At 37.3% G+C, this 61108-nt stretch overlaps 2 protein-coding genes across 2 annotated transcripts; one reads left to right on the top strand and one right to left on the bottom strand.

Moving 5' to 3' along the window:
- The first annotated feature begins 3302 nt into the window (after nucleotides 1-3302).
- On the top strand, nucleotides 3303-35713 carry LOC134797067 (uncharacterized). Its single transcript, XM_063769287.1, has 5 exons — nucleotides 3303-3406; nucleotides 28536-28635; nucleotides 31889-32050; nucleotides 34205-34334; nucleotides 35507-35713. The coding sequence occupies exons 1-5, from the start codon at nucleotides 3378-3380 to the stop codon at nucleotides 35602-35604; spliced, it is 519 nt and encodes a 172-aa protein (XP_063625357.1). The 5' UTR covers nucleotides 3303-3377; the 3' UTR covers nucleotides 35605-35713.
- Nucleotides 35714-39454: 3741 nt separating this feature from the next.
- Nucleotides 39455-44070, bottom strand: LOC134797066 (uncharacterized). Its single transcript, XM_063769286.1, has 5 exons — nucleotides 43885-44070; nucleotides 43162-43256; nucleotides 41646-41813; nucleotides 41087-41228; nucleotides 39455-40295 (listed from the first exon to the last, which is right to left on the bottom strand). Exons 1-5 carry the CDS (start codon nucleotides 43892-43894, stop codon nucleotides 40180-40182), a joined length of 531 nt encoding a protein of 176 aa, XP_063625356.1. The 5' UTR covers nucleotides 43895-44070; the 3' UTR covers nucleotides 39455-40179.
- Between the last annotated feature and the right edge of the window lie 17038 nt (nucleotides 44071-61108).

Raw genomic sequence — 61108 nt, 5'->3', positions numbered from 1 at the left:
TAGTTGATCTCTAGATCGTCTCAAGATCTTGTGATTATCTCGAAATCCGAATAGGCCTGTAGGTCGATTTGGGATAGTAGGTACGTAAGTACCTAAGTAGGTAAGTATTAAACACGTAGCAAGCAATACAAGTAATATTGTAGCAAGTGGAAATCTGTGGTATTCTGCCTACCCCTGCGGGAAATAGGCGTGATATATGTATGTATGTATTAAACACTTGATTGTATTAAACAAGGATAGGTTACAGCAGAAGCTTTTCTCTAGCTTTCCCAATGTGCTAAAATTTGGGATCGTACCACATTGTTATTTATTTATTTCATTTCTGGCTCGTATAATAGCTCAATACAGCTACTAAAATTATTTTTACAGGTTTGAAAACCGCTTAGAAACTATAAAGTTGAGGTTACTTTTTTATGAATATGAAAAGATAAGCGTCGCGATTGCAAACTCATGGCAATCATAAAAATACATATCGATTGCGTTAAAGTTACGTAATAAGTAGATTTTAGGTTCGTGTTACATTCGGTATTTGCCTGATAAAATACCTAAGTATTTAAAAGTGACACCTAGGCTATGATGTAGGTATCCATTTATATATTTCGGGGATATCGGAAACGGCTCTAACGATTTCGATGAAATTTGCTATATATATAATATATAATAATATATCAACAACATATCAATAACTATTTGTCAAAGTTCGAATGCCCCTCCAGCTTATCATTTGAACTGCGAACTTTTGCACCTCAAAATTAAACCGCTTATCACTTAGTTATCGGCTAATGAACAGACCCTTTCATTCCTGATACGAGTAATGGCCAATGACCTTTTATTTATGTAGACGTGTGACGTTCATAGTTGACAAAACTAAAATTTGATCCAACGATTTTGACAACTTGACAGGTTGGCGTCACCCATACGACTAACTAAATATAGGTTCCGGAACCTATATTTAATGGCTCACGATCGTGCGCCTGGTACCATATCTACCTCAATTTACTTACATCTATGGTAATGGCCCTTTATATGTAACTAATATAACTAATATAACATATAAAGGGTCATTACTCGTAACAGGAATGAAAGGGTCTGTTCATTAGCCGATAACTAAGTGATAAGCGGTTTAATTTTTACCACGAATTAACACAAAAATAATTGTTGTTAGTACCTATGTCGCTTAATATACAGGGAAACGGAAACTCGCATAAAGGAGGATGAGTGTATATAGAAGTTTCTATGCATGTATGTACTGCGCATGTAGTTACATACAAGGTATAAGGTACCTACCTAATATCTGGGAGACCGAGATTTGCTTGGAAAACATGTAAAAGCTCAAAAATGCGCATTTTCCCAGAGATAAGACCTAGCTGGATCGATTTTTGGGCCCCGGAAACCACCATATACCAAATTTCTCGAAATCTTTAGAGCCGTTTCCGTGATCCCCAAAATATATACCTCTATAAATAAATAAATATACAAGAATTGGTCGTATAAAGGTATAAGGTATACCTATATACGGGTCCGACCTATATACGGGTACTATCATGAATAATGACATGACTTGTCATGACATTCCAGCGTTTGGTCCAGTCCTGTCATGACATTCTCAAACTACATAACCGCCTCTTTGTATGTAAGTTTTAAATAATTTTATGAATATTTTGTTACTATTCCTTTTTATCCGAAGGTTGACTGGTTGCAAATGATTTTAGGCATTAGGTAAGTTTGTAGGTACACTTTTTTACCGTGCAATAAACATTGACTTATTATATGTGTAATTTTCAAGCAAAAGGTACTTCATCGCTTGCCGTAAGGACGCTTTGACAAGTTATTCGTATAAAGATACAAGCAAATTTCGTCCTTATGGCAAACGACAAACGACCTTTTGCTTGAAAACGACACATTACTTCGTAAAGACGGGTTTTAAGTACTTATGTGTCAAAAGTGTTGTTTTCGGTTGAAGCAATGTCAATTTTGACACTGACACATCGACATCGTATCGCTGTGACATCTTATAAACATTGTTCGGCTTGGGCCGCCACCGCCAGGTACTTTAGATATGAGCAAAGAGCGCACTTTAAAAATGGTTTATCAATAAGTAAGTATATTCGTGTTACGGCCGCGGTTCCCATCAAGGTTCCTCAGAAGATTTCAATGCAAAATGCAGCAAAATGGAAACAGTAACGTCGTTAAACAATGCATCTTCTCACGGTGGTGGCCGTTGAAGACTGTATAGAGCGGTTTGGGTGTGACTTTAGATCGAGTAGGTGTGATTTTAAGGCCGTGGACTGGACGCACGTGATTGGCGACGCGACGAACAGAAAATAAAGGCCATAGGACGAATGGTCTTGATTTGCCGCTCATTACGCAGCATTACGGTCCAGTCCGCAGCTTTACATGTACGACGCCGAGGCTTCCGGCCATTCTAGATGCAAATTTGTAGGCATTTTCGTATGTCCGTAGAAGGCTGTTAATGAAAATAAGGGAAAATTTGTTAAGCTTTAGTATTTGCTTGACTGTGGTATATACCTACTTGATGTCAAAACTATCAGAAGATGTGCTCTTAAACTACAAGATTCAGAAGTTTCAGAACAATACATATTCAGAGTAGATTTTATAATGACGAAGCCTGTTGTGGATATCATCCTTGGTATGTTTGGGACGAAGCAACATGTTGCTGATTTGCATTTGTAGCCACCGGACGAGGCCTGCTTTGCAGATTTCTTACATATAACTGGAGTATTTTTTAATATTCAGAGTTGTACGTGACAAACGTCAATCGAAACAAAAATGTATGGGAATGAGAGACACAACGAAAAATCACGTGTTTGTCGACGTGATTTCCATACATTATTGGCGTTTTCTATTCACGATTTTCACTAGACTAGACCCCTCAGATACCTACGTCAGCGGTGGTTCAGTAAAGTGACGTTTACGGACGTGTATTGAAGTAACCTTTATTATAGTCTATCTAGCCATTTCCGTCAGTAGTTACAAGCGGCAAATTTAAAAAATGTAAGCGCGACCCCATTGAAAATTTGAATTTAGCGCCTTTTATCTACTGACAAAGTTGTTTGACCGGCTATATTTACATTCTCTTTGCCTTCTCACTCATAAGAATAAGAATAAGAATAATATTTATTTGAAAAAACCTTGTTAACAATAAATATCAATATCCTGTGGCCCCACACTAGGCTATGCCTGTGTTATGCTATCATATTATCATGTTCGGAATAATATTCCACACTGCTGTCAGTCTATCTAATTATCTAAGGTGGTATTATCATCTCTACATCGCCTTACTAAATCACTGGAGCAGCCAGTCGGAAAGCCAGTACCAATAGTGCCGCGCCGCGCACAGCACGCGTCACGTCATAATGTCCGCCACACTCGAAACTAGTTGGAAGTAAGTGATGTGCCAGCGAAAGTTTATAACTCGTTTTGGAACGTACCCAAATGTCAAGGGCATGGATTTGTTTTTTTTAAGAAAGTATGGTTGCACGGTTTGTTTTTAAGCCTAGGGTTTAGAGTTAGACCAAGATAAGTCTGCAACGATTTTGATAGCACACGCAGTGCAAGTGTTATTTTAAACGTCAAACTTCTATGAAATTATGACGTATAAGTAACACTTGCACTGCGTATGCTGTCAAAATCGTTGCATTTTCTTGGTCGAACTCTATTTTCGGTTTTTATTTTCTTTTATTGTGTAACTATTAAAATATATATTATTATAAGCGCTCTTAAACACGCTAATAAATGTGGATATAAATATAAGAAAGCAGGTAAAAACCTGTTTAGTTTCTCTTGCTTTCGTTTTGATACGCGCGAAATCGCAAAAACGCGGTTTTTAATAGTTCGTGATTCTTGAAAGTTTTGAACGGGTATTGTTTATTCAAAATTAATTGGCATTTACCGTGGTTCTTACTTTAAAATAAAAAAGAAAGCAAAATCATTTAAATAAGCGTAAAATAAAGTAAAATTATTTGAATAAGCGTGAAATTGTCATTTAAGACTCTGAAGAACCATAATTATATAAATAGAATAATCGATATTTGTTTAGGATGTAATTTCCTTTCTTTGAGTATAAACCATTAGTAATTACTTTACTTTCTTACACAATTACTTTCTTCGAAGCGTCCATATACTACGACAACCGCTTTAGCCCCTATACATATAATATAATTATATTATATCATGTCAAACATATGTCTTTGTTACAAAAAACATATACAAGTAAATAAAACTTAATTGTGGCCAATTGTGTAAATAAGTTTCTGTCACAAAAAGGTAGAGTCTGTTCGGAAAGAGAAGAAACGTGGAATGTATGAGGCCCAATACATTCGACGAAATAAGGTAAATAGACTTGCAAGATTTTATTACATTGTATACCTATTTTAAGAAATTAAGATCTCCAAAAAATGCTTTCTTGAACCTTTGAAACCAATGAAAACCATACTCTACTCGAAAATAATTAATTCATAGTACCTTTTTTAAAAAAGCGGTGGTGGCCGAGTGGATATGACGTCCTACTTTCAATCCGGAGGTCGCGGGTTCAAATCCTGGCTCGTACTAATGAGTTTTTCGGAACTTATGTACGAAATATCATTTGATATTTACCAGTCGCTTTTCGGCGAAGGAAAACATCGTGTGGAAACCTGCATACATCTGGGAAGAAATTTAAAGGTTGTGAAGTCCGCAATCCGCATTGGGCTAGCGTGGGGACTATAGCCCAAGCCCTCTAGCTAGCGCATGAGAGAAGGCCTGTGTCTAGCAGTGAGACGTATATAGGCTGAAATTAATATTTATAATTATATACCTTCTTTAATAGTGTTAAAAAAGAAGCACTGGAAGAGGTGAAAAGCGCTGGTGGCCTAGCGGTAAGATCGTGTGACTTTCAATCCGGAGGTCGCGGGTTCAAACCCCGGTTCATACCAATGAGTTTTTCGGAACTTATGTACGAAATATCATTTGATATTTACCAGTCGCTTTTCGGTGAAGGAAAACATCGTGTGGAAACCTGCATACATCTGGGAAGAAATTTAAAGGTTGTGAAGTCCCGCAAATCCGCATTCGGTTAGCCTGATGGGGACTACGAGTATAACCCAAGCCCTCTCGCGCACGAGAGGAGGCCTGTGCCCAGCAGTGGGATGTATATAGGCTGAAATTATTATGTATAATTATATGCATTCTTTAATTTTAATCCACACTTTCTTTTAAACTTACAATAGGTTCTTAGGTACAAATTTTCTTATTGCGAAATTGGTAAATTTTAAAATTGGCAAGTTAGTTTTCTAAACTTTACAAGTTTACGTTCCACTTTCGCTTGTCTGGGTAAATAACACACTTATTTCACCTTAACCCCTAACAACCCCTAAGTAGGTTGAATATTCTCGAATTTGCATAACTTTGCAACCTAAGAATGCAGGTAGGTAGAGGTACAGACATCGAACTCTTTGTAACAATTACACACGTGCGTAACGTATTTAACTTAATGTATCATTTATGTAAATACTCTCTTCATAATAATAAAAAATACTAAAAATGTTTGTCTAGAGTCAATATTATTGAAAAAAATATTTAAATTATGACCTTCATCACTACTAATTAAATTAAATTACAATTATAACAGTCAGACTCTTTGTGGTTTTAATACTCAGCAGACGTTTGACATTCATGCCTAGTCGCGATATACTTGTAACTAAACATAGCATTACATAAGTGTGTTGACAACTTAACATGGAGTTAAGCTATACAATTTCACAGTAAGTAATTTATGAAAAAAAAACCTAAATTTGTCACATATTAAAGACATGTTATATTTAAGCGCTTATAATGTACCTACAGTCAAGTGTAAAAATATGGGTGCGCAAATAATCTCGATAATATATCCCATAGCTCTTATGTCAGCGAATTAGGAACTATGGGACATATTTTTGAGTAAGTTGTTTACACCCATGGGCCCGATTCGGATTTTTAAATAGACATCTATTAGATATCTTTTATCATCATCAACTATACGTTATAGTTTAGATATCAACTAGTTCTCTTTTGCAGCGCAATTCGGGCAACCAATGTCACTTTTACGTTAGATAGAGTAACATATCTATTAGATGTGAATTGGATCTCTAAGTCATATCCTGTGGAAATCGTTCAAGATTATCTCCAGAATCGCGCAAATGTCAAATTTGACAGGTTAGATCTTATACATATCGTTATCGTATCTTGGTCATGTCTAAAAGATATCTAATAGATGTCTATTTCAAAATCCGAATCGGGCTCCTAGAATGGATCTAGTACGTGTCGTCTCTTGTGAATATCTTGATGTTCGAATACGGCAGCATATCTTTACACTTGACTATAGGTACAATGCAATTTCATGACCCTGTGAAATTTTGTTCAAACAGCAACACACCTAATTGTACATCAGTGGACCTTATTACAAAAGGCATAACTTACTTAAGGTCCACCGATGTACAGTCACCTGCAATAATATGTTACTCTTCGAAGGCCGCAAAAATATGTGACACGCTCTTATGGCTCTACAAATAAGATCGTGTCAGATAGTTTTGCGGCCTTCGTTGTGTAACATATTATTGCAGGTGACTGTACCTACAGTTAGCAGTATGGGCGATGGTTGTATACCTTCCTATCCTAAGTACAGTCACCAGCAATATTATGTTACACAACGAAGGCGGTAAAAAATTCTGACACGGTATTATTTGTAGAGCCATATATAGAGCGTGTCAGATATTTTTTTGGCATTCGAAGAGTAACATATTATTGCAGGTGACTGTACCTTCAGTAGGTAGGTAGGGTCAAGGCGGAAACAGTGGCTCAGCTCGAACAGTGGCTCAGTCGCCCGAATATCGCCTCTCTCGTGTTGAAATTAGGTTGAGTGAGCCACTGTACCCGGCCTGTTTCTACCGAGTCACTGTTCCTTCCTTGACCCTACCTACTATTAAATTTTTATTTTCCAATTTCTTCCATCTTGTAATTTAACCTATCCATCCTTCGTGATCGCACGGCCGACAAGAACAATAGTTTCGTCACAGTCTCCGACTATTATCGGTGTTCTTGAGTCATTGGCGCAACAATTAGACGACATGATAGCGGTGTCGTGTCGTGTCGTATCTTTTTTATATTCTATCGCAATTTTAACGACACATTTTAAAATTAATTTTACTTAAAATTTGTTACTCTCTAGAGACCGTGCTTTGCTATAGTAAGGAATTTGATCTTTCTGTGCGGTAGCTAAGATAAGATGGCGTAAAACTAACATAGTTTATTTTGCTCAGGGCAAGACAAACAGTATGAGGATTCCATACAAGTTCCTACTACCCTAGTCTTATCCCGGTGATAGTTTAACCCTTTACCTTACATATTATATTTCTTATTTATAAGTAATTTGCTCACTCGGTTGGCTTCAGAAAATTGAAGTTTCTAATTTATTTACTAAATTGTCAGATTAAGTTATCAACAATGTTACTTTTAAAAAACCGGACATGTGCGAGTCGGACTCGCGCACGAAGGGTTCCGTACGACACAAAATCCTAGATATTACAAATAAATAACAAATATCATGCAAATTCAACCAAAAACACGTATGAATATGAACTACAATGCAAACAGACTAATAGCGTTACAAAAGCGGGTATTGTATGAGTATTCTGTGATATTAGATAAAATTGAACTGTACGTTATAATTTTGTACACGTCAGTGACACAACCATAGCAAACAACACAGAAAATTATGTTTTATTAGCATAACAATGGCTGTGGGAAAATTGCGAAATGTAGCCAAATTTGAATGTAATATGCCTTATTACTTTTCAATTAGGCCAATTATTGTTTTATATCTAAATAACAAAGAAATAAACATAGAAACATTATTGAACGGATTCATCAAGTATTTTTATATAAAACTTTTACTAGCTCTAATTTCTTTGTACCTATTAGGTACAATTTCCAGCAACGGAAACTAGTACTAGACATTATGGCAGATATGTTTATGTCAAACAAATGTTATGTTATTTCAAAATGTCTTTAAGCAAAAAGAAGTAACGTAAAATGGGGTGAGTAGGGATTGCGAGGAGAGTCGGGTATGAATGGGGAGAGAAGGAATGACAGGGGGGTGAGATGGTTTTTAAAGGCTACTGCTACCTAAATAATGTAGGTATTCCTATTACAAATGGAGCTATAGTAATATTCATAATAAAAAAATCGAATCAACAACGTTTCAAAATCACCTTTGTATGAAATCCCATCTCACCCCAACTACGAGTGACTACGGGGTGAGGAGGGATTTTGTGTTTATCGTTAAAGTTATGAAATGGAACTAAGTACCTAAAATCATAAAAAAAACTAAAATACAAACGGCCGGAACATTTATTAATAAAATTAAATTTGCATAAATTTTAAAAATAAAATGTTATCAGGTTTGAATGTCAGTTTTGTCCCTACTCACCCCATTTTACGGTAACTTAGATTATTATGGCGGTGGCGTGGTTCGTGTGACTCCAAGGTTTTCTGCTACAGCTCAAAGCAGGCAAGTGTGACCTATCTATTTAAAACTGAAAGCTGACCTGCTTCGTTCATTATTTCGTCTTTGCCTCTCTAATAACTCGAATATCTTCATCTTCAATTTAAGAGTTATCCTCATGTCGGTGTAGTATTTTCCATTTCTCCCTCTCATATGCCATATCCTTACCTCTTGATACGACACGACACCAGCTTTTTCATTTACTTCGTCTACGTAGCTACGAGTACGTCTTGGTCTACCATTGCCTCTCTTATCCTTTTATCCTTTTATGGTGGTTTTAAAGAAGTTTTCGTGCCGTATCAAATGTCCAAACATTTTTCCCCGTCTTTTGATGGTGTTCAGCATCATCCTCTTGTCTTTCACTCTACGTAATAAGGGGTATTACGTTCGTTATCTTCTCCGTCCATATAACATTCCTCCGTCCATATAATACCTAACTCAAATATACAAGAGCAATAAAGAGGCAGATATCAATTTCGATTTCACAATAGACCCTCTCGCTAGAGGGAAGCTAGCATATAGCCAGATATTTACCCACGTAGTTTACCGGTTTTATCAAAGGTGACCTATGCGTTTAAAACTATGCGCTTGCTATAAATCGACCCGATATGGCGCTGGGCACGAAATGCAGGTCATGAGAAAGTGTTAGTGAAAACTAAATACCAGCCGCGCTCTTTGATACACATGCCGAGACTATTAATATGAAGGCTTAGGCCTAGTGAAATGTTTATTGGAAACTAATTAAGAACTGGATTTACTCATATAAATATATAAAAAATTCCCTCTCCTGCCCTCTCCCGCAGGAGAGGAGACCTGTGCCCAGCAGTGGGACGTTTATAGGCTGAATTATTATATAAAAAAAACCGGCCAAGTGCGAGTCAGAATCGCACACGAAGAGTTCCGTACCATTATCTATAAAAACGGTTACCCATCCAAGTACTGACACCGACGTTGCTTAACTTCGATCATAAATCACGTTTGTTGTATGGGAGCCCCTTAAATCTTTATTTTATTCTGTTTTTAGGGTTCCGTACCTCAAAAGGAAAAAACGGAACCCTTATAGGATCACTCGTGCGTCTGTCTGTCTGTCTGTCTGTCTGTCTGTCTGTCTGTCTGTCTGTCCGTCTGTCACAGCCGATTTTCTCCGGAACTACTGGACCAATCAAGTTGAAATTTGGTACACATATGTAAGTTTGTGACCCGAATATGGAAATGTAACGTAAACAAATGAATTTTAAACATGGGGGCCACTTTTGGGGGGTAAATGAAAAAATGAAAAAAAAAATTTTTCAAACTATATCATGTTACATATCAAATGAAAGAGCTTATTGTAAGGATTTCAAATATTTTTTTTTTATAATTTTCGAATCAACAGTTTAGAAGTTATTCAAGAAAATAGGCAAAAAATTACCATTCCCCCCCCCTTATCTCCGAAACTACTAGGTCTAAAATTTTGAAAAAAATACATAAAATAGGTCTATACCTATAGATGACAGGAAAACCTATTAGAAATGTACAGTCAAGCGTGAGTCGGACTTAATTACGGTTTTTAACCCGACCCCTACGTATTTTTTTAAAGAGATTTCACTCACGTTTCACATAAAAAATACATTGTAAACAGTGCCGGATTACTTAGAGTAGTAGTTTTCTTAGAGTAATTGGTGATAATTTTCTGATAAGATAATCATTTTAAATATTTAACGGTCTTACCTACTTGACTCGAGTAATTGTAAGGTCAAATTAAAAATAATGTTTAAAAAAAATGTTAAATTGAGAGCTAGCTTAAAGTTTTTTGTACTCGTCGACTTTAATGGTTGAATTAATAAAGACTTTGTAACCAATAAGCAAAACAAGCACGTGCTTAGGGCACCACGTTCAGGAGGGGCACCAAAATGTCAGGTTGAAAAAGGTGAACAAATTTTAAAATTAGGGACAGACACATCGTTTTTACCACACGATTTTTTTTAGCTGTCCAAAAGCTAATTTGCAAAAATAATGGCGCGTAATTCTTTGGAAAACAATCGGTAGCAGTAGAAGAGTCGTGATTACATGCATAGATTCGATTTCAACCCACTCTTTTGCGGTTCGGCGTTAGGTCTTATGCGAGGCCTTCTGCCTTAATTACACTTGGGCGTGGATCCAAATCCAAGCTTTCCTCTTTCGCAGCTAGGCCTACTGCCTTTCTCACACTTCGCCAATTCAATTCCAAGCTCTGCTTTCTTGCATATTTTATGCATGAAAACAACCTCGAATATCGAAGCCTAAGAAATATCGAGCCCTATGCGAAGCTAGGCTGATAGAAAACTGTCCCATCCCTTCTCTGTATGAAATCCTGGATTCGCGCCTGGTTGGGACTAAAAGTAAAATTGCTTTTGTATATCGAAAAATTTTCGCGCTCGCTTCGCTCGCGTTTTCAATAACTTTATAAGGTATGATAAAAGTGACATTCGGGTGGCGACTGCAGCAACATTACTCTGTTGCAACGTTACTACTGCAGTACTGTCAATTTCCGTGATAAAATGATGTGACTGATTTCCATACTAAAAGTAAAAATTTACAACTGTCTATCATATTGCGTTTTTATATCGAAAAATTTCCGCGCTAGCTTCGCTCGCGTTTCTATTACTTTCTAAGCTATGATAAAGGTGACATTCGGGTGGCGACTGCAACAGCATTAGGTACTCTGTTGCAACATTACTGCTGCGGCACTGTCAATTTTCGTGATAAAATGATGTCACTGATTTCCATTCTCAGCTGTAACGCGGCAATGAACTTCTCTCAATTTACCAAAAAATCAATGTAATCTTGATGACCCGAGGGAGAGGGGGCACCTAGAAATCCTTAGGGCATCAACATATCTTAATCCGGCACTGATTGTTAAAAATTGTGTAATATACGGAACCCTTGGAACGCGAGTCCGACTCGCACTTGGCCGGTTTTAGTATTTGTTGTTATAGCGGCAACAGAAATACATCATCTGTGAAAATTTCTGCTGGCTGGCTGTGATAGCTAGCACAGATCACGAGATACAGCCTGGTGACAGACGGACGGACGGACAGCGGAGTCTTAGTAATAGGGTCCCGTTTTACCCTTTGGGTACGGAACCCTAAAAACTAAGGGACATTCTACGAAATTGTTTACCATTTGTCAAATATTTTCTTGAGAATATTGATATTTTTTTTTAGGTCATAAAGCCTGAACAAATAAATAAATAAATAATAAAATAAATATATGATCATTGTCAAGAGGGCGCTGTTATTCTCATGTATATGGTGACAGTTCAGTTTAGTATGAAAAAATTAGTTCCAGTGAAATTCCGCAACATGGCGCGTGATCATATATTCCTGGTCAGACTTTCCATAGATATGGTTATTTTTATAAACAAAGATACCTACTTTAAAAAGATTCATAAAAACTGTAATTGATTTATCACACGCGATGTAAAAACACTAATACGCCAAGCTTATGGAATGCGCCTTGTAAAAACAAATAAATTCTAAGGTAGTAGGAACTTGTTTATATTTATAAGAAAATATCAGCAGCTATAAACACTAAACTTCAAGTTAATAATATATATTCTGCCGGCGTATTATGGATGGCTTTATCCATCTTTATCCACGTGATAAAATAACTGTCACTATTTAACACCGTGGGATAGAAAGTGACGGACACCGTTTTATCACGCTGTCACGTAGACAAGAACGACCATCATATCCGTACTGAGGGGTATTCTAAATGCACTGAGCGTCGTCTCATCTTGCTCATATTTAATTGTTCGCGCGATGCGTTTCGTGTCAAGTAGCCTTACCACGACTGCCATAGCAAAGTCAAACTGACATATTCGCTAACGTCTGCGTAACTTTACTTTCTTTATATCTCGATCGCACTAATTTCATAAAAAGTAAATTACGCACGCGCTAGCGAATGTCAGTTTCAAACTGATGGTAGCCGACGTAGCCGTAAATAAACAATAATAATAAACAAATAATGTGTTTATATGTATTTTTTATTGTTTTGTAAGTGTTTTTATATTTTACTTTTATATTCATATTATAACAAACCTAACTTAAGACGAAAAATAAATAAAGAGAATAATAAACAAATAATAAATATTATAGGGACATTCTTACACAAATTGTCTAAGTCCCCCGGTAAAGGTCGCGCATAATAACAATGTAAAAAGTATCAAAACTATGTACAGTAACGTAGGTAACTGTTAAATCTTAATACCATTTCTAATCTATTAACTAATGAAAATGTACTAGTAAATCACTGTATAATGAACACTAGTAAATGGACTTATCTAAGAAGAAACTTAATGGCCGACTATCTTTTAACAGCATGACGAGTGGCGCCATCATATCGTTTGTTTACTAATGCATAACTTAAATAGTAGTTAGTAGTTTACTAAATAGAAGTATATTACCGTTAGCTTAGGATGTCATTCGGTAGATGAATAGCTCACCAAACGATAACTAAAAATTGCCAACCACCGTTTACGAGTTATTTACGAAAAAATACCCGTTAGCATTACACCCACCCCGGGACTTTTAGTATGTTGTTTAATACACCATTCCCTACCAATCATTCCATTATTTCCCCCGTTTTTCCTTCGTTTGGTGGCCTAAAGAGAACTATCGGTGAAATAGTTACCTAATTGTAAATAGCTAAATCTCTACCAAAACTAAAGTTGTGTATTGTTCCCGACTTTTGATAATGTTGGGGTACTTTCTATTCGTATGTAAACTCTTTGTACTTACCTACTTAATAAACCTGGCATGATTCTTTGATATGTAAACTTGTTTTCATATACATCTGATTCAGCTAAAATCGTGCGTCACTATGAAAAAACTAATGATTGAACATCACCGAAACAATGATAAAGTCAATGATATTCAGATGTACTGTCACCACCAGATATATCGGAGCGGCCGAGGTGCTCAAAAATATCTGAACACGCACTCTAACGCCTTGACAATAGAGGCGTGTTCAGATATTTGTGAGCACCTTGGCCGCTCCGATATATCTGATGATGGCGGCTGTACCTAACCGAACCTGTGCTCTTTAATGTGAATTTAATCACATTAAAGAGCAATTTAGCAAAACTTTTGTCATATTTTATGTCAATTGTGATGTTAAATACCTACCTACATAAGTACATAGTGAACTTTTAGTTTCTTTGGCATTATTTCATCATTATGCTAATATGCTTCTTGTATATCATCTTTTCTCGTGACGAATTCGCGTCAATACGCTATAAAAAAACAAAAGTTATCTCTTGTTCCGCAAAGTTAGTGATTAATATATCGCTATAGTTATACCAAGAAACGTCTGCAGCGATTTTGATAGCCCACGCAGTGCAAGTGTTATTGATAACGTCAAACTTCTATCAAATTATGACGTATAAAATCGCTGCAGACTTTTCTAGGTCTGACTCTAGTGGATCTGTGAGCTGGGCTAACCGAGAAAATCGAAGTTCGCAAATTGCGGGCATCTTTCTCGGTCACTCCTAATTACGCCTTCATTGGAATAAAAGAGAAAATCAACGCAATTTGCGAATTTCGGTTTTAGCGGTAGCCCCTCTGTAGACTTCGCGAACTCACACCGCCATTTTGAAAAATGTCCAAAAACTGATCTTATGAACTTAGTCTTGTTACTTTTGGTGTATAACATAGAAAATGGACATTGTACAAAATTTGTCATCATGTCTACGTAATAGATAGTTTTGAAACAATGGACCTTTTGGTCAGTTATTTCGTCGATCAAAAACACATCAGCGGTAATTTTGCTACAAGGCACTTGAGTAAAGCACAAAATAAGTATAACTATATTTTCCTCTAGTATTATTTACCAATTAGATATGGTACATAGTTTGATTTGATTGATTTAGATTGCTTCTAAACATCAATAGCATAATTGTATGTTTTTCTACGCAAAATTAGTCTCTTTTCATTAGTCGACCTTCAAAACCTAATGCCGGCTAATCTCGGACCCAATCGGAAAAGGGCGAAACGGGACGAGAAGGGAACAGTACGTACACACTCGTTCATGGCCTGTTTCGAGGTTTTTCGACGAGTGTGTACAGGCGGCACATCTATTTGAAGTATGAGCTTTCGGTCTGGTTCCCTTAAATTGAGAAGGTTATCACATAATGAACAACGCAATCGTGCTGTCCTTCTCATTCCTTACAACTTACAACTAATCAAAACTTATGTAAACATACTTTGATAAAATTCATAAATTTAACTTACTTAAATTATTTATAAGTACAACTTTCTAACGATTTCTTTCATATTTCGACAAAATACAAAAGGCAACGATGTCTACATAGTTACTTGATTTTAGTCAGTTTAACAATAGGTACACAAAACACAAATTTATTGAATTTCTGTTCGTATGTTTTTTTTAATATCCACCAACTCAAAAGTTAGTCATTTTCAATAATGAAAACGCGTGTCCTCAATGAATGCAAGTCAATTGCATTAACTACACTGCACCCACGTTTTTCCGTCCAGCATAAGCTGATCTCCATCTTCTTTTAAAATTCTTCCCACTGAGGGTCTAAATACAGTGGACATATCCGTTTGGGTGCCAATCAACCCAGAACTGCTTTAATTAATGAATTGCATATGGGAAGAGCGCAAATTATATTGGGTTATAATCGGCGGAAGACCCGATTAAATTCTGTAGGTATACTACAATATTGTGTAGGTACCTAGATGGTTTACAAGCTCTGAAATGAAACGGTTCAAATGTCCAGATTATGATTAAAAACAACGATTAATAATAAATTATATCTTACAGTTCTTACACTATAGGGTATTTGACTGTATTTAAAATAAATTATTTTACACCATGCATATAATGCACCAGAAGATTAATAGAGAAACGTAGACGCAGTCATTTTTAGACACAATTTCTATTTTAAAACCCGTATAAAACTATAAAGAGTAGGTAATTTGATTGTGACGTCACATATGCTAGTGTTTCATATAAATTCCATAGTAGCAAAATCGTATTTACAGTTCGAAAAAAGAAACTGATTTGACTAGTAGTCAAATACCCTATTCTGTAGGGCTAAGATGGTCGGCTCTTTATCATTTGTCACCACGACTGTCACGTTCTAACAAGTTCGTAAGTGCGAAAGTGACGCATGACATGACAGGTGATAAAAATGCGACCATGATACCGCTGCTGAATGTGTATAAAAATGTAAATATATATTATGTATACTCGTATTATACAGTCAGACATATACATATATACAGTCTAAACTCAAACGAATTAAAAACTAAAAATATACATCTATTAGAGACTATTACTATTCTTTGAATAATTCAGGTGTCGTGAACCGGTTTTATATTGGTTTTATAAAATCGCAATAAAAAACTTTGTTTTCATTGTCATCTTGTATAAACACTGCAACTCTTAATTGCGTGGAATAGTCAGTAATGACTGCTACAAAGCAAAGAATTGTAAAATTAATGTCACCAGCGATATATTAGAACGTTAACTCACGCTTAGATAATGAGCAAGAGTAATCGTCACGTATAGTTAAACATGCAATTTTGTATATCATTGTGTTAATAGAGATATGTTGTTTTTTTAATATTATCTATTTCGCTGATAATATTTTTATCATAAATATAGTTATTTTAGAACTGAATCGGCCGAAACAAATTAGTTAAAAATATAGTACAATAGAGCCTAGTGTTGCCATATGGCACCCTATTTTGTATGAAAAATGTATAGCGCTTCAAATTACCTCAAGAACAATGAAGGTACCTAGGTATGGGTACTAGATTTTTTTCAATTCTGAGGCCTAAAAAAATTCTGACTATAATGGGTTGAACATCAACTTTGTATAACCTTGATTACCATATAATGTACGGAGCATGAATCTAGTATTAAACTGGATTGGGCATGAGTGGTGGGGATAACTGACAGAACGGGATAGTCTTACGTATCTTTCAGTAGGAGTAGCAGAGAAAGCGCTATTATTGTTTGTTCTTATCACAGTCTCACATATTTTTTGTTCCCCACCATTTTTTTAGTATCGATAATGGTGGGCAACAAATAAATTCGACCAATCACAGTGTCGCATTTGCGTATGTTTTGTCCCTCACGGAGGCACGCGTATACCACTTCTATACGATCCTACCTTCTATGGTACGGAGTCATATGGCGCCATCTACATCTACATTCAGATTGAAAGCACTTAAAGTTTACACATTTTATACATCACAATTATTTAAGTATTACAATCAGTTAATCCTGCAATTAGAAGTATTAGAACAAATCAAATTATTTTCTGAAAATATTTTAATTTGTTTTTATTTCATGTAGAAACACTACCTACTATATAAATTATAAACTGGCGGCCTTGATGGTCACTTTTTCATGACATTTATTTCAGTTTACAGTTAATCTTGTGTGATGAATCAAAGTCCTTCGTACAGTCAATTACCTTTATTTTACTCTTAAGTTCTTACTTCAACACTTTCGACATTCTTAACTTAACAAGCAGTAAGCCTTCCTGCTCAATGTTACCGGTTCAAGCGCCAAAGCGAGAATGAATCGTCCATCCCATGGTAAGTTACATTTATACTTTTTCATCATTTGAATTGGCGGGTAGGAGAGAAGGGTAATTTTCGCGACTACCGACAGATTAATTAACAAATATTCGGGTAAACACAAATCACATTTCTAATCACTACCCACTGAATGCCATAAGTTTAACATAACTCACACAAAATAATTATAATTTATTCTTGAAATCTTATGAAATACCACACTTGGATAATCATATTAACCTCTGTATTAAACGTGCAATAAGGAAAACATTTTACCTCCCAATAATACTAGCTTCAGTAGCTTTAAGAGCGGTGCCATTTTTTTCACTCAAAACCATCCGTGCGTGATACCATGTGTAAATTATTGTAAACTTTTGTATACTTAACTACTTCTGGAGTCCAATTCAGACTTACCAATTTGTTATAGTTATGAACTGGTTTTGATACGACCTTGACGATCGTATCGGTAATAGGCGCGCACTTCGGTGGTATTCCACCTGTCTAATTGGCTACTTTCCTACTAGTCAAATCAGCTTCTTTTTTAGAACTGTCAAAACGATTTGCTAATATGGAATTTATATGAAAAGGTGTGTAGTGACGTCACAGTCAACTCACCTACTTTTTATACTTCCATCCGATTTATTAAATAGAAATAGTGTTTAAAAATAACTGCTGTCTATGTTTTTCTAATAATGATCTGGTGCTTTATTTCGTGCACGGTGTGAAATAATTTATTTTAAGTAGAGGAATGTACCCAATTTCTTTGTCCAATGTCATTGTGTCTCACTCTCTCATTAAGCAAAATGTGAGACGCAATACACATCGGACAAATAAATTGGATAGGTGGAGGATAGATGGAATACCACCCTCACGGCTTTCATTTCATTTTGTATGCACCAATCAGCGAGAGCGACCTTCAAGGGCTTCAAGGTCGTATCCAAACCACATCAAGACTATACCAAATTGTTTAATCAAAATTGGGCTCCTGTAACTGTATGTCTGTATAGGTGCATAGGTGTTGTAGCCATGGTTTCTAGGAGTGAACGAGAGATTGCTCGCATCCGGGAAACACGTAATGTACGCAAAAACCTGTGTCCCTCGATATATGTGATGTAATACCACAGCTGAGAAACTACCTCATTGGATTTAGTCCGGTTTAATTAAGATATTTTCCTACAACGAAAAGGGACTGATACATAATCGAGTTTAAAATATTTATAAAAAAACTGAATGCTTATATTCATAAAAACTTCAATGACGTCAGTCATTAGGAAGAATTGGGCCGATAGTCTCTAGCGGCCCAAAAATAAGGAAAAATTTAATAAATACCTAGACTATAATATTTTACACAACGAAGGCCGCAAAAATATCTGACACAATCTTATTTATAAAGCCATAAGAGCGTGTCACATATTTTTGCGGCCTTCGCAGAGTAACATATTTGCTGGTGACTGTACAGATTGTATAATCCTATAAAAACTGTAATTTGACTACTCAGAATCCTTCATCACTTCATAATGACGTTGAAATTTGCCGAGGTCTGAATTTATTAGTGACAAACACGACAGTTAATTGCTTTGACCCTAATTAACCCCATGAAAACAGTTTAATTCACGATGATCCGTCAGCATCAGGAGTTATTGCGCGAACTATTGAATTCAACTGCAATGTTCTGCCGCCAGAGTGCAGCACTAAGCTAGCTAGGAAACCATAGACTAACTTATACATACTGTGCCTTAAACTGTTTTTGGCAAGTTTTCACAGACAATTAAATATGACATTGATGCATCAAGGCGGTTTGTTAACAAGGGCCTACCGGAAAACGCGAAAATCGAAATTCAGTTATCTGCCTCTTTATCGCTCTAATATGCAAGAGTGATAGAGAGGTTAGATAACTACATTTCGATTTTCTTGTTTGATCAAAAGCATAGGATATATCAGCAAATCTTAGTCAATTTGTGCTGCAGTTGTCATCTGAATGTCATCTAGGGTTAGCCGGTCGGTTTTTATCATCTGTCATCATGGCTGTCACGTTCTAACAATTTAAGTATGTAAGTGCGAAAGTGACGCATGACATGACATGTGACAAAAATGCGACCATGATACCGCCGATTAATCACTAATATCACTAATTATATCCCAGCAAAAAGCAATCGCGTGTTATATCTGTTGACGTCAATGGTTCTCGCTTATAGGTACTATGTCATAACAAATCTTCACAGGAATCCAGGCTAACCGTAACACAACTTAACAAGTGTTACGTAAAGTTAACTAGTGGGGTTTGTGCCGTAACTCATAATATGTGGGGTTGAGATGAATGAGGTGAACTGCTATTACTCGTATTAGGCTGGGCTACACTGAGATATATATTATAAGATTTAGAAATACGTGACAGTGTAGCACCGGACGGACACGCCTTACGGTACGAAAGTCGTTTCTATATGTACCTATACTCTGTATCTTTAGGTATTTAAATAAAAGTAAACAAAATCTACCCTCAAATGGCTCCTAAATATAGGTTAAAGCCAGGTCGTTCTGTAACTGATCCAGGCGGTTTTGTATTTGGTTTGTTAACCAATAAATGTTATAACTACCCGAAAATTTACAAATTGTTTGTTTACTTTTATTTAAATACCTAAAGATACAAACTATAATTATGTGCGTATGACATGTCTGTATCAATGTTCCTTGGGGCATTCAGTTGAAAATATTTTCAAGTCAATAAATATTTTCAATCATAATAACGTGTTTCAAGTTCAGAGTGTTCAAACTCAATTCAATTTACCTACTTATTGCATGTTCATTATAATAATATACAGTTGTTAAATACAACATAAATTTTAAAGTGGAAAAATTACTGTCTTGAACTCACGGCATCTGGATCGATACTCCAGCGCTCTGCCATCTGAGCCACCAAGACCATCCATAGCCAGCAAATCTTTCCACCATATTATAGGTCAAGGGGACCCTCACCCAAGACAGTAATTTTTCCACTTTTAAATTTATTTTAAGCTTAATAGCATCGTTCGCAGGCGTTTCTGCTTGTTAAAAATTAAAATACAACATAGTCGGTAAGCACATGATGCCCTGGTGGGGCACATCAATTGCAGAAAATGTTGTTATTTCCTAAAATTGACAAGCATTCAATGCATGACGCATGACACAACACACAATACGGCGGTATTTTGAATCACGAGATGACTTTGTACGCACGTCGAATAGCTGCCCTGGCCACGGCCACCCAAGTAAAAAAAGGCATTATGGTTGTCTTTATGTAATTTTCCGCGCTGCGTTCTCTAAAGTGTTCAGTGTTAGTTACTTTATAAATGTGTTATTACTTAGAAATAGCTTTAAGAAGAATAAACGGCTAGTAAAAGGTATATAATAGAAAGAGAAATGAACATTGGCATACTACCTCTAGTTATGAGATTAAGATATTACAATTTCGAATAGGCCCCTAGGGAGAGCGTTGCACATTGCACCATCTCGGCCAGGATAAGGCAGTGGCTAAGTAGCTAGTGGTAATTGCATGATTGCGCGGCCTGTGCGATTAGCTATGTCGATTCTCACGGCTCAAGCTTATACGGAGTCTTACAGGTTGTTCCGTACCATGGTACCTATTTTTGTTGATTATCCATAAGTTCCTATGGTAACCTCCTGTGCCCATCATCAGATCAGCTCGATGGTACCATAATATTGAATTGCCACCTAACTTACATATGTATGTGAAGTTTCAATTCAACTCACTCGAATTATGGGAAGTGGCAATTTAGCTTACAACTCTTACAAGATTTGACCCGAACATACATACATACAAACATTGCAATTTCATTAAAAGTTTGTAAAGTCGAAAGGGAAACTATCGTATTCGTACTGCGGGATACACGACCATCTTAGGCCAGTAATTGTTGACGTTGCACAATTATGCGGTTCGCCATTATTAGATTACCTACTGCTGATTATCCATGTCTCATTCTCACGGTGTGATGATATGTGGTTTCTGATATTGCTTGTGATTTCCATTTGTTCATATCATCAAGATTTTATAAGGTAAACTTATGAAAATAATTAGCACGGTGTATAAAACAACAATCTTCACTGATCAACCTATTGGCCTTTATGTATTTGCAATGGGTGTAATGTGTTATAGGGTTTATGAAAATTGTAATGCGGAGATTAGTAAACTAAATTATTGTCGTCCCCACACAGTTATGGTCCATTTTCTCACAGATTAGTATTAACACTAATCTATGTTTGCCACTAAACACTAGTCAAGACTAATACGTGTTAAATGACAATTCGTATTGCAAAAATTCACCATCTTCACTTTTTAAACGCTTGCTAGAATGAAACCAGACCGCCTAGCATGATTTGCGCATTCTCGTGCGACTCGATACCTAGGTACTTGAATTCGCGCTAAATATATATGAAGTCGCGCGTGAGAACGCAGTCATACTAGGCGATCAGAATCAACGTTACTGGGGCCAAATTCGACATGTACAACTGTCAGATTTAGCATCCACGTCAAATCAACAGTTAATTTTATTGCATGTTGATTCTATCAAATGTTGATTCGATAATATCATTTGGTACAACCAAAACTCAACTCTGAACTCGGTGTGATTCGGTTTGTTTTGGTTGTCACCTAACTATGGATTGCTAATGTCAAATTTTAACATTGTACGTATTTGAAAACTTATTATGTTTCCCAAATCAACACGATACGTCAAACATTGTCAAATACCCCTCCTGGTTCCCTCATTAGAGCAAAGACCAATATTTACTTCCACATTATTGTCAGGCCCGGTCACACGCAATCCCTCCTGTACACACATACGGCAAACACCACTAATACCGCTAATTCGTACTGATATCGTAATTCTAACATCCACAGTTAACTAGCAATGTAAACCTTATTACAAATACATACGGTACATCTATGGTCAAATGTTGTTGGTACACATAAGTAATGAAGTGGAACTTCTGTTGTAAACGAGCCATGTTTGTAAATATTTGTAAATTTGTGCTTGTAATCCGAAATAAAGACCTAACGAGTTCTGAATAAATACAAAAATGAGGCTTACGCAAGTGAAAAAATACGTATTTTTGGTTAAGTTACTCAAATAAGGTTCAACAGCCAGATATTCTAAGTAAATGATAAATTTATCATTAAGTGTAATTTACTTACATACAACTAAAAACATTTTGATTTTGAACTAATTATGCAGCATATCTAAATTTTTTGGCCGTTACGACCATAATACAACATACCTATAGGTTTATCTATTATAATATTTATGGTATGTATGGTATGTAATAATGCCTAGCTCTCTTGTCATAATACCAATAAAAATTTAAAAGATCAAAATGAAATCAAAACCATAACACATTTTTAGATCTTCGGCGATATCATGGTCGCATTTTTATTACTTGTCATGTCATGCGTCACTTTCGCACTTACATACTTGTTAGTGACAAGCATGATGACAAATTATAAAAAACGACCATTTTAGTCCTACTGCATAGATATTCAGAAAGGAACTCTGTCTATCCTAAAGTAATTAGAGCTCGATATCCATGCTTCACTGTTGTGTGAAATCGCCGAAAGCGCTTTCTAAAATTCACACTGCCTAACCAATCTGTGCTCATTTTAAAATTAGCAACGCATTAGTAAAGGGGGGGGTGATTTTTGAATTTCGGACGCTCGATTTCGTGTGGCTCCTTCAATAATAATATATCCCCACTACTAAGCATTTAAATTCTACTAATAAAACTGAAAACGAGTCAATACCACTATAGATTCCCAATTTCTATCGCTCGTATTTCAAAAATAGTATTTCCCCGTTTTCCACAGATTTTCGAGTGACGAAGTCGAGCGCTCGAAATTCAAAAATCGGCTCTCTCTGCTCTCATATCTGACAATAAATTATTGACTGAGATTATAGGTATACAATGTCATAATTATTTATCTAATTGCTACAGAGTCATCATTCATCATCATCATTTCAGCCTATATACGTCCCACTGCTGGGCACAGGCCTCCTCTCATGCGCGAGAGGGCTTGGGCTATAGTCCCCACGCTAGCCCAATGCGGATTGGAGACTTCACATACACCTTTGAATTTCTTCGCAGATGTATGCAGGTTTCCTCACGATGTTTTCCTTCACCGAAAAGCTAGTGTTAAATATCAAATGATATTTCGTACATAAGTTCCGAAAAACTCATTGGTACGAGCCAGGATTTGAACCCGCGACCTCCGGATTGAAAGTCTGACGTCATATCCACTCGGCTACCACCGCTCATCATCATCATCATCATCATCATCGCTACAGAGTCAACATGAGGTTATTAAATGAGTACCTATTTATAACAGACTTGTTCCTTTGTTTTGTATTTATATGGTAACAATTTTTTTTAAACGTACTTTTGAAGGTATATTCGTCATCATCAAAGCATCAGCGTCTAGAGGGTCTGCTACGATAAACGAATATCAAAATTGCTTCTCTATCGCTATTGCATAAATAGAGCGCTAAGTATACTTTGCGTTAATTTTGCAGATCACCATTCTGTGCTGCTAAACTGTATTTTACCCGTCATCATGGCTTGTTTGCTTACCTGTTCTTATCATGACCTTGAGATGCATCACGGCGTATAATTACTGTTCATAATTATAAAGTAAATCACCCGTCATTTCACTGCTCTAATAGGAGTGGCAGTGTTCATCGGATGGCACTGTAATATTTGATATTGTCTTCACTATGATGATTCCGTGCAAGTCTTTACATTCACATAAATGTTTTATGGTCAGTGATTTATTAATTAGGTATATCAAGAAATACATGTAATATAAACAAAAAAAAAATATATACTAAAATTAAAAACTATATAAAGCTACAACTACAACTAAAATAATCTATAAACTAAAATAACTTATAAATAAAAAACTGGTTCCAGTTCCGTGCCTTTGGGCAGGGTGCCAAGAAGGCTGGCGGCATTGCCGCGCTGGACGGCAATACTAATACGTTGCGCAAGGTAGGAGCCAGCCTTCTTGTCACCCGTCGCCTCTACGAGGCGCTTCGCCAGTTCGGCGAATATGCCGTGGGCGCCAGGACCCCAATAAATGTCCTTGCGACCCAGTCGAAAATGTTTTAACACGACTAATACCTACTGGTTTTACACTACATTAAAAATAAAAATAAACTAACTTATCTATATAAAATAAAACTAAAAACTAATAGTACTAAGTACTAAATAAAATTAAAATACATCTAACAAATTGGGCCCCTTTGGCATAGTGCCGAGGACGCTGGCAGCATTTCCCCGCTGTATTGCGATGCTAATACGTTGAGCGAGAAACCTGCCAGCTCTTCGGTCACCAGTGAAGTCGATTAGTCTTTTTGATAGCTCTTTAAAAAGTTGTAGAGCATTAGGAATTTAGGACCCCACGGGCCAAGGGTCTCAACCCCAAATGGCATAAAAATATACTGTTTTAATTTATATATGTAAATGAAAAAGTATTTTTTATCATTCATGTAATTCACGTTACATATAAGTATATGCATTATTAGGCATCCGATCATGATGGATTATATAGGTATACAAACACGTTTCTTTAGAATAGGAGCATGTACTAAACAGCAACACTCTTCACTGTCCATAGGTGGACCTTATGCCTTATGTAATAAGGTTTACGAGCTGTCAGTTAACAGTGTGGGTGATGGTTCACTCTGCACCAAAAGCGTATATAATAGTTTAACAAGAGAAGATAGGTAGAGTCAGACCAAGAAAAGTCTGCAGCGGATTTGATAGCCCACACGTGCACTGGCACGTGTTATTTTAAACGTCAAACTTCTATGCAATTATGACGTATAAATAACACTTACACTGCGTGGGCTATCAAATCCGCTGCAGACTTTTCTTGGTCCGACTTTATGTATATTTTTGTAAAATTAGGTTTTAAAGGTATTTGCCATTTTTAAAATAACCTCGCTTTCGAAGCTACCCCAATGTACCATATATGACTAAGGTTTGCACTGTATTACCTCCCTAGGAATGTTTAAGTGTACTATCACGTCATTCGACTTTCACGGCGTTAACCCGATGAAAACATTTGTTTTCTCTAACCTGACTCATAAGACAAATATTTTGTACAAAGGTTAAAAACAGAACAAAGGACGACGGTTTATTTTTTACCTTATAAATTAAAATTATTTCATAATAAACAATGTAATCATACATCTACCTTTACCTTATTTTTATCCATTTAGGTTCATTATTATATAAAATCCTAGGACCTACGCTAGGGCATCTCCAATTGAAATCCACCAAATGACGAAGGTTATACTTAAACAACGTTTTATTACCTAAACTCCCAAATTAGGAGTAATGTGTATTTAACAAACGAAAATAGATTTAGTGACCGATTACTTGCCACGGAGAAAGTGAAATTGTAAGCAAATGGACTGTTTAAATAAATGATGGGGGGCAGAGTTCATGAATGAGTTATATGTATTGCTATAGAACCCCTATCCTGCATCAGCAGTTGGAAATTAGAAGTTATTACCTGAGAATTATGGTAGAAAATTGAATGTGATTTCCAATGGCTGTTACGGCTCTAATAAGTGTAGCTAAACGAAGTCATAGATCAATATTTATTTGGTTGGTGGCGTTTTATATTATTGTAGTAAAAGTTTCTTTCTATTTGATTGATGAATGTGATACGCGTAACCTTTCATATGTGTTTTGGTCAAAAATCGTGCTCGGCTGGCATAGAGCAGACAAAGAATCATTCTCGAAAAAAAAATTCAAAAAGATGCCTACAAATTCAGTTAGGATTCTTATAATACGATACGACAGCCAAGAGGTTAAAGGTCGGGTGACGGGTACGTTTATAAAATAAAATGTAACTCTATTCCGACTATTCCGTATAACATCAGTGTAACTTGAACATCTTTTACACATTACCACGTCTGCTATATGCAAATTGAGATGATTAAATCATTGAAATACTCGTATTGTATTAAAAGATAATGGCAATTTAAGAAAGCCTAGCCTTTCAAAGATAGCTTTTACACAAGTGTGAATAGGTTCTAATTTTTGTGTCCATATTCGCTAGCACCATGGACAAAACTGTAAGTTCATGTTAAACATACCTATTATTTGTATGTCTTTCCCATCACGGAACAATGGTGTTCCGGACCTTTGGGAGGCGTGCGCGGAGCCGAAGCCAACACGTAGAGCCCCTTTTGACACTTTAATGAAATGTAAGGGGTACACCGAGCGGAGGCTGCCCTTGCCCGTGTCATGGGACGCACGCAGAGGCAGCACCCGCCAGGGTGTAAGAACTATTGAGAGTTGATGGAATCTAAAATGAACTAAGTTGATGGAATCTAAAATGAACTAATACCTATTATTATTATTATTTGTTAGCCTGTTGTGTCCCACTGCTGGGCAAAGGCCTCCCTCTCTTTCTTCCACGCGTCTCGTTCTATGGCAATAATAGGCCAATCTTTCCGAAAGACGTCAAGATCGTGCCGCCACCTCCTTCGAGGTCTGCCGTGACGCCGCACTATGTTTGGTGTCCACTCGGTAGTCGTTTGGCATACGGCAGATGTATCCGGCCCAGCCCCATAAAAAAAGGTAAAAAATGTACATAACGTTGGGCCTTCTTTGGCGCAAGTACCTTATCTCTGTATATAAATTTAGTGAATCCTTGAAGAAATATGAGCTATTGTTAGTATATCTTTAGACATTTACGACAAGGTGTTGCAACACTTGCAACTGCAATCTTACACGTGACATCTGGCGTTATTTTCACACGTGTGTGCATTATTTCAACAAATTGGCCAACAGGTGCTGACTTATCAAAAATAATTATGTTTGATTGCACTCAAATCTAAAAATATCTTAGAAACTAAGGTAGGTATTATTTTATGGATTTATGGGACAATCTCACGAATCGGCCTAGGCCCACAGTAGGCTCAAAAAGGCGTGTATTGTACCCACAATAGTACCCACTAGGCAACCATATATGTGTAATAGACACCTTGATATAGATTAATATTTATATTACTTAAATACCGACTAATTATTATTACTAGTAATATACGGCGCGTTGACGGCGATTTAGGCCAATATTTTTACCTGTTATGGTTAAGTAGGGGAGACCGAGGTGAGTTGTGACAGAGGAGAGTTGTGACATTGTCGATTTTTTGGAATCTATTAACTAAAAACTAGGTCGCAATAGCGCGCGTTTGTTAGTTCAAGTTGCGAACTCACCTCGGTCTCCCCTACGTATTTAGTATTAAGTTTTATTATGTTGGTTTTGTTTATTTAATCTAGTAATATTACATTACACGTTACACCCGTCTGGACCCGGCTTAAAATAATATGATATGCCAAATCCTGCAACCCGATGAGGTATTTTAATTAAGTATTTTAGATACCTACTTTAAAAGTAGCTCCAGGATTTGGTTTGGGGTTTGTTTTTTTAAGATCCAATAATAAAGGATGACTCACGTTAGACCGGGCCGTGTCCGGGCCGGAGCTAACGGCGCATTGTTTTCTATGGAAAGCGTCACGTGATCACCTGTCATGTCATAGAAAAGTAAGCGCCGGAACCCCCGGCCCGGACACGGCCCGGTCTAACGTGAGTCATTCACAAGTCACAAGTCAGTCACTTAATGCAGCTGCGTTGACCTCCGAACGTCACCTTTAGTCTAGTACAAAGGAATGAACTTATAAATACATATACGTGTAGCTCTATAATTATACAGAAAAAGAACAACTTTTTTAAACCAAAATAAGAGCCACTTATCTTCAGACTTTCTCCGCGTATAAACTAAGTAATGGCGGCTGACTAATATTGCAATAACCATCTAATTCTACAAGACACATCAGATCTTTACCATTTACCTTATAGAACAGCAATCATGTATATTACAATTTGTGGTCTTTGCGGTACCTATTACATACTTATTCTTATTTACTTTAGTATCATTGACAGCTGTGTAAAGGGGCTCACTGATTAACAGTCCGCCGGACGGTATCGGCCTATCAGTTAGAACAAAATTTGACAGTTCCGAACAACTGACAGGCCAGCGGACTGTTAATCAGTGGGACCCTTTAGGCTGACTTGACTTCGTAAATTAATTTTATTTATAATTCATTCAAAATAATGAAATGCAGGGGCGGTATTCTGTTTTTGAAATATATTAACAAGGTTTTTTTTTTTATTTTGAGCTCCACTAACATGGATACCGTCCAGAAGCGGTATCACCGTCGCATTTTTATCATGTCATGCCAGTCACTTTCGCACTTACATATTTGTTAGAACGTGACAGGCATGGTGACAAATGATAAAGAGCCGACCATCTTAGCCCCACAGGGTAGAAATTAAAAGATTGTTTTTTTTTTATTTTCAGACAGAAGGTGGTCGACTCGATAGAGATCCCGATCCTCACAAGATGCTGCTTCTGTTTTCCACTACGGAAAGGACTGATCGCCTTCGCATATGGAAACCTAGTAAGAGCCATTATCAATGTTATACAATACAATACAAATACTCTTTACTTATTAAAACAATATAAAAGAAAACAGAAACACAAGCAGATAAACAACAGAGGTGGCAGCATGTTTCCATTTTTATCGCTTGTCACTATGCCCGTCACTTTCACACTTACTTGTTAGAACGTGACAGGCAGGGTGACATTGGTGACAGGCGACAAAATTGCGAGTTTAGGTTGTTATCATTGTTTATACCCAACACTTCAGCTCCATATGATTGATGGTATATTTTTCTTGCATGCATCACTTAAAAACAGGGGCGTATTTACCCTAGGGCCATCCGGGCCATGGCCCGGGGCGCCAATCCGCCAAGGGCGGCATATGGGCCGAATGGCGCCCCTGGCGAATTGCATTTTGTTTTTCTTCCTTGACTTCTGGGGCGGCCAAACGTATTGGCCCGGGGCGCGAAATCTCAAAATACGCCCCTGCTTAAAAACCACTCATGCTAGTACGGCCCAGGTCCGGGCCGAGACGTCCGAGACTTCATTTTCTGTAAACATCCTGGTGATCCATGGTGATCTCGTGATGCTTTCTGTTTACCAGTCGCTTTTCGGTGAAGGAAAACATCGTGAGGAAACCGGACTAATCCCGATAAGACCTAGTTTACCCTCTGGGTCGGAGGGTCAGACGGCAGTCGCTTTCGTAAAAACGAATGCCTACGTCAGTTCTTGGGATTAGTTGCCAAGCGGACGCCAGGCTCCACTGAGCCGTAGCAAAAAGCCGGGACAACGCGAGGAAGATGATGATGATATCAACCTACATGAGAGGGTGTTTCAAATATAGACCTTATTTTGTTTGTGTTAGGGTCGATAATCAAAGTCGACTATAATCTAAACATCTACTTATTAATCACAAACTAGCTTTAAACAAGTCTCGGTATAGTTGTTTGTAAACAACATCGAGATCATTCTAGAGCGGGTAACACCCGAATTACAAGAATACCACCGAAAACATAATTGTAAAACATAGGCCAAGTTCTATGACAAAAAGTAGTGATCGCGAAAAGGATATCAATCAAGTCCATATCACTGTGAAAATGACGGATGCTTTATCACAGAGTGATAAACACAGGCAATGTCACTGACCTTACCTATAAGTATGTTGTGAACTGTATAGACGGTACAGTGAAACCTCGATAACTCGAACCTCGTTAACACGAAATTAAATGCCATTTCCTTCCCTTCAAAGCCCAAAACTTCAATAACTCGAAATGTTTAAACTCATTAACACGAAATCAATTTGTTTATCCAGTAGATAGGTACCATTTTTACCTCTATAACTCGAAATAATAGACTAATTGTTTTGTCACCTCTATATCTCGAAGTCAATTACTAAAAAAAAACCTCTATAACTCGAAAAAAGCAAAAGATAAGACTGCACTTTACGTGTTTGTACCTTTTACTTAATAGGAATTTTCCTCTCTAATACGATTTTTTCATGCGTTTTACAGACTCACAGAGGTAACTCGAAACCTCTTTAAGACGAACAAAAACCTATACGACCCTCCCTAAGTTACCCTCTATAAGACGAAACCTCATTATCACGACCTTTTTGGCGTTTCCCCCTTGAGATTCGTGCTATCGAGGTTCCACTGTATATAAGTAAACAACTTTTACTTGGCATCGGAAAGTGATGAAACCGCGAGTGTGGCGCAAACCTTGCTTAACTTAACTTAAGGGACTTTGCACACATCCGATAAATACTTAGTAAAGTATGTTATTTTAAACACGGGGCTTCATTAGGTATAATTTTTGCAAGTTATGCACTAGTGGTTAAATGGATATTTTGTTTTAATTAACACGTGTAGGATTAATAACCGGCCAAGTGCGAGTCGGACTCGCGCACGATGGGTTCCGTACCATTACGCAAAAAAATCATGTTTTTAGTATTTGTTGTTATAGCGACAACAGATTAAATACATCATCTGAGTAAATTTCAACTGCCTAGCTATCACGGTTCAATGAGATACAGCCTGGTGACAGACAGACTGACAGACGGACAGCGAAATCTTAGTAATACGGAACCCTAATAACAAATCAAGAATTAAGTAAACACTTATTAGCAGAATAGAATATCTGCTTTCGGATAAAAATACAGTTTTCGTTTTTATAATTTCCGTTTCAACATGTCGCAAACCGCAAACCCCATTTTAACTTAAAAACTTAGGTATATGTATTTTTTAAAGTTGATAATTAATAAACAATTCATGCAGAAAGTAAGATACAAAGTTACAATACCTTTGCTGACAAGAGGATAATAGGTATTTACGTAAATTGGATATATGTATTATTACAAAATATATACCCAACATGACCGGTTATACTCGTTATGGTGCCAACAAATCAGTAATATGTACAGGCACCTGCAATATTATGTTACTCTTCGAATACGGCCTCAAAAATATGTGACACGCTCTTATGGCTCTACAAATAAGATCGTGTCAGATATTATTGCGGCCTTCGTTGTGTAACATATTATTGCAGGTGACTGTACCTACAAGACACATCAAATATAGCTTCTATCCGACAAAGAGCAAGCGGCCACCCGTATTTCTAGCGAGGACCGATTGACTCACACAAATCATATAAAAAAAAACTCGTTATGATGCATCTAATTTCCAAACATCTTAGAATGATCTGTGCAATCTTAGCTACAAAACACGCAATTTAAACTAAACCTGTTTGCTCGACTCAAATGTATTCATTAATTAATTATTTCTTATGCTGTAAAGTCTAAATATACGGATGTAGTGCATAATTATTTACCATCGTATTTTCACGGAAACGTACGAACGTGTCTTGCTATTTCTGTCAGTCTCGGTACAAAAAGTACTGAGGTTGACTGAAGAAGCGTATACGAACGTTTCCGACAAAATACGATGGAAAACAATTAAGCACTACATCTGTATTCTGTCTCTAAACAGCTTTCTTCGTTATCAAGTAGACTCTTCATTGTTAGATTATGCTTAAACATTTCAGATCGAATGCACTATAAATAAATGCAGTTTCTTGACTCAAGATAGATCGGGCCGTGACCGGGCCGGAGCTTCCGGCGCATCGTTTTCTATGGAAAGCATCACGTTATCACCTGTCATGTCATAGAAAAGTAAGCTCCGGAAGCTTCGGCTCGGACACGGCCCGGTCTAACGCGAGTCATCCTTAAATATGACTTTTGATTGCACCTGTCTCATGTCTCATATTCTCGTTTTCAGATCCTGACACTAGTAGTGACAGGTTTCCTGTCGTTCTACATATCTTACCTAAGGAATGAGGGCATCACAGACCCGTCGGAGTTTCCCCGTCTCATAGCAGACACTACAGCGCTGGTGATGGAGACCGTCATGACTGTGGCGTTCATCGTTGCGTTACATAAGGTACGTATTACTGTCTTCTTCATTTCCCTACCCTTCTTCTTCTTCTTCATGTTAGGGGCTATATAAGGCTCACGAGTACGCATTAGGCAAGGGCACACTGTGAGGATGTGCAAGGGCGTCTCCTCTGCCTCCATACAGAGTTTGCACCGCCCTATGTCACGTTTGCCCATTGTGTACATGTGCTTATTTAGGCCGCAATGCCCAGTAAGCATCACTCTTACCAATTTGCGCAGTTGGTTCCTAGACAGCGCTAAGCTTCCGTACCCTTATCCCACGTTATGTGGGGTCGGCACAACATGTTTTTCTCTTCCATTCTCTTCTGTCTTTCGTCACCTCAGCACTCACTCCTTTCTTTCTCATATCCTCTTTCACTTCCATCCATCGTTTCAGACACGTTCGTATTACTGTCTATTGTCACTTTAAGTATTTTTATTTTTTAAGTTCACGACCACAGACTATGGTATCCACAAAATCATTGGACTAGATTGGTTTAATTGAGATGAAATGAAAATCTCACAACGGTGCACTGTGGGAGGCACAGAAAGCTGGTTGACTATGTACATTTTAAATATGGTACATGCATAATTATTATCCATCGTTTTTTCACGGTAACGTACGAACGTGTCTTGCTATTTCAGTCAGTCTCGGTACAAAAAAAGTACCTACTGAGGTTGACTGAAGTGGCATGGCAAATACGAACGTTTCCGAGAAAATGCGACAGTAAGCAATTATGCACTACTTCTGTACCTACTGCCTGGCTTATTGATCGTGGTTTATTCCCTAACCTTCCTTAATTAATAAAGCATTTATAATAAACTAGGTATGGTAAAGACAAAAGACAATGACCGGAACTTGCAACGCCGCGTTGAATGGTCCCATTCTTAGGAACAGTTGTGGAGTCAAATTTTCAAATGATCCGTTATCAACTAACGTACCTATTTCCTGATTAACAACTGTCCTGTCCTTGTCCTCATATTATTATGCGTTTTTACTTTAGGTACTCATAATAATGATTTATTACTAACTTCCTTTATAATAATAACTAGTGACCCGCCCCGGCTTCGCACGGGTTTCACAAAACCTTAACAAATTATACACCTAAACCTTCCTCAAGATACACTCTATTTATAGGTGGAAACCGCATTGAAAATCCGTTCAGCAGTTTTTGAGTTTATTGCTAACATACATAGTATACACACAAACAGACAGACGCGGCGGGGGACTTTGTTTTATAAGGTGTAGGTGATTTTTTTTCCACTCATCATTTCTTTGTGTCAAGGCCATCAAGGCGTTACATATAGACCTTCGTTCAAAGCGCGTATCTTCCACGCTCAGCTGCCAAGTGTAATGTTATCCAATTGTTGTCAGATCAAGTTACTGCAATGAATACGATTTATATTATGTACTTATGGTGTTGTTTGAATACCTTGAGCTTATATGCCTTTCGCGAAACTCATATGATGTCTCTTTATTAGCATAAGTTCTAATTCAATGAGAAATTGCATAGCAAAATTGGCGAATAAAAATCTGGATTCGTGGCCCTTTAATGAAATGAAAATATTTTTTGTCGGGCAACTATTGGCCCATAGATACTTAAATACCTTAAAACTAACAGGATGACTCATGCAGAACGGTCTGGGTCCGGACCGACGCGGCCGACAATTCAGTTTTCTATAGAGAACATCACCTGACACCAATCTCCCGTCATAGAAAACGAAGTGTCCCGGAGCAGACCCGGACCGTTTTACCCTGAGTCATCCTTAAAGGAATGCGATGCGAATGAAAAACTCAATCAGACGGATCCAAGAGAGACGTGAAAGTAATGGACATGCATGACCCGTTCATTTAACTCCATGCTTTAATATACTAACTGTTTTGGCTCAGCGATCCAAAGAGAATCTTGGTCTCCGAAACGAGAGCGTCCCGATCCTGCGCAACTTCCTCTCAGTTACTGACGCGAAGCTGAAGCAGATCCGCCGTCACACTCTCTTCCAAGCGATACCTGGGCCGACCCTCCGGCTACCAGTCGGTCGTTCCCAGAAAACCCTCTTGACAGCCCGATCCTCTCCCATTCTGAGTAGGTGACCGAACCAGCGAAGTCTGTGCGCTTTCGTTTCGTTCGTTGTGTTTTAATATGATGTCTGTACTTTACAGAAACACGTGGTGCTGATGAAGGTGTACCTGTACTTCGAGATAGTGTTCTCCATCATCGGCTTCGCGTACAGTCTGGCGTTCATGACCAAGGAGACGGCCAGCGAGCTGTTCCTCATACTCTTCCAGCTCAGTAAGTATCTTCTTCGGTCTCAATTCTGAAGATCTATCTCTCAACATTTCTCGTGGCTTCATGTAGCTTTCTCCATCTAACTCGGTCAGCTCTGCTATCTTTATGGCATACTCTTCCAGCTCAGTAAGTATCTTCTTGGGCGGTATCAATTCTGAAAGTCTATCTCAAAGTTTCTCATGCTTTTCCCATCTAACTCTGTCAGCTGTCTTTCGGGCGGTTTCAACAGTGCCAGTGATCATTATTGGTCACACTAACGGCTGCGGGATCGGCTGTTACTTTTACAGCATCTGTCATCCCGGGATAATTTTCCTTTTTGATCGGCATCGATTGACATTTTGACTAGGCACCCAGGGGCGTAGCAAGGTCATTGGTGTCAGACAGGAATAATCTTCATACTTCCTTAATTTATTATTAATATATTTTCCGGTTAACGACTGTCCCTTTGACTACGCCCCCCGATGAACCGATAAATCGAAGGACTCCGCTTCTTATAAGAATTTCTAGATTTGTTCTGGTAAGAAATTCAATGGACAGACTCTTATAATAATATTGTATCAGATCAGGCAGATACCTAATAATACAGGGTGGGCAAATAAGAGGTACGTATACACTTTGTTTTTAAATTTTAACTATATTAAGTGCAAAAGTTAGTAAATAATTTTTCATAAATATATTATTCAGGGTTAACAATAATATAAGGAAGGTAATTTCTGCAAAACATTTACCTCTAGCAGCAAGCAAATTTTAATCAAATGTTTGTGTTGATCAAAACACGTTGTTTGCTCGATTAATTTCGAGAAACAGTAACAGTGATTGGCACCTAAATTTCCCAAATTTTGCAGCTCCTGACTTGTTTCTGTGGGGCATCTAAAATGACGATAACGCCGAAAATGTGCGAAAATATGCTGAAAATTGCGATGAAAACGGCTCACATTTGCCTGCTGTTAAAAGTGGACTTTTCTTAGACTGATGTTCCGTATATATTTGCCAACTCTGAATAAAAAAAAATACTTCATAATTTTTGGACTTAATAGTTATAGTAAAAAATTAAAAACTAAATGTATACTTCTTATGTGCTCACCCTGTAGTTTATCGGCCTAGTTTTCAGGTCGTTTGCCTTTAAATATCTAGGTATCATATTATGCCTAACATAGAATTTTCTTATTTTCCAGTGCTCCAGATCTACCTAGTAATCCTAATTTGGAGCTCAATCGTCAAGATGGAGCGAGACGGCACCGTCAAATACACGAGAGAAAGAGATCCCGTCTAACCTGCGTCAGTCTTGGCTTTCGACATGCTACATCTCTTTCTTTCCCCGTGATAAAGTAAAGGACGCTAAGCACGCGCTCTCTCTATCTCTCTCTCTCTCGCCGATAATGCCGGCGGTCAATGCCACTGTGCAAGCGGGACAACAATATAATTATGCGTGACCAATAGAGATAGGAAATTCTCTATGGCATCAAGGCCTTTTATTTTTTTACCGATTTAAAAAAAAGGAGGAGGTTATTGCATTGACGTTTTCTTTTAAACAAAAAACAATAATTAATTAATTAATAATAATATAAAAAAATAAAAACACTTTTTACCTTTGCCTCTTCGTAGTCGTGTCCGATATTCGATATCGGATCGGAGAATGTGAAAACGCTATGGTAAATTAAAACAATAAAATTATAGTCTGTCAAGCCTTTTCCGTCAGTGGAAAAAAGCGGCAATTTTAAAAAATGTAAGCGTGAATGGATAAAGAGCAGAAAATTTGGATTTCGCGCCTTTTTCTACTGAAAAACTTATTTGTAAATATAGGGGATGATTTTGACTTCGATTGCTGCGTCTTTTTCATTGTTATGAGGAAAGAAAGGGATGTAATGATAATACTTTTAGTGAGTCCAGCCAAGTTTAGTGTTATTAATGTTATTATTGAGCATTTGATTACCACTTCCTGTGAAACTACGAATAATAATAGGTATATGATTACGAAACAAAAATATAAAAAGATGAAAGTTGGTATACAAATAAACATTATAAAATAATTAAAATTTTATCAAATGATAGAAAAATAAATGGTTAAGTGTAATTCTATGGAACTTGCTAACTATGTAAACAAACCGCCATATTGGAATTGTCTCTGAATGATGAATTTACTAGTGACTTTTGTTTACATAGTTAGCAAGTTCCATAGAATGACACTTTAGGAATGTATATTTTTAATTAATCTTTCACAGGTAATTTAAAAATAATGTGATGAATGTGCCTTTTCTGTACAACGAGTAAATGTGTATATTTTGACGGAACTGTCAAACTGTTAAATAAATGTTGTACTTATATTACAATTATTATGGAATATTTAATGTTTAAACACTTCAATGTTTAAACATATAGAGCATATAATCATATGAAAAGTGCCTTAACATTAAAATAAACTATACGTTTAAGTACCTACCTACGCCTACATAAATAGCTAGATCGAAATAGAAAATTGATCTAGTACAGGGTATTTAATTGCACAAACGGGTCTACCGCGATATAATTTCATTGTTTGCAAAATGGGTACTTGCAGAAAATCCCACGCACGACTAGGAAAAAAGAAAGACATCCGGAGGTTAGTAGGCAACCAGCCTTTTTGCCGTATGTGAAAGGGATAACGGACGAAGTTGGATCAGTACTGAAGAAATTCTCCATTAAGACTGTATACACGCCGTTATCTAAAGTAGCAAGTCTTTTACGCAGCCCAAAGGATGTCATTCCGTACCAGAGTCCGGGTGTCTACAAGATAGAATGCAGTTGTGGAAGTGCGTACATTGGCCAAACTAAGCGCAGCGTTCAAGAGAGGGTGAAGGAACACATAGCAGCTGTTAAAAATCGCCATGTAAACAAATCCGCAATAGCTGAGCACTTGCTGACAACAGGAACGAATCACTGGATTGAGCTACATAAACCCAAAGTCCTCTCCAACGAGCGACACTATTATCCGCGGATCGTGAGAGAGGCGATTGAAATTAAAAAACACCCTAAAAATTTCAACCGAGAGGACGGGTACAAATTATCGTCTACTTGGGGACCAGTGATTCAAATGTTGAAACCAGCGGATATATCTTCGGACCAGTGTACGGATACTGTGAGTGTTGCGTGTCGTGCCGTGGACAATAAACATTAAACTTTACGGGTAGCTGCAATTTCTCTGTCTACCCCAAACATTTTTATAAACTAATTTCGGGTAGTTTAGTGGTGTTTCATTAATATCTCTGTTGACATTTGTTGCGACCATGGTATAATAATATACTCCGCCTGGTACTCTATTCCGAGATTCGCGTATGACCTAACTGACACGGGCCTACGTCATCATGCTGTTTACAGGTTCTCAAACTTTAAAATGTGGGAGAATTTTAACCAACGGTGAAAATTATTTTAACGGCATTAATTTTAAGTTATTTATGTAGAAACATAGTATAATAAAACAAATCTAATGTATTAAATTAAACTTTATTTATCTATACAAGACAAACGTTTAAAAAACTAATGCACAGTTACACATTAATTACCAAGCTTACGACGTGAAAAGTTTGGAAAACACTGCGACTGCTGACACTGAGCGAGAAGGAAATAACAATTAACACGCGTTCGACAAGGATGACGGTCAGGGCATGAAGTTATCTAGATCCGAATTGTCAAATGTGACAGCGCTATCCTGTGTTGCCAGTAATGTAAACAGAATTACCCGAACGTCTGAAATTTCTTTCGTGAATCGGAAGATATTGCTAACGAGTAATTAAAAATGACGTGTTATTGTAAAATTTAAGATAAAATACATTATAAATGAAAATTATAAAATTATAAAGAAATATTTTAACTTATTAACCATAGCTATAATGTACCCATGTAACATGTTATGTTGAAATAAAGTGGCAATGTTATTGTGACGTAGGCCCGTGTCACTCTGGGAATAGAAGACCATGTTTTATTAGACCATGGTTGCGACGTCAGTCTTTCCGTGACCACAGCTGGTGCAACTCAGCTGAAACGTCGGAATTAAAGGTAAAAACAATGAAATTATATCGCGGTAGACCCGTTTGTGCAATTAAATATGTGTACAAAACGCGAGAGTTTAAAGAACTAGTACAGGGTGTTCAGGGGCAGATTTCAATTTCAGAAATTGATAATAAAACCAGACAAGTGCGAGTCGGACTCGCCCACCGAGAGTTGCGTACTTTTTAGTATTTATTTGTTGTTATAGCGGCAATATCTATCTATCCCGTATATAGCTATCCCGGTTCATGAGATACAGCCTGGTGACAGTCAGACAGACGGACAGTGGAGTTATACATAGTAATAGGGTCCCGTTTTGACCCTTAGGGTACGGAACCCTAAAAAACTAAACTATTTTAATGTAAAGAAGATAAGCGGATTAAATTCTTTGATTCATATTTTTGAAATATCGATCTTTGCTGCGTACGGTACGTATCTACTTCTCCAACCTTTTTACACATCCGAAATTAGTGTTGAGTGTCACCCTGTATACATTTAGGTACCTTCCTAAGCGATATAGATAGCTAGATCTTAGAAAATCTAGATATATGATGAATTGTTACGTATTTACAGAAAATCAAGATGCCTAGATTTTATATGCAATAAACTTGTTTTACAAGTAAGTAAAGATATAGAAATGTATATTTTGTATAAAGATTGATATTTTTGATACCTATAAAAAATAGGTACTTAAGTATGGATTTATCAACGTTTATGTTTTGAACAAAACATAAAAAAATGTTTTAAATATAAATATATACATTTTAAGATAGATGACAGTATAATATTATGCTTATGTTGTAAGTTTTATGCCAAAAAAAGATGTTAATATCACAATAAAACAATCAAGATTAAGATTTTTTTTATTTAAAATCACATTTTTTGTCAAAATATAGATATAAAACTTATAACCTTTTATATCACAACGTGTGTTTAAGGGCCATAGATGGACTGCAACTCGACTGTAACTGATATGGGAACTGCACGCCGACGTTGCAGTTGGCGTGCAGTTCCCATACAAATTGCAGTCGGATTGCAGTCCGTCTGTATCGGCCCTAAATCTGGCGAATGTGCTAAAAGCGCGGGATTCGCAATTCTTATTGCGAAAGTTGCGTCCAGGGGCCCATTTCTCGAACGATATTAGTCTAATATTATTAGTGCGTTGTCATGGCAACCCATAAGGTTTGACAGTTCGTTGACTAATAATATTAGTCTAATACCATCTGAGAAATAGGCCCCAGGGGCCCATTTAGACTAATATCCTTCGAGAAATGGGCCCCTGATTGTTCCACTGCTAGTTAAAATTAAATTATATAAACGTAATAATATATCATAAACCTTCTATGATGCAAAAACCGCAAACTACAGCCAGCATAAAGATAAACTGTTATTTAAATTACATGTTATGTTATTATTACATTGTTATCGACAAATGGTCAAATGCCGCAATAGCGGTCAACATATCATAGAGAGCTTAAAATACGTACCTATGTATATAAAGCAGTGTTTGTAACTATACATAATTAGGCATTAAAACACTCGTGTGATATTTTATGAAACTCTCTTCGAACTCGTTTTATAAACCCACACTCGTATTTTAATGCCCTTCATTATGTAGCAGTTAGCAGTCATATAATAGTTATTTACAGTACATCTGGTGCTACATGCTATAATAAGCACATTACGTAACTACGTCGAAAACTTAAAGAGCCATATGTACTGTAAAACGTACGATACACGTGCGAATAGGTAATTCGCACTTGCATCGTAAATTATTATTACATTATACATGGCAGTTGATCATGTAACGCACCACGAGTCCGACTTACGCGTACTCATGCCAAATGTCTTTGTTGATGAGACTCTTTAGTCTTTCGTCTCGCTCTTCCTCCAGCTGCTTGTAGTAACTGGATACTAGCATCAGCATGTAGCAATGGATGACTGTAAAATAAATGAATGGCTGTAAATAATAACAAACCTATACATAACAGAGATATGGATAGAGAGAGATAGTTTTACTTTACGGATTTCAGGATGACTCACGTTAGAACGGCCCGGGTCCGAGCCGAGGCATCCAATCAGCTCCGTAGTACCATAATTATTACATTGTCATTCAACTTACATTATGTATAATGAAGTTTCAGCTCAATCTAATAATGAGAAGTGGGTCTAATTTAGCTTGCAAGATTTGACCCAAACATACGTAGAAGTGACCCCACCACCATGTGGGATAGATAGCTATAGAGGAAGAGAGAGATACATAGGGTGATTGATACAGTTATTTGCCCCTCCATAGTAAGTGGCCCCTCCATAGTAATTGGCCAGTCCATAGTAATTGGCCACTCCATAGTAAGACAGAAAGAAACAAGGCAATAGAAGTCTTATTGTTAAATGGCCAGTTACTATGGAGGAGCCAATAACTACAGCAGTTCAGTTACTCGTACATAAATTGCAAGTTAAATAAAAGTTAAAAAAAACTCACGCAAGCTAACTTAATGACGTAGACCGTGAAGCTGGTGTCGAAGAAGTTGTTGACCATGAAGAAGATGAACAGCAGCATGTAGCACATCACTTGTATCATGGTTCGTGATGGGACAGTTAAAACAAAATGCAGTATACCGTCTGATCCAGGCCCCCATCGCCACACGCATTCCTGAATCGCTGCCAAAAGTCTCTCCTTAGGTATGTTTATACCTTATGGCTTGGTCGACCCACAGACTGAGAAAACTCACACAAGCTAATGAGCTCGATGACGTAGACCGTGAGGCTGTTGTCAGAGAAGTTGTTCACCATGAAGAAGATGAACAGCAGCATGTAGCACATCACTTGGATGGAGGTCCAGATCACCCACGGCCGCATGAGGCGGGCGTCTTCCTGCAGACACAGAAGTTTTGTAAGTAGGTGGGGTAAATTATTTATGCGGGTGCCACGGCGTAAGCCATCTGGGGCTGCCGGGAGCGTCATGGTAGAATGTTTGCAATAGCAGGATCCCCAAACGGCATATTGTGGGAAACGCCGGTGTGGGTTTAGTAGGTAGGCTCCTCCCCCTCTCTTTCAATGGAAAGAGCCGGGACGTGAGTCCCACCATAAAGGCTCCATAAAACCGGCCAAGAGCATGTCGGACTATGCTCAGTTGCTCAACAGTGTAGGGTTCCGTGTACCCTTCTGTCACAATAGGCTGAACGGGGGTACGTATATGCAAAAGGGAGTACCTTCGCAGTAAATAAGCAAAATCATGGTGGTTGGATACGTGGGATTATAAGCCCGAGAAACTTTAATTTTGATTCTCACCCTCAGCGTTCCAATCAGCATGACGGTGGATAGGAACAGCGTGACAGCATGAACGATGGCGACGGTCACCACCAGGCCAGTGCCCATTGATGAGCTGTTGAGATTGGTCTCGTGCGCCCACCCGCCGAGTATGGCCAGGCATTGTGCTAGGGCCAAGACTGAGTAGAGCTGAAACGGAGTAGATTAAACTTAATCACGTCAAAGGTTTTTTATAGATGGCGATGAGATTTGGCTTAAATAAAAAAAAACAACGGGTTGCACTCCGGGAGTGCCGACAGAAGTGAAAACTCAATGACTAGTCCAAAATGTCTGCAGCACTATGTATAATTGACCCATCCTCCTTTCTATTGAAAAACTTTAGTTCTGAAATTGCTGGTCAGTGAGCTTGTTTAAAATTCGAAATTCAAATTAGTAGCGTTAATTGTTTAAAATTCGAATAGAAATTGTAAAGTTACCTTGCAGACCTCGCATCTAAATATATTTGGTCATGATATTTTGAGTTTTATTCACCAGTACTAGAGTTCGCTTTTATTAGCGATTTCATCAAGATGTAGCTTTATTGAATTATATTTGAGTTATATAAAGTTAGAATGTAACTGTGAGATCCTCGTATTTCAACCCGTACAAGATTAGAACCTTTTTCATGTAATGTCATTGAGTTTTTCTTTATTGATTTAAATGCCATCTAAATGAGTGGCCATCTAAACCTTACGGTCACGTGATCGCTTTACGCTGTCTCGAGTTTATAATTTTTTCCCCACCTCAAAAAGTGCCTAGCGCCGCTAAAGAAGTTTTCACTTCAAAAAAACATTTGTCACTATTCAGATTGACAGGCAAAGCCTATGCTGACGTCTTCTGTAAAATACTTCGAACAGCCCTTCTAGATTGATAGATGGTTAGAGTTAGACCAAGCTAGAGTCAGTCCATGAAAAGTCTGCAGCGGATTTGATAGCCCACGCAGTGCACGTGTTATTTTAAACGTCAAACTTCTATGAAATTATGACAAGTGTTATTTTATTGACGTTTAAAACTTATAAATATGAAATTACGATGATTAATAAAATATAACCTTTGCTCGATCCGTGCTTACAAAATCGGTGCCAAATTAGGCTGGTCTTACTCTAAGATTTTTTACCATAAAAACAAAACAAAATTGATAATCAAGACGCCGTCCTGGTTGTATGATTAATAATGATAAAGTGGTACCAATAGGGAAAGTAAACATCTTTCATTAAATTCTCAAAACGCCTGCAATTAATTATTAGCAACATAATTTACCGGACACATTTATCAGGTAAAATTAATATGCTCATAAATTATAAGTCATAATCTTTGCGAATACTTTCACAATCTACTTTAAATTTAGATTTAAAGATAATTATTATTACGTATAAAATTAAACAAAACATCCAGTACCTAGTGGAAAATAACAAGATTGTATGACTGAAGATATAATTATAATGTTAATAACTGAATATTCAATCTATAGAAACTAATGAATAATTATTAAACTTACTATGACGATTAGCGCTGAAAAGATGCTCCCAATCTTGAGTGAAAAGCAGCCGAAGCTGGTTTGTCTCGGGATGTTCTCCATCGAAAACGGGAACTCTGCAATCCAAAACCGTTTACAATTTCACAATTCACATTCTTCAATAACTGGCATGTAATAACAATGTCAACGTTTCTTTATCGTTGCATGAAAGATAGAAGTGTTTTAATTAACTGTTTTGCATTAAATGTTGCCAATGAGGCAATATAAACAGTGATTACTGAATAATTAATGTTAATTAATGTTATTCTGTAGTTCTGTTGCCCCGCTTGGTACGAAAAAGAATGATAATATATTTTTTCACTGGTAACACTTGTAAAAGAAAGTCTTTGACACGATGACATACACAATTCATGTTTTCCTGAAAGTGGGACGTCAAGTTTCAGGATTTTAGATTATTCATTTCATAATAAATAATGTTTCAGGTTTTAGTATGAATCATCAGAATGGCGCGTTGTAGATTTTACACGAAAGCAAAGTAAACAAGTGACGAGTTTTTAAAGGTAAACACCCACGTTACACGTAAGACAATATGCTACGTTTGCATCAATATATGTATTGTTATATTGATTGAAAATGTTCAAACAAAACAATGATACGTTAAGAGCAACTCTCATATCACCAGCTTATCATTGTCGTAAAAAAATCTCTAGAGTGTTATAGAAGTGTTATAAACATGTTACTTACGTTTGTACATTGTGCCACTTGTACTATTCTTAGAGGATTATTTTTAGTATACTTCGCGACGATGCGCGCGCGACGGCACGTTCAACCGAATGCTATAATCACGTCGATACGCTATCAGTCGATATAAGGGATTATTACTGATAACAGATATACGAAATTTGATTATAGATTAGAGGTATAAAGGTGATTAGTATTTTTTTTTGTGTAGTGGAAATCAGAATTGCGTCCGGTAGGTGACAGTTTATAATGTTTTGATAAAGCTAAGACACAAAGGTGACGGCCGCTTCCCCATACAAACGTAGTCCCCATTTTCCTCACTGGATTATAGAAAATATTTTTGTGCAATTTGATGCACGTAAGTATATTAAATTAACCATAACTATGCCCCTTCGTTTGTTTTTCTTTTGTTTATTCTAAGAGTTAGGAGCGAAAAATAAATACCATTTAATTACCATTTAATTTTTAAATGCTTCTAACTCTAATGATGATAAATAATAGATAATAATTAAACGAAGGGGCATAGCGGTGGTTGATTTTCGAACAGAAAGAACAAGAAAAATGTTAAAATCCAGAGAGGAAAAATGGGACTACCTACGTTTGTTTGGAAAGGTTGTTTCGGGGCGGCTAGTATAGTTTACATAGCGGTTAGTTTACATGCATATATGCTTTGTTTATAGGCGATATATGCATGCATATGCTCTATCTGAGGTTTCTTCAAACAATACATTATCAGTTAAGTGTAACCTTGTTATTATACGACTAACCCACATCTCGCTCTGACGCATTTTATCAATGTTATTATAGCAAACAGTAGGTATAATTTCAGTCAGAACACTTTCAAACTTTACAAAGAAACGGTCTTGCCAACAATTACTTAAGTCAAAATCAAAACGGTCAGACACATTTCTTCATCATTCCCAAAATTTATTCCCATAATTAGAGGAGGAAAATTTGGAAAACAAAACCTCGATTTCTGAGATTTTTACGCAGGATTTTTCGCTTAAGGTGTAGTTGTCCTTATCGCACTAATTTTAGGAGCAGTCCCCGTCAGAGCGACGGAGATATTAACAAAAATTCTCAAATCTGAAAAGGGGCTCAGCTAATACATCCTCAACCTGCTCAAATCAGCTAATGGACAACCTGCTCAAACGCTCCGTGTAACCGCGCCAGCTATCTGACGCCCTTATATACACTGTAAACAGAATGATAAAGACTCAATACAAATTAGGTATATTTAACGTTTAATAAATCATAATAAGTTAAACAATAATTAAAGCTTTATTAAATTAACATAGACAATTAATTTAACGGAAACTGTATAGGCTCTCAATTCGATATGTGCAAAGTAATATGGCAAGGATATCGTTCGCATTTTGTTTTGTAAATTTAGTTAATAACTCTGTGCATATCGAACAATTTAATTAATTAATTAACATCAGATAATGTAACGAAGTTACACAACAGAATTTGTATTAATTTGATTAATGTATCATGTCGTTTAAAAAGCTACAGAATTGGTTGGCGTTAGGACTAGAATTACCTAAAGAGTGATTGATAGTTGACCCTAACACATCTGAAAACTATTTCATCTTTTACAATAATAGTATACGCATTTAGTTCTGACAAAGAGAATAAAGTCTATAGAGACGGATTGTCAAAGTAAATTATGTAGCCACTGTAAATTTACTGCCATCTTTCGACAGAACATAAAACTGTTAGAACGTCATTTGACTTTGATCCTTATTCTTTCAGTGATATGTGTTAACTTATTAAATATTAATATTCACGCCATCTACTCGACTATAGGCCAAAGATATGGTTCCATGTTTTCGAGCGATGGCGCCACAACCTTCAGCCTATGCTCCATTAGATGGCGTGAATATTAATATTTAAAAAGTTAACACATATCAGTTAAAGAATAAGGATCAAAGTCAAATGGCATTCAAACAGGTTTAATTTTCTGTCGAAAGATGGCAGTAAATGAACTGTAGCTACATAATTTACCATGACAGTAACTCTCTTCTTCAAATCCTCTTTGGTTCTGATAAAAAAACACATTAACACTTAAATCATGCATTATTAGTAATCAATACACACAACATACACACATTTGGTTTAAATAGGTACATCTTATCAGGTACATCTCACGTGTAGCGAGCTATCTCACGGTTATCTAAAACACAACACAATGTCGTAGTTACATCTTATGTATACAAAATAATTATTATCGTCTATTAGTAATGAAACAATGCAAACTTATAGCATTTACAATATTTTCATCACAACGTCACTGATTAAAAACACAAAAGGAATTGGTAAAACAGTCTCATTTCTAAGAACTGCTAAATACTAAATCGAAACTTAAAATATGCATAAAAACATGTTGTAAATGCTAACCTAGCTTTCTTTGACTCTCAGTGCTTTATTTGCTTCCTCCATAACACTAAAATCATCGGAGATCAGCCTCGAAAAAATCTATCAGTAGGTACAGTCATGTATTTTTTATTATGATGAGACTATCAATCAATCGATCAATAAGGATGCACTATTGACTGCCCATGCGCTTCCACAACCCCTCCACTCACTCCCACCACCTGTGCTACCGGTTGAACTACCTGCTGTACCGGATTAACAGCCACCGGTACCGGCTGCGGCACCCGCACCGGCACTGCCGCCGGCACACCAACCACATACGGCTGCGGAACCGGTATATGTACCCCTTGCGTGATCGTCACTGGCACGGGATGCGCCACCGGGTACGGAAACGGTCTATCTATAGGTATTGCTATTGGTCGTGGGATGATATGGGCTACTGGATGAGGTACAACAACTGGTACCGGTCGCGGTTGGTCGATGGGTACACCAACGCCTACAGGGTACGGTACAGGCCGTGGTACAGCTATAGGTATAGGCTGGGGTATTGGTATCGGTACGCGGTTGTGGAGTTCCGTGACTGAGTGGCGAGCTGGAAAGCCGGCCGGCACGGCGAGGGAGTTGACGAGGCTGCGTTTTTTCTGTTCAGTTGAAAATGCTTGGTGGCTCAGGAGGAGAAGTAGCTGGAAGGTAAAATACCTGGTAAACATCAACATTATCATCAACAGTAACTCGTAAACATCAACTATTTGTTGTAAGTGTTAGGTTACAACAGTTGTATATAAATAAAAATTGTTGCGTAGAGATTGGATCAGTGTAGAGACCCAAAAAATATATAATTATTACCTATATACCTATTTTACTTGCGGAAAACTCGCACATAAAGTTTCGTTATTACAATGTATCAGATCGAAAGGCAAAGAAAGAGACCCATTAATGTTTAGATCATACTGAGCAACTTTTACTATGGGACCAACCCCGAAAACGCGGAAAAAAAATTGACCCTCCCATAGGAAATGTCAACATCAGACCAGCAAAATGTATGAAACATCCAATATTTTTTACTATGGTAAAAGTTGCTCAGTATGACCTAAACATTAATGGGTCTCTTTATTTGCCTTTCGTTCTGATCTTTTGATACATACGTATAATCGTTGTTCTAAACATAAGTACCAAATAGGCATATATACATTTATTGTAGGTGTCTAAAACACAACGTATTCTACACAACGCCAATTCACTAGGATAACCAAGTTAAGTAATTCACTATTTCATTTCACTTATGTAATTGATCTAATTAACAAAATAATAAATAAACTTACACAACATATTCGCGACATTTTCCCGACGTGTTGCAATCGAAGCGAGTCGAGGAAGAAAGTGTGCAAGTGGTGGAAAGCAGGGTATTTATAATGTCAAGTGTGGTGTATGGTGGCTGTGCGGAAAACATACGCCCTGTATGAAAGCTGCTCTTGATGTATGAGAGCTGTTAAATACACTGCGGAATAAATTTAAAATTAAACATTCAACTCAAATTACAATAGGGAATATTTCGCAAAACTCTGCGTAGGGGGAGCCACTAGCACATTCAGAGGGTCTACTGCGAAATACGAATATCTAAATTTCGTTATCTGCCTCTCTATCACTCTGGCGGCTCCGGTGGCAGAACATTGCAGATTGCAGTAATACTCCCTATGAAGAAATAGTATGACTGCAATTTTCTACCGCCAGAGGGCAGCACTAGCATTAAGCGTAAACCATAGAGTGACCTATATTTAATATTCCGTAAACAGGGGCCAAATTCGACATGTACAACTGTCAGATTTCGCATCCACGTCAAATCAACAGTTGATTTTATTGCATGTTGATTCGATCAGCTGTGGATAATATCATTTGGTACAACCAAAACACAACTCTGAACTCGGGGTGGTTCGGTTTGGTTTGGTTGTCACCAGCTGTGGATTGCTAATGTCAAAATTTGACATTGTACGTATTCGAGAACTTTTATGATTTTTCCGACATCAACGGGAGATCAACACGTTACGTCAAACGTCGCTTGTCGAATAGGGGTCAAGTTTTTTGACAAGTTTTCACAGATTATAGAGAAAGGTTAACAACGCGGTCGAAATCACGGGCTAGGGCGAATTTGCGAAAGCATCAGCTCTATATAAATCCAATCAATAATGTGTCTGCCTCACACACTAGTTATATGTCGTCCGATTTAGGTCCAAACCAGACCAGACGTAATGGTTGACGTAACGGCGATTATCAAATTGTTTTAGCTAAACTGCTCAACTTATGGCTTCCCTTATGAAGCTGGTATGTGTAGAGAGTAGTTAGTTATTATAGAGTGTTAAACTCTATACTGACGCCACGACGCCACTTCAATCATTGTTGAAAATGGCGCTATCTATTGTGTGGAAAAAATAGTTGATAGTTTATAAGACATTTTTTTATAAATCTCGTCAAAAACGTAATATGCAAGTCTCGCAGGCCAAAAGAATCTTTCATTATTACCTACTTCTTCGGCTGAGAATACGTTTGTGCCATATTTGTCAATTTTTGAGCAAAATCGTATTTTAACGATTCCATATATAACAAAAAATATGCTATTAATGCTATTATATAATTGACACTAAGTAAGTAGGTACCTAAAACTTTGGACAAAAAATATTTTTCAAAAATGTTGTGCCATATCCTCATTTTACTATAGGATAATTACACTCTGATAATAGAGAATTATGACAAAAGTGTGTCATATCCAAAACTTTTGTGTCATGCCATACATTGAACGTTTAACATTTATACCTACTCATCAAAAACGGATATGGCAATAATAAAAATGCTTTTATTTTATGATTACCACTATAAGTATTTAAAATATTTGTATGGTCCTATAAATAGTAGGTAAACATATGTGCCTAAATGATAAATAAGTATTTCCTATATGTAAAAGTTTTGGAACTTTTCTTTTTTTGCTTCTTTTTGCTCCCCTGAAAACCAATCTTCTAATCTCCCTTTTTCCTGTAGTGTTGTATACCTCAATTCATGGAGGTTAAAACTCTTGATAAACTTATTTCTCTCTGGTTGGTATTTTTATTGCTTCGGGGACGATTAAAGATGTTGGGTAAAGGAATGATAAGAATGCAGTGATAACTCAGCGGATGTGATGTTATATAGCATAGCAATCTTTAATGATCGTGCCGAAATCATTACTAAACTGAACATTGTTATTGGTGAAGTAACTGCTCATAATTCTGAACATAAAAAAGAATTTGTTTGACATGATGCCAACGGCCGCTTCCTATCACCACACCACTCGCCATCAGTAGGGTGTTCATCCTCACATTTAGAGCCTAAATGGTCGCGACAATATGAATTAATTAAGAGGAATTTCCTCCTGCGGACACTCCGGTTTGGTATGAGCTGCCGAGGTTTTCCCAGGGTCTACAGTATAGGAATCTTCAAAAAAGAGAGAACAATTGAAGTTATGCTGTCAATCAATCTTTAGTCAAGAACGAACGGGAGAAGATGACATCTGTGGCGGTTCCTGGATCAAACCCACTGGTTTGCTTAGGAGAAATGTAACATGTGCTATGATTTGTAATCAGTCTTGCCCAGTAACAGACTGTAAATTGGATATCGTATTTGGTTAAAAGCCCCCGTCATCCACGATTGAAGGATCAAACGTGTTATCTGATATCTCTAGTATGATACGCCCACGATTCCCGACATGCCTATAGGTACAAGTCGACCAACCACACACGTATACGCTCCGAACTTTAAGAATCGCTCCGCTTACCAGTAGGATATCGGATCCCTTCCTGATTACATATATTGATTGATTGATAGGTAACACAGTTGCCAAAGCACTATTTTGCGTAACTAGGCCGCTGGGTAGTGTCAGTCGAGTATTGTACTATAATACCCATTATAATGGTGTCGGAAATAATATTGTTTCGCTAAGTAATTGGCGTTTTAGTTAAACGTTGCTTAAGATTGTGGTTGGTAGGTATAATTCGAGTTTCTAAGGTATCTTTAACATAATGATATCGAATTGATGATATAGTCAGCCGAAGTCATTAAATGAGACAGGTGTTCAGAATCAATATACAAAAAGGTTTGTCAGTTTGAATCTTGGCTAATGTAATATAATTCAGTTTTTATGACGTAAGCAATTTTACAAAGAATATAAAAAGACCCGGAATGTATATTCAAGTAAGTATTTTCTGGAAATAGTTTTTTCCAAGTTGCGATTTCTGCCATTCGCTTTTTTTACCACTTTATTTTTCTCAATAGCTTCCTTTCCCGAAAGCACTTTTAAACATTTTTCTCGGATGCTAGCAAAAAGTACTTAATTACAATGAATTAGGTGCCTTTACAAGGTTCCGAGAAAGTTTTGTGCAATCGAAAAATATTAGTTTTCCTTTTTCAATCGTTTTAAAAATCGATATTTGTAGCACCCCTAAATTAAATAATATATTATTTGTGTTAAGATGACATAATGGAAACTTTTCATAGCTACGTAATTATCACTTGCTTACACGAAAAACTGGCCGCATGCCCTGTTGGCTGAGTGATAGGACTGCATTCTGCGACTGGACAGGCTCATTCCTTACATACATGTTAGGTTAGGAGGTTTGTTAATGAATGGAGTCGGGCCAAGATAACTCTGCAGTGGCAAAGTATGGAAATCTGATCATAAACGACACAACCACACTTGACCTGTCTGTCGAAGCAGAACTACTTGTACAGACATAAATTACTAGCTTCTACCTGCGATTTCGTTTCCGTGGAATGACGATGAAGGAAAGTAAAGATAAAGATAAATTTTTAAAGTTGGCATATTACAATGCGCTTCTCTCTCTGGTCGGTCCCTCATTACTGAGGATCGTGGTCACTGGAACCCCTCAAATAAACAATCTGTCTCCATCGGTTGCGGTCCAAAGTAGCCCTCACTACTTGATGTAGCTTGGAAGAGGCGGTGGCAATGCGCTTATGAACCTCAAATAAACTTACGACGGGTCTAACCCTAAACACTGACCCAAGAGAATTAAATCCCTCCTAAATTGTAGGAACTAGGAGCCCGATATACCAATATGGAACCGGCAAGAAACTCGTTGATAAAAATGGGCATTTTCCCTTGCTTAAAATGTTTGAAAATTCGACGTAAAAATAAAAAATAAAATGTTAAACACTGATTTAAACTTTCACGATTTATTGAACATTATCAAACTACACAACGGGATTTAATCGCGTACTTATTTAAGTTTTAAGATTTACCTCCGACCCTCGAAACGTCGGAGGTAAATCTTAAAACTTAAATACGCGATTAAGTCCCGTTGTGTAGTTTGATAAAATAAAATGTTGTTTAATAATTAATTTCCGATATTAATAACAACACTCACATACACCATACATAAACAGGGATTAATCGACTAAATCTAAACCGCTTTCTACATCATAAGTCGCGGTGTTATATCGTGCATTTTAATCGATATCATTTTGTAACACTGGTAACTTGCAAGTGTTACATGGTGACCTCATCAGGTCATTACTACGTGGCTATTGTTGTAGGAATTGATAATTTGTTTAAGTACTGTTTATAAGAAACAGTACTTAAATCCCGCTACAACAAACACCAATACATACACAACAAACACCAATGACTAGGAACAAATATTTGTGTTCATCACACAAATAAATGCCTTTACCGGGATTCGCGCCCAGAACCATCGGCTTCACAGGCAGGGTCACTAATATATCTACTTACCTCTACCTCTCAAAAGTAATTTCGACGTTCGCGGTCCTTCTAATGTGCAATTTGCTGAAAACATTCCAATAAGTTAGAAATTCGTTGAAAATATTTACAAAAAAATTGTCATAATCATAATCGTTTATTGCAACCATGGTATACTCGTACCTATAAGGACTACTCGTAATTTAGACGGAGGAAATAACGTTTTAGGAACCATGGTAAGTTTTGAGACTAATATATGAATAACTATAGTACGTCTGTACGTTCCTTCACGGACCAGAATCGAGTTAAGACCTCGTGACCGTTGTCTCCTGGCAGTCCCGGCTTCGCGTACTGTATCACGTAGGAATTCCCCTCTGGTTCGTTCTTTGCTCCTTTTGAATGCGCTCCTCGCATCAGCCTCTCAGTGTGATTTGTTTGCAAGCAGACTGGTGGTTGTGCGTGATGAATGTTTGAGGTTTTGTGAGAAGATGGATGCACGTACTTCTACAGTTTAAAATTTTTAAAACATTTATTTACATACAATATATATACAGTGGTACTACTAAACGAAATTAATAACTAGCTTAAATCTAAAATAGGCCCTTGAGGCATTGTTTACTAATAGTTTACACAGTTTAAAATGTGCTAATTATTTATGTTTAGATGTCAATAGGTATTGTAATTTGTGATGAATTGTATAGATACATATCGTTTTCGTTTTCTTTAAATTTTCTGTGTAAGTAAGCAGTGGTTTGGTATTTTGACCGTTATGCTGTTTAACTTGTTTGAAATAAATAAATAAATAAAATGACTGTGTTTCGTGATATATTTGGATATGTATGGACTGCAAACTACACTACACAAATAACATGATGACTCTTCACCGACTTATCCAATCACTCTTGTACGAGCACTGACACGATGCCCACGCAAACTGTAACGAGACGACTGGCAGAGATACAATACCTAAAAAGCCTAATTTGTGGAGAAAAGTCAGTTCAAAATTAGACTCTAAGCTTCAAGGAACTAAATCCACTATTGAATAATTATTATGTGTTTACGAATCCAAAGTCCAAAACCCTAAGCCTGTTAGAACCGCTTACCTGTACCTATGGCGTTGTAAACAGTGGTCTATAAATTTATAAGTACGCAATTCCTTGAGGTGATGTCTCACAACTAGGCTAACAAGGTTCGGCAATTTATAAGATAAATATTGTGCAATAATGTATTTTCTCCTCTAAAATACTTCCTACTTCGCACGGGTTATGCAAAACCTTAACAAATCATACACTTAAACCTTCCTCAAGAATTACTCTATTGATAGGTGAAAACCGCATGAAAATCCGTTCGGTAGTTTTTGAGTTTATCGCGAACATACATACACAGAAACAGACAGACGCGGCGGGGGACTTTGCGAGATTTAAGAGCTTGTAGACGGTCTTACCTTAAAGACGGTCTTCACCACATTGATCTTTATAGATCGACCGCTTAACTGAGTCCTCGCCTGCGCGGTACGGGGGCGACGGGGCGTGACGACTAAGGGTGACGGGGAAGGTGCGGGCGGCAGGCGTACGGCGCCCGCACCTTCCCCGCCACCCTTAGTCGTCCCGCCCCGTCGCCCCCGTACCGCGCAGGCGAGGACTTAGTTAAGCGGTCGGTCTATAGTGTTAGTAGGTGGTAGTTCAATGGTTACTTGGGCAATCTCATAAGGGCATTTGCTACCTTACCAATTAAAATACGATATAATCTGTCCGTTCGACGGTATTCAATACAGTTCGTACCATTGCCTATGCTGTTAACTGTCCATCGGTGGAACTTATGCCTTTCGTAATAAGGTCCACCAATTTAGTGATCCAAAGAACTCGAGCCTTTTAGCTCTTTTTTTAGGGCTCGCCTCATCTCTTGACGCCTAAAAGGCTAAAAGGCTAGTTAGCTCTAGCCTACGAGCCTAATTCTATTTAAGAGCTTGGGGCTTAATAAGGTTATTAGCCCCAAGAGTTTAGGATCTTAAATAGAACTAGGCTCGGGGGCTAAAGAGCTAAATAGGCTTTTTTTAGGGGCTTCATAAGGTTATTAGCCCCAAGAGTCTAGGCTCTTAAATAGAACTAAGCTCGGGGGCTAAAGAGCTAAATAGGCTTTTAGCCTTTTAGGCTTCAAGAGTAATGTAAACTAATTATAGCAACAAAGGCACATCCCAAGTAACACAAAAGTAGCTGAATATTGTTTGAATAATAGAGCATGCCGTACTGTAAGCTGAATCAGGAAGCTGTATATCATCGGTAACAGCGCTGTTACATACGTTATACAGAAGGTTTGGGCACAAAGTGGGCAGTGCCCACGCAGCTTACAACTGAATAACAGCTGTATAAGTGTGTGCCGACACATTGAATCGCTGAATAATACTTGTATAGAGGCTGTCAAAAGCTTCTATACCGCTTTTAAACCAAAGTATCCAGCTTTTGGATCACTACCACCAATGTACAGTTAAGAGTATTGCTGTCCATACACATCCGCTACTTATCAATGACCGATCCCATAAATAACATTCGAAAGGGACACCGGTTCCCACAGCTCCTTACATTTAGATTAAATCACATTCAACAAAATAATCTAAGTGATCTTTAATTTACAAAGGAAATTCAACTTAAAGCCTTTTAGATAGAACTGGTATTTGAATGGAAACAGTTGACGTACGAAGAATGCATCGATGCTCTACTTTCCATAGTTGTGGACGCCAAGGATACATTTGGTTTATATTTGCATGTTATAATGCAATAGTATAATTAATGTTGCTGTTATAATGTCATAGTTTCGCATTGGCAATAATTTCGTAAAAACAAGAAATTGGAGTAAAATTCGTATTAATTCACAAACGGATTTAAATTCCCTGCAGGGAATTTAAATCCGTTTTTGAAACAATCTTATTTTAATGAACTCAAATAATTTCATTATTGGGATCTTGCCTTCTTAGGGCATGGGACTAACAAAACATTTCGTTAACTGCATAAAAAAATGAGTAGGGTCAAGGCGGAAACAGTGGCTCAGTCACCCAAATATCGCCTCTCTCGTGTTGAAATTAGGTTGAGTGAGCCACTGTACCCGGCCTTTTTCTACCGTGCCATTGTTCCCTCCTTGACCCTAAGTACTTAAATAGTAAGCACTTTTTATTGACGACCGGCCTGGCCATCTCGGTAGTCAACGGCTACGAAGCCGATGGTCCTGTTCGAATCCCGGTAAGGGCATTTATTTGTGTGATGAGCTACAATTTTATGTATCACATCGAAACCAAGGCGTCAAACAAACACCCCTCTTTTTGGGTCGGGAGTTAATAAAACAGTGCAAGATTAACTGTTTTCTAATACCTGATTACCTACAAATAGTCGTCAAAACAAGTCATTACTTCCTGTTGTCCTATAATCATTACAAAATGCTAAACACTAGGCGCGGCGCGAAGTTTTACTCATGATATAATCTACTTACCTGATACATCGGCCTTATATGTGCGCAACTGGTAATCTAGGATGTGTTTGTAAAAAGTGATTTTACATACTCGCTTTGGTTTCTATGTTTCTGGGCTTGTGGTGCAATATGACGGTAGTTTTCAGAGCCAGGAAATCAGTTGGACAACATACTAGTATACTTCACTAACATATCTTAATATCAGATCTTATAAAACAAAGACCCCCGCCGCGTTTGTATGTTCGCGATAAACTTAAAAGCTACTGAACGGATTTTCATGCAGTACCTATCACCTATCAATAGAGTGATTTTTGAGGAAGGTTTAGTTTAGGTGTATAATTTGTTAAGATTAACCCGTTCAAAGCCGAGGCGGGTGGCTAGTTTTAGGATAGTTTGAAAAAAGTATGGCAAAAAATTACACAACTGATTTACCACTTTATTACTTCGTATTTACTTGTGTACACGCACAGAAGCACAAAAACAAACAGGATCGCATAGTTCGCATATCATAATTATTATCGTATCTATCAACAATTTATACTCAACCTTTTATTTAGGTGGCTACACTTATTACTGTTACTAATATCTCTCAACTATTAATAAAACATTATCGTAGATATAAAAATTGGATAACTCCAGTACCTATATGTTTTTGTACCTATATCCCAGTGGAGTGGATTGGATTGCCTAGTCGGTAGTGCCTATAAAGCAGGAGGTCCTGGGTTCGAAGTTCGAAGAGTACGGAGGGTATCTATGTAACTAAGTATTCATCTACGTAAGTATGTATATCGTCACCTAGTACTACCTTTGCTAAGTTTGGGGCTAAGTCGACATGTCTTATGATTGTCAAAAACAATAAATAATTATCTCGATTCAGGCATCAACAAGTCACACCAAAATTTTGTTCTAACAAGTTCCAACAGTCAATAGTAAACCTTTCCGGCTATCGCGATCTAAGACATCGGACCGTATTGCAAAGGTTACTAACATTTGACCAACAAATGCACACGGGATTAGTACTTGTTAGTCCTCCTACAGACATTCCACTGCGTTACTTTCCAATAACAAGCATTATCAGCTAGAGTCCTTCTAAGCTAACTCTACACCCAAAAGAACAAAGCGAGGAAGTGTCATTGTAAAGGTCTTAAGGATGACTCACGTTAGATCGGATCGGATGATCGTGATCACGTGGTGCTTTCCATAGAAAACGAAGCGCCTGAAGCTCCGGCCCGGCCCCGGCCCGATCTAGCGTGAGTCATCCTTTATTGTCATAGAATTTTTACATTAATTATGACAGTAATAGGTACTTTATCATTGCATAATATGCCATGCAAACTTAACTCGGTCCGATTCTATCACAATTAAGGACATCGGCTAGTCTTGCAAGTGTTACAAACATTTGACCAATAAAGGTGCACCTATATTGATAGGCACGGTCCTTGTTAGGCCTCATTCCGCTGCGTTACTTCACTGCCCTACAGAAACAATCGTCGGCTATCGCGATCGGCTGAGACATCGGCGACTCCGTGTTGCAAAAGGGTTATGTGCATTCGACTAATAATAGTGCAACTTTTTTTAATTATAAGTGGGTGAATCAATTTTTTCTTGTCACTAGTTGACATGGTTACAGTCTCCTGGGTCACTCTTAAAATACTAGTTTTTTCGTATATTAGTGAACCAAACTTGAATTTTTGGTAGTTAAGTTATAATATCCCAAGTAGCATTGCAAGCTGTATATAAGCTGTATGAAAGTTTATTTGTATACTATAAGCTGTACAGTTAGGCTGTACAAAGTCTGTATAAGCGCTTATACAGCCCATATAAGTAAAAAAAAGGGCCCAAATTATACAGCCTTTGGCGTTATTAGAGCTGTAGAGTAGCTGTATAAGCAATACATAAGCTGCATAATAGCTGCATTACAGCTATATTTCGGTGTAACAGGAAACCTTAACACTACATATAATCTCTTATAAAGTACGATATAAGAATATAAGTTTTAAATGAGTTATAAGAAAGAATTACAAGAGAATAATAATCATTTAAGAAACTAAAATGTCTTAATCTTGTTCATTCGTAATATAGTAATGGCGACAATAAAGTGTTATAGTGGATGGTAAAAGTAAATATTATACAGGACTTGAATGGAATATTACATTATTGGTAAGTGCGGATTATTATTTATTGTGAACCTGTGTATCTTTTCTGGCAAAATATTTACGCGCCTGCAAAATAACAAAGAGAAACCATAAGGAAAATATCAAAAATCGGTAAAGTTACTGTTTGTTTTTAAGGTTAGAGTATCATAAATATTTATAAATATTAATTCTAAGGCTAAACAATTTATTTTAGCTGGTAATCATAACACGGCGTTAGTCTGCTAAATATTTGCAAGTATTTCTTTAATTATATTTACAAATACGTTTTTTTATTATTGTAAAATGGCGACAATTTTTAAACAGCCTACAGGATAGTTGGAGAGCATTATAATCTTAGTAGCTGTGCTGTATAATAAATGGAGTGTCTTTTACAGCTTTTGTAATTAAAACAGCTTTATAATAGAATATTTGTATTCGTTTGGCTGTATTTCGGTTCTCCGTACATAATATATAATTCTCTTTAGAGATCCGTATAACAAATAAAAAACCTGTAGTGTAACTGTCATATATTCCTTTAGTTTTATAATACACTTATTTTCAGAAATCATTACACTACTATACTTATACGAGTGTAAAATTACGCCAAAAGATTGTTATAAGCGACTCTATCAGTAATACAGAAAAAAGCTGTACTATAGCTGCCATTTATTCATTTGGTTTTATAATACCCTTACAGACAGAAGTTATACAACTACTATTCTTATAGGAGAGTAAGATTACGCCATAAGAAATAGCTTTAAAACGGGGTTGACAGATACATTTGTACAGCTACAAGTGCCAAGTGATACTACAATACAGCCTGTATACAGCTTTTACTATAAAATTAGCTTGTAGTGTTTCACAACACTTAATGTTTTAAAACGGAGTTGACAGATACTTTTGTACAGCTAAAAGTGCCAAGTGTTACTACAATACAGCCTGTATACAGCTTTTACGATAGAATTAGCTTGTAGTCTCTCACAACACTTTTAGTTTTATAGTAGATTTTTTATATTCTGATAAAGCACCCCATGCTTCCGCAGAATCCTTTATAATGATTTTATACAGCTTGAGCTGTATAATGTCTGTAAAGTACCTTTTATACAGCTTAATTCTTTTCTGACACTCTTATACGTCCCTTAAATCACTCTAAGTTCTTAATTGGCTGCTATATTGATGTTGCCGACACTTCCATGCTACTTGAGGCCTTTCGATAATGGGACATCTACTAAGCACATTTGTAGAACATGGTACGGCGGTACTATTGTCTCCTGGCTGATGGGACAGAATAACAACAAGAAATAGTTGATCGACCCAAATATTTAAATGGAATCTTATCTGATTACGTGAAGATGGGATGAAGAATAAAACATGCTGATGAGTTCTTAGTGATCACAAAGAAACACGAGTATTGTTGAAGCACATTGTACAATAAAAAAAGCACTGGTGGCCTAGCGGTAAGAGCGTACGACTTTCAATCCGGAGGTCGCGGGTTCAAACCCCGCTTCGTACCAATGAGTTTTTCGGAACTCATGTACGAAATATCATTTGATATTTTGCCAGTCGCTTTTCGGTGAAGGAAAACATCGTGAGGAAACCGGACTAATCCCAATAAGGTCTAGTTTACCCTCTGGGTTGGATGGTCAGATGGCAGTCGCTTCCGTAAAAACTAGTGCCTACGCCAATTCTCGGGATTAGTTGCCAAGCGGACCCCAGGCTCCCATGAGCCGTGGCAGAATGCCGGGATAACGCGAGGAAGATGATGATGATTCTATGTATTTATTTTCGAAGACATTGAAAATATTTTGACACATCTTTTTTCAATTCAATTCAATTCAATTATTTATTTCAAATCCAGAGATCCATAATATTGTTAGTAGGTACAACAGATCTTAAAATTAATTAAGGTTAGTGACATTAATTACAAAATATTAATAATAAACCTATATATCTACATACTAAAAAATAAATATAACTAGGCAACCTAAATGCACCACTTCTCAGCATCTGTGGCTGCCACATGCAGTCCATTCCAGTGCATGAGCAGTGGTGCATCCATCTTACCTGCCAACGTTTTCAGGATGCTATTGGTACTGCCACACAGTCTCTGCATAAGTGACGCCGATCTGTTGCGTATAATTGCATAAAAGTCATCTGTGTGCGCCTCCGCGAACATTCCGGACGCACTACAGTGACGTGGAAGCCCCATTAGCATCCTGAAAACGTTGTTATATTGTATTCGTTGAGCATTGTACGCTCGCTGAGTATAGCTGGCCCACAGGCTGCAGGTGTAAAAAGATTGGCAAAAAGCTTTGAAAAGCGTCTTTTTCACGTCTTTGTTACACCTGGCAAACCTGCGCGCCAGCATATTTCCGCGAACGGCCAACGCTCTACGCTCCCTCTCTATGTCGAGGTCATCTTTTAGGTCCTCGGTGACCCAGTGACCAAGGTATTTGAACTTTTTAGTGACCATGAGTGGTTCCCCGACCAAGGTCACAGGAGGTACTGTTTTATAGAATTTTCTTCCTGCTTTGAAAACAAGTACCTCACTCTTTTTCCCATTGTACCTTAGCCCATGTCTCACCGAGTACCTCTCACAGATATCCAGCAACTCTTGAAGTGCACTCATGGATGGGCTCAACAACACCATATCATCAGCATAACTGATGTTATTTATGGATTTGCCATCCACGGAGCATCCAACATAGGCATTGTTGAGCTCATCCATAAGCTGGTTCACATATAGGTTAAACAACCTAGGGGAGGACAGCCCGCCCTGCCTTACTCCACATTCTAGACGGTATTCACCCGAGTGAACGCCCGCCCACCTGACCGAGTTGATCTGGTTCCCGTACCAAAACTTTTTACACTTCAATTAAAAATTTAATATTGACTTTTTACCAGACATCGTAAATTTTATAGCATTTTCGGTCCTGCGGAGTGGATTTAACGGAATTGGTATAAACTATTTCAACCCTAATGATTAATTAGCGTTAATTACGTTAACATTTTTTTTTGTTAGCCTGGTTAAGTGTCCCACTGCTGGGCAAAGGCCTCCCCTCGCTCCCTCCACTCAACCCTGTCTTTTGTAGTTTCCCGCCAATCCAGACAAAATACGTCCAAGTCGTCCCGCCATCTCCTTTTCGGTCTGCTTGCACTCCGGCTAGCACCATCTATGGTGTTCCGTGGGTCCCACTCCGTAACCATTTTGGCCCACCTTTCAGGGTGCATGCGGCAGACATGTCCAGCCCAGTCCCACTTAAGCTTAGCGGTCTAACGTTAACCTTAATTTTAACGTTTTTAACCCTGCACTTCGCCTTATAATAAAACCTAATTCTTATTTCTTGCAGACAAAAAACAATTTTTTTTATATAACAGTAGGTAAGTACTCTACCTAGGTAGGGACCTTAATTTTAACTCTAACTACTAATTGAGATGTCAGAATTACTGCTAGACTCATTTTGAACCATTGACACCCATCCATCGACACGAACAGCTTGGAATCACATTTCCAAAA

The sequence above is a fragment of the Cydia splendana genome, chromosome 14 (genome assembly GCF_910591565.1).
Source record: "Cydia splendana chromosome 14, ilCydSple1.2, whole genome shotgun sequence".
Classification (NCBI taxonomy): domain Eukaryota; kingdom Metazoa; phylum Arthropoda; class Insecta; order Lepidoptera; family Tortricidae; genus Cydia; species Cydia splendana.
Note: the sequence above shows the minus strand (reverse complement) of the source record. Positions and strands in the feature narration are given on the sequence as shown.

Coding starts and splice junctions, on each gene's coding strand:
- LOC134797067 (XM_063769287.1), top strand. CDS start 3,378: ATGTCCGCCACACTCGAAACTAGTTGGAA. Junction 28,636..31,888: donor CCTTCGCATATGGAAACCTA/GTAAGAGCCATT, acceptor TCTCGTTTTCAG/ATCCTGACACTAGTAGTGAC. Junction 32,051..34,204: donor TCATCGTTGCGTTACATAAG/GTACGTATTACT, acceptor TGTACTTTACAG/AAACACGTGGTGCTGATGAA.
- LOC134797066 (XM_063769286.1), bottom strand. Junction 41,814..43,161: donor TTTCAGCGCTAATCGTCATA/GTAAGTTTAATA, acceptor ACTCCGTTTCAG/CTCTACTCAGTCTTGGCCCT. Junction 40,296..41,086: donor CATCGAGCTCATTAGCTTGT/GTGAGTTTTCTC, acceptor TTTATTTTACAG/TCATCCATTGCTACATGCTG.